The sequence below is a fragment of the Schistocerca piceifrons genome, chromosome 2 (genome assembly GCF_021461385.2).
Source record: "Schistocerca piceifrons isolate TAMUIC-IGC-003096 chromosome 2, iqSchPice1.1, whole genome shotgun sequence".
Classification (NCBI taxonomy): domain Eukaryota; kingdom Metazoa; phylum Arthropoda; class Insecta; order Orthoptera; family Acrididae; genus Schistocerca; species Schistocerca piceifrons.
Genome location: NC_060139.1, coordinates 351,348,335 through 351,420,423, shown reverse-complemented (window position 1 = coordinate 351,420,423; position 72,089 = coordinate 351,348,335). Strand labels below are relative to the sequence as shown.

The following is a 72,089-nucleotide window of genomic DNA, read 5'->3' as shown; positions in this document are numbered from 1 at the left end:
TTTTGGTATTAAAGAGTATCTCTCTAGCAGAAGTTAATGTTGTTACCGAATACGATTGAGAAGAGAGGAGCTGCTTTTTCAATTGAGATTTTAAGTTTATTTGGAATACATTTTTTTTCCATGCTGCAGGCCTGTTTAGAGCAGTCAGTGGTTTTCAAGTGCACGTGTACGTGTGACCACACATTGATCACTATTAGCTAGTATATTATATCATAATAAAAAGTGAAAGACCAGGTAATATCTCAAGAATAATAACTACAACTGTCACAAACTTCATTAACAATCAAAAGACCAGGTAACGGTTAACGTAATTATGCATCTTCCGACTGGCACTAGAGTACATAACATTATTACGTCATAACGGACCATCTGTTAATGTAACAAGTAAGAAAAATTTAACATGTGCATTTAAAAATGACCGAAAAATCCAAGTTAATCAAGAGTGTGGTCTGAAACATTTTATTTCAAATAACGTATCAACATCAGTGGAAAAAAGTTAATTGCTTTTAATCAATTGATTGTAGCTGTGGACAAAAGTACAAAAAAATACAGAACAATGAAACCGCTTCGTCGGTCAGATGAAGCGCGAGTACACGCTGCGTTTCCACCGCATAATGGCCTCTAGGAACTTTAGCTGGTCCAGCTATCCCCAGGAGATGGCTGCAAAGGATCGGGAAGAGCCGCGCTGAATAAGTAATTATCCCAGAACGAGATTTAGGGTCTGGATTCCGGCCCTCACTGTGAGTTAGGTGCGGTTCTCCACTGCACCGCCGCCGAACGCAGGACGGAGCCGACATCGTTAACACGCGATTACACCGCCGGAGGGAAAGTACTCAGTAAAGCTGCGGTACGTAGAGCAGGATCGTGCGGGCTACAATATTCTATCGCTTCTTTGTTTCTGCGAGACATTTAACTTTAACCACATTCAAATGCGGAGAGTATAATACGCAATTTCATCTGTAAAACGGACAATGAGCGAGATGTAAAATCAGCGAGCAGTGTTTATTGCTGTGGCGCGTGAAACGATGGGAGTGGATAGTGGCTGCAGGTTCTGTGGCAGTAAATCCTTAGCATTTTTAAATGCATTAATCAGCCGTTTCAACAACTCCGAGCACACACAGGACATGCGACAAGTAAGGTATGCCGGCCGTTGTGACCGAGCGGTTCTAGGCGCTTCAGTCAGGAATCGCTCGATCGCTACGGCCGCAGGTTCGAATCCTGCCTCAGGCATGGATGTGTTTGATGTTCTTAGGTTAGTTAGGTTTAAGTAGTTCTAAGTCTAGGGGACTGATGTCCTCAGAAGTTAAGTCCCATAGTGCTTAGAGCCATTTGAACCAAGTAAAGTATATTCAGCGCTCAGTTTACTAAAATGGGAAACTTAGTATTAACACAATAGAACGCACAATAAAATATTGTGTTCCGATGAATTTCATCAACTCTACAATAAAGAGGGCAAAAAGTATTATACCAAAATACAGGATCCCGAGGAGCCCTTGACCATTTCTTGGAAGGAGTACTTTAATGCAAATTAAATGTTTACAGTATGAAATAAATATGGATATAACATGGAAGAAGATATTTTAATTCAATGAAATCACTGCCATTCGAGATGACTGCCCACTGTGTCCAAGTAGATTAGCCATCTCTTGTCGGTGCGTCTGAACACACGCTGCAACATTGTCAGGGTAACTGTTACGCACCGCAGATGCTGCAAATCCATATTTTCACCTAATACACACAACTATTGATGTGACCCCATGCGGAGAAGTCCAAGGGCATTAGATCAGACGAGTGTCGTGCCCAGAACCGTGGTGAATCTCACTCAATCCAACGTCCTGGGAACGTCTCGTTGAGGTAATTACGCACAACATGGGCTAAGTACAATGCGACGCCCCCCTGTTGAAACATCACCCAATACAGAATGTTATCGGCAAACAACAGGTGTGACAAAAACTGCTCAGGCATATTCAGCAACATTGTTGACTTGATTGTTGCTTCTGCAAAAAATAATGGACCAGTAATGCCCTGTTGGGTGAGGCCCAGCCACACGTTTATCTTTGGAGTGTACCGTTTCAATTCCATGGCGATGTGTGGTTGTTCATCAGCCCTATATCTTGGTGTTGGGCGATACCAGCAAATGTTCAGTGTTTATGGCCTAAACTAAGTCATGACACATGTTCAGGCATGCTGCATTGTCCTCAGGTTCACGATCACGGATATGCTAAGCCGTTTTCTTCGGTACGAAGCACAAGAATTGCCGCAAAGTGGACTTTTGGATGCCTTGTTACCGGTTGGGAAGATGTGTCGATGGTTTTGGACTCTGCTGCATACGGTCTCCGCAATTTCCTGTAAAGCCGACTGCTGCACATTATGTTTCTGATCACAAGCATTTCCAGTTCGCTGCATTGGTAGCATTGAGATTTCAGTGCAGTAACTGTGACTAAACCTTTCTTAACCCTCAGATGAGGGCAGTCCAGGGCTCCAACTCTCGATTTGTTGTGGCGTGGGCAACGTCTTACATTTTGCTTCGTTGGTTCACGGGCGTCGCGTTGGACAATGTTGTGGAAGCTGCACGATATTTCCACGAGACCGCTGGTCGTCGTTAGGTGCTTACTGACACGTTGCTGCAGTTGCTTGACAATATATACGCAGATTAGCTAGAAAAATGCAGGCGCCAAGGGGTGGAGCTGCATCGTCATCATAGACGACTCATAGATCACAGCCGGAGAAACGGGCCACGGTCTTTTTTGTGGCGGTGTTCGTAGCGACAAACACTTGGCTGTGGAAATGGCTTACGAAGTCACCGCCACACTTTTAATAGCGGGCCGACCGGTCCGCTGGAACAGTGAACAGAAAGATGAAAACCCAAACACTCATATTAAATAAAAGTCGGTACTTATCTTTTATTAATGAAGATACAGTAACACAGTAGTGAACTCGGTGTCTACAGAAATCTGTCTAGTTCGAGTCAGAGCGGCTAGGTCAGCGTCGGCTGACGACAAACAACAACTCTGCTGCGATGAACACACAACTGACTACCAAGTACACAATTCGGAGGCGAGTATACAACTGAGCGGCGAATGCAGAACTGTCCTAGCGCTCGCGACTCCAGCGCTTAAGAAGCCAGAAGCCAGCGGTGGCGCGCGCAGACTTGCGGCGATTTCCTGTATGGCTGGCGCTGCTTATACGGACGGCGTCCGAACTTTGATGCTGCCAACCTTTTGACAGCGGGCTCGGTTGGCATTACTGGCTAGGATACAACAGTCTTTGCATTCTATGATGACGTTATAGCGCCATTCCTTAGAGTCTGTGCTTTACTAGAAAGTCAGTGTATATGTTGGCGGGCCACTGCAGCAACACACCTGATGACGACCAGATGTTGTCTGGTTGAAATATTGTGCACATCCCATTACATTATCCGGCGCGGAGCCTGTGAACCAATGAAGTAGTTACACATTTCACAGATTATCTGCAATAAAGAGACAAAACTTATTGCCCCAGAAATGGGTGGGGACTTGTTGGGCGCCCTGTAAATACACAGCGTTAAAGAGACATCAAGAAAGCTTCCGACCGGAATGATGCTTCTTGCAGGCAGTAAACCACCACCAGCCTTGACAGTAACTCCACTAGTCTGCCCCACTGCTTTGGTCCACGACTTCCTGCTCTGCTACACACAGCCAGGTGCTCTCCTCAAAAGCTGGTAGCTGGGTTGCCTTCTAGTTAGCGATATTCAAAGTGCCTCCTTGCTCCACGAAATCTCTGATGACGACAGCAAATGCCGCATCCATCAGAGAAGGGACCTCCAACACGGACAAACCAGTGGGCCAGCCAGGTGTGTAAGCAAACATTTATGCCATGCAAGGCCGGACACAGAACACGAAGACTCGTCCATTGCTTCCCGCGTTGCCGGATGCTGGATCCAAGTTGATGTCACTGGTTCAGATCGATATACCACACTGCCCCTCACTGTGACAGCACGACACTTTAAGCCCCACAGTGGCACTTGCGAGTGGCTGAATTGCTACTGCAGGCAGGCACTGCTGCGACACAGGGCAACACAAGTGCTGACGCCGGCAGCCAAGTGAGCCTGGATTACGACAGTGCTATGAATCACTAATTCACCGCACTCTGCCAGTTAGATAGACTGGAAGCAACCCAAAACTTGCCTGAAAACAATAACACAAGTCTTTTGTAAAAATATTGGACTGGAGCTATGTATACTTGACCTTTTGTTATAACTATCCTCTTTAATTGCCAGGCGTTCTGATGCTGTATTTCCAAGTCAAGCTTCATCTCCACATGGAAATTCAGCACTGGTTTAATAAAGCTGTAGAATGCCAAAGATTTTAATGAATCTTGTCATCCCCGTATGATTATACAGGGGAACAATGAAAAAATATTCAATGTTTTTCTTACTGATTTTGTACAATTATGATGTACTGATTTCAAAAATGACTCTGATTTCGTCAATCAGGTCTACGATGTGTGTTGCTGAGTTTTCGTGTATAGGGCATATACAGGGTGAGGCAATAACAAAGGGGTGATGGGGTTAGTGATTCTGAGCAAAAAACTTCATATGGACATATGCTCTATTCCAAATCGTTTCCGAGATAAAATGTCCATTGTTGTTTATTTTCTGTGTTATTCGAACATTATCATTTCTCGTGAGGTACGACAGTAGTGCAGAAGAAATTGAGACGCATAGGACACTTGTGGTCTATTGAGTCGGAAATTACCTCAAATTGTCCCACGGAAACTACCTAAGCTACAGCACATGCGCGTCACTCGAAATTTTCAATATCCTTGCGCTCCTGTCGCTCGAACTATTAACACTATAAAAAATGAATACGGATTTTTTTTAAGAAATGTAATGTAATTTAATTTAGTATTGCGACTCGATTTTGGCAGAAGATGTTGTTTTCATGTTATTCAAGAAAAACATACAAAAGTGGTTTAACTATGTTCTGCCTCGGAAACCATTCGGAATAGGGCATACGTGCATATGAAGGTTTTTTTTGTTCAGAATCACTACCATCCCTCAAAGCACGTACCTTTCTTCCTGACTGGCTCTGTATAGCAAAACATGAGCAAATAACAATTTAGTATTTCACAGTTGTTTTTATGTGCAAATAAAATGCGACCAGCGAGAAGACTGTGAAAAAATAGTCCCTATATATTCTGCTACATACGCTGGGAATACACCCCGGTTACTAAGAGCAATGTAGGCACAATATTTATAAAAACTGCTTACCTATCTGTTTTGGAATGCCTGTTAATGACCAAGATAAAGCTAGGGCACCACATACGTTACGCGAGACACACACAGAGTATCTGCGTCAGTGAGCAGAGCACAAGAAGTGTTATTTGAAATTCGGAATTCCCATGGTTTAGAAGAAGTCGACAAACCATACCAAGACTGCTACTCCCGCACTGTTGTGACTGGGATCAAGAGAAGAACCAGAGCAGCCTCGCGTATCTCGTATCTCGTCCTTTCATTAGCACGTCTGAGTGCAGCTTACTGAGAGAAAATCCCCACTGCTTTTTTTTTTAGGAACTTCTTGACATTTCTAAGGAATATCACGCAGCTGTTGAAGAATATTTAGACGATAATGATGGTGCTCCAATAGCTTTTCCTCAACGGGAGTTCAGTGTGAATTTCAGCTCTTATCAAAATCCTCTGTGGAACTGTTGGCATCAACATTAAAAGGAAAAGAAAACCTCCTATCAGACTGTGTTTGAATCACTTCTGTCGCAACACACACAATTAATTCCTCAATTTCTATTTCAGGAGAAAATGGCTTAGTGTATCGTACAGATGTTGGCGAGCTTTTGTACAATCTTCCAAGTCCTAAGTACGAATAGAAAGAATAGAGGCTATAATTGACAGCAGCAGCAGCAAAACTCAGCTACACTGAAGGAGAGGTATGAAGTACGTGTTAGGGAGAATTTGTTATGATTAGTATGGGTGGTGCATTTGTGTAGACCTGAAGATGAACTTTTTGGTGGGACAAAAGTCGGGATACATCAAGAACCTATGCTTTCTTTGCATGTAGGACAGCAAGGGCAGATCTCAATATTACCAAAAGAAGGACTGGCGTGTGTGGGAGAAACTGGTGCCATGCAGATCAATGATTATCATGAAGAATCCTTTGGTGAACAGAGATAAGATACTGTCCCCATTGCTGCACATCAAGCTTGGCTTGATAAAACGTTTCAGCAAAGTTTCGGACAGTAATTGTGGGTGCTTCATTTACTTGTACTCAGCATTTCTGGGAATGACCATGAAGAAGTTGAAAAAGCTGGTATCTTCGACGGTCCTCAGAGCACTCTATGAACGAACTTTAGCTGGAAGCGTGGACTGCTTTAGGTCTGGAAGTTAAGAACTTCCTGAGAAATGATGACGAACCACTTGAATCTGTCACCACTATGCTGGCCGCTTTCGGTTGCCTTGGATACAACTTGAATGTTACTTATTCTAACAGATGTCACTTATTCTCACAAGGAGATCGGTTTCCGAACCATCTGGGAGCAATCAGCGAAGAGCAGGGCGAGCGATTCCGTCAGGAGATGAAACAGATGGAAACCAGGTATCAGGGATGCTTGGATGCATCCCTGATGGCATGTTACTGTTGGACTTTGATGAGGTGCGTCCCTGCTGCTGAGTATTCTAGATGTTCCAGGAAATGTGAACAAGTCCGGATTTTGAACAACGATGGCTTCATATGCAATTGGCACATGCCGACCTCTGCTATACAATGTATACTGTTAAATTTTATTTAATTGACAAACTGTGTATTTATAAACAAATTTTTTCCTGTGAGTAACAGAATTTGGGAGAAGAAATAAAAGTAAAATGTAACAAAAATTCAAAACATTTCGTTCAAAGCTTCCATTTTTTGAAGTCGAATTAGCACGAAAACCTGACCTGATTAAGAAAAACGGATGCAATTTACGGAGTCAGGAGTGCAAGAATGTTCAGAATACAGTTCAGAAACGTAAACAATTTTAGAAACTTTCTTTTTTGTAATCCTGTGTTTTCAGTTTGGTTTGCTGGATAGTATAATTTTATTTTTACTTTACACGATGCCTGTATGAAAAGTTTTAATGCAATTTTATCAATTGTTACAATCCCTTTTCATTATCCCGAAAGTATCTCTTTTGTTTTTTTCTTCCACATAGAAGTGTAGTAACAATGCCGATGAGCTGCAAGACCAACCACCATTCTGCAAGTACGAGGTAACAGAGGAACTGATGAAATACGTGACGCTGTATAAGAATTTGAGGGCCCTAGGCGGTTGATACAGGACAGAGCAGAGTAAGAGAGTAATATTAGGGGTAGACGAAACATCTAAGAGGATATCTGTTTCACTAATTACGGGCTTAGACTACTGGCCCTGACGGATAATTCATTACCGACTGCCGGCAGAAGTGGCCGTGCGGTTCTAGGCGCTGCAGTCTGGAACCGCGAGACCGCGACGGTCGCAGGTTCGAATCCTGCCTCGGGTATGGATGTGTGTAATGTCCTTAGGTTAGTTAGGTTTAACTAGTTCTAAGTTCTAGGGGACTAATGACCTCAGAAGTTGAGTCCCATTGTGCTCAGAACCATTTGAACCATTTTGAACCATTACCGACTGGCCACTGTCATGTTCTGCCAAGGGCATCTTCTGATGCTGCATGGAGGTCCATCCTGATTCAGTCCTTCCACAATGAAGAAACCCCTACAGTGCTGGGAACTCAATGGATAGGTTCCACGTAGCAGCCTAATTGGCCGACCACTTAGTTACGGAGACGAACTTGTACCAATGGTGTAGTGATAGAAAGGGGAACCCAATGCTTGATAACCGAGTAACAGGATCAAATGAGTCGAAACATTGATTTAGTGGTATAGAAAATGAGGGGTAATATACAATAAGCACAACGAAGATGCAACAGCAAAAGAATGGAAAATCAAAGGATAAATTTTCGGTTTGAGAAGTTCAAACGACAGTAGTGCAGCCTTTCTCCTTTACTTTTAAAACTGCATACTGAAGAAAGAATACTAAAATAAAGGAAAGTTACAGGAGTAGAATTATAAATTCAGTATGAATGTATATCAGTGATACGATTCACCGTTGACGTTGCTTTTCTCTGCGAATCTCAGAAAGAATTAGAAGAATTTGTGAACAAAATGAAGATTCTAGTGAGCACGAAATTGAAAGGACGGTAAATCAGATTTTCAGCGGACTGGAAATGAAAATTAGGCATCAGGTTATAGACAAAGATAAGAAAATCAATTAGGTTGAAGAAAAAAGAACGCATGATGAGACACAAAGTAATGTGTGCATGAGAAGGATACTAATACTCACAAAGAGAGAATTCCTCCCTGTAGAATTTTCTCGTACCAAACATGGGCCTTAATGCGGAATGAAAATTTCGAGAATGTGTGGGGCACAGCCTTGCATGGAAGTTAACCACGAACTGGGGATATGGATTGAGAGAAAATCGAAGAAAGAAGAAAGTAATGAGAAGCAGCAGAAATGAGAACAGCGAGAAACTTAACATCAGGATTAACGGTCACCAAGCAAATGGAGTTGAGGGATTCTGCTAAATAGGCAGTAAAATAACCAACGAACGACGAAGTAAGGAGGACATCAAAAGCAGACTAGCAATGGTAAAAAGAGCACTCGTGGCCAAGAGATATCTGCTAATATCAAACATAGGCCTCAACATGAGGAAGAAATTTCTGAGAATATATGTGTGGAGAACAGCATTGTATGGTAGTGAAACAAGGACTGTGGGAAAACCGGAAGAGAAGAGAATCGAAGCATTTGAGATGTGGTATAGAGGAATGCTGAAAATTAGGTGGACTGACAAGGTAAGGATTGAGGAGGCTCTACACAGAATCGGACAGGAAAGCAGTATGTGGAAAACACTGACAAGGAGACGGGACATGATAATAGAGATTTGTTAAGACATGAGGGAATGACTTCCATGGTATTAGAAGGAGTTGTAGAGGGTAAACATTGTAGAGGAAGACAGCGTTTGGAATACATCCAGCAAATGACTGAGGACGTAGGATGCAATAGCTACTCTGAGATGAAGAGGTTGGCACAGGAGAGGAAGACTGATGGAAAAAAAAAAAAAATACGAGCAGCTGGAAGATGTCGCAATGGGTAATCCACTTACTGCACTGGATGTCATGGAGCATTTCCAAGACAGACGCCGGACTTGGAACCTTGTGAACTCAAGTTATCGTTACGTCGACACCTTCATCGTGTGGAGCTATGGTGAGGAACAGCGCGGTGACTATCTGAGACAGACATCTGAACAGTCTCCGTTTCAGCGTTAAATTTACTGTGGTAGTAGTTAGGGACCAACAGCTACCGTTTCTCAATGTACTGGTTACTAGAAATGGTGAGAAACTAGGACACACCGTGTATCTACATCAACACACATGGAAATGATACGTATAAAAACTAAAAACAAACTCCATCCGAAGACTTCTCGGAAGGGCCTGCTACACCGACCGATCACCATGTAATCCTCAGATGTTAAGCATCACTGGCTGCGGATATGGGGCGGCGTGCGGTCAGCACTATAGTCTCCTTGCCGTTTTCATTTTTCGTGACTGGAACCGTTACTTCTGAGTGAAGCAGCTCCACAGTTGGCCCCACAAGTGCACCCCAGTTGCCAACAGCGGGTGGTAGAACAGGACGGCCACCCATCCAGGAACCAGCGAAATCCAACATCGCTTTACTTGGGTGACCTGAAGGGAAGCGATGTTAGCACTGCGGGAAGGCCGTTGGCTCAAACTATAGTTACACCAACTATCAAATCGTTGCCTGACCCAGATAAAGGGAATGATTAATATTCTCGGAAAAGTGTTAGGTTAATATGTGAGCCACAGCACTTAGAAAGCGGGATGGAACATCAAGAACGCGTTCTGAGGAGCAATGAATACTGCACCAGTTGCATAAGAAGTTTCACAAAAATCATCACTCGACGAAGTAACACGTTGGAAGAAGAAAACTGAGTATGTCCTTCTGTCATATGTCCATGGAGTGACGGTCAGAATCGCCTGCGTATTGCACAAAAACGTCTTGAAAGCTATTTACAAAACTGTGAAGAAGATCAGATAGCCTAGTGTCTCACATCGGCAAAGGAGGAACGGAGCTCACTCAAAATGTGGGGAATATACTGCATACCGCGTACATATGTTGGTGCAGACCCGTCAATACCTGAATGAGCAGACAAACGTTTTGTAGGTTGGGACAGGTGGAGAAATAGGTGGTGGCGGGGTACGTGCTGTGTAAGACCGACGACATAATAAAATACACCAACGCGGTGGTTCTTGCTGTTGAATAAGCTACCACTTCACCTTATACAGGGTAGTCACAGATCAAATGGTTCAAATGGCTCTACGCACTATGGGACTTAACATCTGAGGTTATTACTCCCCTAGACTTAGAACTACTTAAACCCAACTAACCTAAGTACATCACACACATCCATGACCGAAGCAGAATTCGAACCTACGACTGTAGCAGCAGCGCGGTTCCGGACTGAAGCGCCTAGAACCGCTCGGCCACTAGGCCGGCTGGTTGTCACAGAGATCCAGAAACATGACAGTAGTTTCAATAAGGAAGAAGAAAGTCTCAAGGTAAACGGATCTTTTATTCTCGTGATTCTGTGGAGGAGAAATTCAGATAGCATGGTAGAACCACGGAGTTAATAGCCAGGGAAACGCAAAGTAGGGTTAAGATTTGAGACTTTCGGCCACTCTTCCTCGCGAATAGTCGTAAAAAATCTTAAACAAAAGTCAGATGAAGATTCCGCGACTACGAAACCCTCAATAGTTTTGCAGTTTTTGCAATATACACAACAAGTTGCTTTGGGTACAACTACTGCGCTGAGATGAGATTAGCATGTCATAGGAGATTCTGGCGGGCCGCATAAAGAAGTCGAAACGCTGATGACCCAATATAAGAATGAGATGAAGTCCGTGTCTCTTAGACGTACGTTTCCCACGTCGGCTCTGAACGCTCCATCCTCCTCCGCTCCTTGACATCCGTTGGCAGGTGACGAGCTCTAGCGTGAGGTGTCTGTCATTACACTATTACTGTCAGCGTAGGCGGCCGTGAGCTGGTTGTGGGACCAATTACTTCCGCAGCTGCCAGACTAGGTCGCTTCAGCAGCCATGAAATTGAGGTTCACCGCGGGGATTTCTTTGCCGCAGGTAATTTAGCGCGAGAGCACGGGGCTAATGAAGCGGGCCTCTGGGCTTACCCACTCCTGCAGGGGGGAAGGGGTAGGAGTGGCGCTTTGATGTAGCCGACACTGAAGGCTCATCTGCCACCAAATAATTCCTACATTCTCAAACGAGGGTCGTTTCCTACAGAACGAAAGCTTGAAACGTAACAATAACCACTACTGATTCATTTTTGCGACAGTAAATTTATTTCTGTACATGATACAGTACGACGCACCACGAAAGAGTTATATAAATTGGTCACAAATTGATATTTACATAGTATGGACAGAAAAGGCAAAACTGTAAACTCTGATGGCCGATGGATGAATATATGACGCTGCAGCGCAGATTTATCAATGTCGATACCAGGGCATAAAGTCGTTGCGAATTTCATTCTTTGCACTCTGTTGGACAGTAACTATGCCTTGCAGACAGTCGCAAGAACAAAGTAAGCAGATGTCAGCATCTGAAAGATAGGATGTTTATTTAAGCTCTAAGAAGCTGGTTGGAGTTGTCGGTGAATCGCTCGAGATCTGAACACGAGTGATGCCACTATTCGACACTGTTGGCAGGAATGGATGAAACATGAACAAACACAGCGTCAAGAAGGGAGCAGTCGACCTAGAGAGAGGACGGAACGTGCGGACCTAGTGATCAACAGAGAGTAACGCAGAACACTGGATTCGTTATTACCATCAATCCGGCGTACAATAGGTCCTTCAGTGGCCACAAGGCCGATTAATAGGCGGCTCAGAGAAACTCATGGCATCCCTTGTGCCAACTACCGTTGACATCCGTACACCTACATGCCCATTTGTAGTGGCGTCGGGAACTTTCCGCCTGTAACCTCACTGACTGGAGTAGAACTGTTTTCAGTGACAAGTCCAGCATCGAACTGAGCCCCGATGACAAACGGAAACGTATCTGGAAACGCCCTGAAAGGTGTGATTGCAACCTGACTGTTGCCCGCGTGCGGCCTGACAACCAGAAGTGGATGGTCTGGAGTGCCATTTCATTTCGTAGCAGGACCCCTTGGTTGTCATCCGCGGCATTCCTATAGCACAGCGCTAAGTCGATGATATTCTAGATCCTTCATGGCAAGACATTCTGGGTTCACATTTCAGCAACATAATGCCGGCCCGTACAATCCGAAATTTCACTGATTGTCTTCGTGCTTGCCAAACGCTATCTTGGCCATCAAGGTGGCCGAAAGCGTGGAAGACTCTGCAAAAGAGACGCTTAGTAGCTCGGTACGGGCTTTTGTTGAAGTTTCGAGAACATACCTTCACCGAGAAGCCAAGCAATATATTGCTCCCTCCTACCTATATCTCGCGAAGAGACAATGAGGATAAAATCAGAGAGCTTAGAGCCCACACAGAGGCATATAGACAATCCTTCTTTTCACGAGCAATATGGGACTGGAATAGAAGGGAGAACCGATAGAGGTACTCAAGGTACCCTCCGCCACACACCGTCAGGTGGCTTGCGGAGTATGGATGTAGATGTAGATGTAGATCTTCCTCCAATCGGGAACGTCTGAAGCATTATGGACAGGACACCCCGACCAGCTCGAGATTTTGACGATCTAACACGCCAATTGATCCCAATCTGGCACGATATCGCTCTGGAGGATTTCCAACAGCTCTATCACTCAATTGACTAGACCAATGAGTGATCGACTTGCTCAATTTGTGAAACTCTTTCTATTTAAAAAAATCCAGTTTTTCTACATCTACTTCTACATCTACATCTACATACATACTCCGCAATCCACTATACAGTGCGTGGCGGAGGGTACCTCGTACCACAACTAGCATCTTCTCTCCCTGTTCCACTCCCAAACAGAACGAGGGAAAAATGACTGTCTGTATGCCTCTCTCTTATCTTATCTTTGTGGTCTTTCCGCGTCAAATGATGGTTCTCTAAATATCCTCAGTAGCAATTCACGAAAAGAACGCCTCCTTTCCTCCAGAGACTCCCACCCGAGTTCCTGAAAAATTTCCGTAACACTCGCGTGATGATCAAATCTACCAGTAACAAATCTAGCAACCCGCCTCTGAATTGCTTCTATGTCCTTTCTCAACCCGACCTGATAGGGGTCCCAAACGCTCGACCAGTACTCAAGAATAGGTCGTATTAGTGTTTTATAAGCGGTCTCCTTTACAGATGAACCACATCTTCCCAAAATTCTACCAATGACCTGAAGACAACTATCCGCCTTCCCCACAACTGCCATTACATGCTTGTCCCACTTCATATCGCTCTGCAATGTTACGCCCAGATGTTTAATCGACGTGACTGTGTCAAGCGCTACACTACTAATGGAGTATTCAAACATTACGGGATTCTTTTTCCTATTCATCTACATTAATTTACATTTTATCTATATTTAGAGTTAGCTGCCATTCTTTACACCAATCACAAATCCTGTCCAAGTCATCTAGTATCCTCCTACAGTCACTCAACGACGACACCTTCCCGTACACCACAGCATCATCAGCAAACAGCCACACAATGCTATCCTCCCTATCGAAAAGATCATTTAGGTAGATAGAAAACAACAGCGGACCTACCACACTTCCTTCGGGCACTCCAGATGATACCCTCACATCCGATGAACACTCACCATCCAGGAGTGGAGGGGGGGGGGGGGTGGGTTCTCATACTCTCCCTTAACCAAATCTCACCTTTTCTTTTGACACCTCTGCTATTGTAAGTATTTCTTTGTCTCTACATCAAATCCATCACATCTACCGATTATCGTATCATTCGCATAATTCCTTGATGGTGCGTCTTTTTTGTCTTAGAGTGTATTTATAATACGACAAGAGATGTGTAAAATGAGCCACAGGTCAAGAATGGTTGTCAGTCGACATTGCGCTCTGGTCAAGTACTACATAGATTACAGTGGTTTTTGTCTCCGATGAGTAACAAACGCCGCCACAGTGATAATAAATAAACGACAGCATAAAACCCTCAGAAAGAGTATGAGAGCATTTTCGTCACCTTAGATCACCTGCCTTCTGGTGGAAGCAAAGGTAAGACGAAAGTATGTCAGTGACAAATTTCTGCTACATCTGTTTCACTCCATCTGAACACCCTACAACTCACTGTTGTTGTATGGCCGGAGTCTGGATGAACAAGAAAATTTTCCCTTTTCGCTGACATGTACGTCCTGCCGTTACAGAGAACCTCTGCCGCTTACCAGATCTCTGCAACATCAATTCAACCTTCCGAAATGCCATATCTGTACGAAATGTTCGTTCACACACCCTTTCGTCTTTAGCCTAACTAAAGAAAACAATCTAGCAGAATTATACAACTGTTGTGCCACCAGATCGATATATGCTGACGGTTCGGAAAAACCTAGAGGGATAGGCAGTGCATACTTCGATACTACGACGTGGCTGGGATGTAAATTCAAACTTCCAGATGCAATACCCAGCCTTACAACTCGAATTCTGGCAAACATAACCTCCGAGGACACTATTATGTCGTTATCAGATTCACACTCAGCGTCAGTGCTACTAAAGTAACATAGTAGAACCAACACATCTTCGGACCGCATCTTAAATGAAGCATATGAACTTCCAATCGAAAATAAAACCATCATCAACCTCTGGTTTAAGGATCGCAGTGGGAATTAAAGGCAATGAAGAAGTGGATGGCTGAACTAAGGCAGCAACGTACTCTGAATCTTTAAAAAAAAAGTTTACGAGTAAAATGGCTCTGAGCACTATGGGACTTAACAGCTGTGGTCATAAGTCCCGTAGAACTTAGAACTACTTAAACCTAACTAACCTAAGTACTTCACACACATCCATGCCCGAGGCAGGATTCGAACCTGCGACCGTAGCAGTCGCACGGTTCCGGACTGCGCGCCTAGAACCGCGAGACCACCGCGGCCGGCGTTTACGAGTAACGACCGCTTTATGATTCCTATTTGCTATCACAAACCAAACTAGGAATAACAAGCAATGTACCAAGATAAAGCAGAGATTGTGCAGAAGTGTTCCTAATCTGCTGAAATATCGTTGGTATCACGGAAGTGACTGTAACAGAACCTACGAAGTGACTATATCGCACGTCAGAATTAATCATGGTTCATCTCCCCACTGTGAAAAATAAACCTTAACCATGTTTTCTTCCGCTACCCCAATGAGAGCACAAGACCCTTAAATAACTCAAGGAAGCTATGTCACGAGGAAAAGAATACTCAACAGTTTGGTAAGATAATTCACCAACAAACGATATAGTCATACACAGACACATATAAAACTTCATGGAAAAGAGTCAAACGAAGATGCAGACAACATTTGAACTACAAGCGAATAAAATGTAGTAATATATACATAGTGAAGTAAGGCAATTTTATGTAATTATTGTCTTATGTTTAGCTCCAGAGGCAAATACACAGCACAAAAGAATTAACTAAGTGTGAAAAAAAGGCTCAGAGGAGCGTAGAGCCTTCCTCTGTTATGGTGCATAACCGTGGCGCCCGGCAACCTCGCCCTCGGGCTTGACTGTACTTCATACAGCATGGTATCGACACGTACGAAAAAAGGGCAGAGTTCAGCGGTTCATGTGAGTTGGTGGGTTAATATCACTACAGCACCAACTTTCACCACAATTCTGTCCAATGCCACCGTGGACGTGCCAATCAATTTTGGACGGGGGGGTTGTCACACTCTCTCTTAACCATATCTCACCTCTTCCTTTGACGCCTCTGGTATTGCTGTTTCGGCGTCTAAGCCTACTATGCCACCAACCTGCGTTACAGCAAAGTTACGTGGGCAACTGGCTTTCTAGCAGACGACACTCGCGCTGCCGCAGTACGCGTGGCTAATAGACGGCGACTGAAGCGCACGCAGTGGTTGTGGTCCCACTGATCTCTGTATCCCGGCTATGCGGGCCGTGCTTCGCCCTGTGCATGAGCCCTAAGAGGGCAATTCACTCTCCGTGAGCTTCCTGGGCTAGGCACCGACAGCTTATTCATTTCTTCAATCTGGAGCTTACTCTAGAGTCAGGACTGTTCGAAGCGGGCTTCTCGTCCCGAATCCTGCGACATGGTCATTCAGAAGAAACCACCGCCCCGATGAAGTGATCGATTTGTTTTAAATTCGGTTGGACCAGACTGAGAGATTTTCCTCATTGTGAATTTGGACTCAAACTGTTCCCTTCGGAACTTTGTTTCTGTGGTAAATGAGCCAAGAATTTTAATTCAGAATCCAACATTACAAGGTATTCTTCCTTAAGTACTGTTTTGTGTTCACACCAGAAGAATCATGATAGTTTTAAGAATGGTTTCCAAGAAATAAGAATGCGGTCTCTTAATTCAAATAGTTTTTACTGTTCATTGTTTACCTGAGCCTTTATTTTTTGACCACCTGTAGCGAATTTTTATTCTTTTCCCGAATCAGTGATTACTTGTGTGCTTCCGGCCCGGATAGGCAGCGCTTTTGCCTGTTTACTTTCTTTCTGTTGTTTTGTGGTTCTTGTACCTCATTCCTGCTTCTTGTCCCGTCGCTGATGGCGACGTGGTATTTGTGGAACTTCACTTTACACGCACTTCCTTCGCACCTAGTGGACGTTTTCTTGTGTACCTCTTCTCGTTTGTGTGACTTATGGTCTGTTTGTCGGACATTAGCTCTCGTCACCTGTCTCTCGGCGTTTGTGCCGATTCCTCTGCACCACTTCAGTGTATCTTGGGCCTGCTCCAGCATGTCTAGTGCTGCAGTGGAGCTACCTTTTGCTTTCTCTTTACTGTGTGACTACTGACGGAAGCAACACTGCTTACGTCGGAGTTACCTTGCGGGGTATTCACATCCATACCTCGTCACAGTTTCTGGTCCCTGACCCAGCATCCAAACCTCTGGACAATGGTGCCATGGCTCCTGCGGTACGCAGCCGCCGCCACCGACATACCGCCAGGGATGACTATTTCCGGACACCGTCGGCAATAGTTCCTGCTCCTTGCGCGACTCTGGACCCAATACCCAGTTTCTTCACAGCACTGTACGCTTCCTGCCACTATCCCTCTATATCGATCCTACCTTATGGTTCTCCGCCGGCCGCGGTGGCCGTGCGGTTCTAGGCGCTCCAGTCCGGAGCCGCGCTGCTGCTACGGTCGCAGGTTCGAATCCTGCCTCGGGCATGGATGTGTGTGATGTCCTTAGGTTAGGTAGGTTTAAGTAGTTCTAAGTTCTAGGGGACTGATGACCACAGCAGTTGAGTCCCATAGCGCTCAGATCCATTTGAACCATTTATGGTTCTCCCTCTCCCTGTTCTCAGAAGGCGTCAGTCGATGCACCTCCTCTCTCCCGGCTGGCCCAGACCCTCACTATTCCATGAACGCACCTTTTGATCCTTTTAGTACCTAATTCTTGCACTTGTCTTCCAATTGTGGTACATGACGTAAACATTAGAATTTTTGCGTTTCTTAGGTATTTTACAGACATTTTAGAATATTTTGACATTTTACAAGCGTCATAGATGTGAAAAATAATTCATTTAACGTTCTGTTGTGTCTTGCACCAAGTGTGGTCCATAAACTAAAATTCGAACGTTTTTAGCAGAACAGATATCTATTGGTAACAGTCAGAAACTGCGCATGACTTGGCAGTTGATTTCATTTCGCGATTATCGAGATTTGTAGAATAATATTTAAAGTGATACTCATCTTCAGCAACTACATACTACTAATTTATCAATTACATTTTATAAGCAAATGTTGGTTTTCAATTGTTTATAGAGAGACTGTTATACACTCATTCCAATATGAAATACCGAATGACTTATAGCTTTCAACGAAATTGGTGAGCCTGTCAATAAATAATTTTTGAACCCAGTAATGCAAACATATGTTTTTACAACATTTTAGTGATGTTACACAATCCAGTTTCTTGTTTAAGTGTATGACATATGTTTTGATAAATATTTCAGGTCGTTCGGGTACTTTAGGGCACATTCCAGATGAGGCTACATTGTAATTGTAATGTTTCAGTTTTATTTAATCTTCACACTCGGTTTTCATGGTTTTTCAGAACTAGTCGTTTATTATTTATCACTGGTTGCTTGTCATGTTTTTGTATGGCAAGCCCTTTTAATGACAGCTAAAATACTAAGCTCTGGACAAGAGGGGAAAGGAAGTAGTACTTTAGGCCATCTGCAATTACGCAGTTTTACGTAAATAATGGAACTTGACAGCATTTTCACGCATCGTTTCAATATTACGACAGAAGCATGTGAATATCTTTTGGCAATGACTATGAAGCGGAGATTACGTAATTTCTTATTGCATATTTGGCGCCATTTTACGCATCGTGTTAATACTAGTCTCTAATTGTTTTGAAAGAGGAGGCGGCGGGGAAGAGGCGAACTTGGTGAATACAGCATAGTTGAGCTATTTGGAATTTGTTATTCATTTTATTGACTGACTGACTGACTGATTTTAATCATCGATGACGTCAATGATAAGGATGAGCTCAAGAATATAGGTGACCCAAAAGTCAAAGGTCAAATTTTTCCCAGAGTCGCCATTATATTCTTAGTAGGGACTGTTGTGCACTCGTTTGATCATACAATAAAGGATCTTCACGTCTGTGTAGTCGTAGTTCGTTACGTTCGTTGACGGTGAGCTTCCACTTCCAGCACGAAGCGTCTATCCTCTGCAGTTCCTGTATTTGCTACAATTTTTTAGTGCTTCGACTTCTCTATATACTAAACTTTTCATGTTATGTTCCCTACTAGGTCATTGTCATATAATGTACAACATAATGTTCCTATTACAATCCCGTGGGCGATGCCCAAAGTTACCTTTACGTCTAACGACTTCTCTCCGTTGAGAATGACATGCTGAGATTTGTTTGCTAGAAACTCTTCGGTCCTGTCTGATACTCCCTATGCTCGTATTTTGATTCTTTAGGTACCTGTGCGGAATGGTATTGTAAACCTTTCAGAAGTCGAGAAAAACCGCATCTACCTGAACCACCGTATCTGCGTTAATTTCTTTAACAGAGGTACAACTCTTGACTGTTTTAAATACTCCGGGAATTTCCCTGGTACGTGGCACTGATTTATTATGTTTGTTAAGGAGCATGTACAGGTTTCGCGCAGTTTTACTGACTTCATGATCTGCGGTTGTTACCTTGGACACAATGGCGCAAGAACTAGATAAGTCAATTTGCGTACTTTCGAGTAAAACACAAAACTCTCCAGATATTAGAAAACTTTGTTAATCAGTCTGGTCTCTTCCCAACCTTTATTTAGGGCACCATCACATCGTAATTGCTCATTACATAGCTAAACAGAGGTTTATTACGATATTTATCGATTTTTTTAAAAAATTGGTCTTCTCTCGCTCTTGCATCATCAATATTGTTTTTTGAATACGATGAAAAAAGTAATCAAGTAACTAAAGAAACCATAGCTACTCGTATTAGCACTGTACTGAAAATGATCAGGAGTCTGAGAATTGTAAAAAGTGGGTGCCATATTAAACATTATAGTTGTGAAAGTTTCATAAGAACTCCATTGTGCTTCTCCTTCCAATGAACTGTTTGTATTCGTAACAGCATTGTCGCAGCCCATCTTATTGTAAAATTCGATGCCTGAGGCTGGAATGTACTCCTAGCAAACTTCATGACATCTTCAAGTATTTCAAATTTAACTGACAGCGACACTTTATAAAGCATTTCCTCAGGGAAGGTCGATGTAATTTAGGCTTCCAGAGTGAAGAAATCATGATAAATAAACTACGATAATGGTAAATGAGCCAAGAACAGTGACTACTTGCTTCTGTGCAGTGGATTACTCTGAAAACCTGTCCTATGAAACGGTAAACTTCTCATTATCAGCAATCTTAAAGATTTATCGAAACAGCTATTTTGGGTGGAACAGTTAGTCTAACAGTAAATGTTGTGTACCATCAAATACATTGGTCGTCTTGGATACTTCTCAGAATCAGCAAACTGTTTGCTGTAATGACAAACCAAGCTCTGCACATGTCTTCATCTCGCAGCAAACACCCAACTTAGAGAGGTACATTCCCTATGTTGTTCTGAATGCTCCCATGGACAGGTGATATATTTTTTTAAAGTTTTGTTCTGATTTCTCTGCAATACTTGAGAAATGCTCATTCATATTATTTGCTATGGTGGTGTGGATCATTCATTAGTTTATCCCCCTCCCTTATCACTACTACCTTATTACACCTTTGTTTGTCTCTCCATGTTTCCTTTTTAATGACCTTCCGCACTGCAAAAAAAAAAATGGTTCAAATGGCTCTGAGCACTATGGGACTCAACTGCTGAGGTCATTAGTCCCCTAGAACTTAGAACTAGTTAAACCTAACTAACCTAAGGACATCACAAACATCCATGCCCGAGGCAGGATTCGAACCTGCGACCGTAGCGGTCTTGCGGTTCCAGACTGCAGCGCCTTTAACCGCACGGCCACTTCGGCCGGCCCCGCACTGCATTGAATATTATTTCGAAAATTAGTAAATTGTCCGCATCTTTCTATAAATCTTTTTGTACCTATGACAGATATTTGAGAGTTCTGGCTTAATATGACTTATTTTCGTGAAACCGAGGTAATAAAGGATACGCGCTACCTCAGTTCACAGTAGGGTGTGTCACTTAGCGTTTCGCTCCATTCACTGCTTGATATGGAAGATCTAATTGCTTTTGCCTCCGCAGGAGGTCTATATAGACTGTTCTCACAGTTCGTTGAAGTACGAGTTTCGGACTCTGGTTTCCTGCCGCATTCTTCTAACTACATTTCAATACATCGAAAGTGATGAATAGTGTTTATCTGTTCTATAAACGAGTAACGGCTATAAACGAGTAACGTCTTGGTAGTCCGACCGGTGCTTGAGTATTGCTCATTAGTCTGGGGCCCTCACTACGCTAGAATAATAGCAGAGATAGTTAGGACCCAACGAATGCTTCGTCACGGAATCGAGAGTGCTACGGAGGTGTTCAACAAACAGCAGTGGCAATCACTACAATAGTAGCGTTGTGCGTCACGGACTGGTTTGCTGTTGAAATTCTGAGAGAGTAATTTAGAAAGATATGGCAACATATTATTTCCTCCCGCATACGTCTCACAAAATTCCCACAACAAGGAAAACAGAGAAATCAGCGCTTATGCGGTAGTTTACGGGCAATCACTCTTCCAATTCGCTATTCGCAAATGGAACAGAAAAGGGAGGAAAAGGTAGTGATACTAAAGTACCCGCTTCCACACATGGTAGATGGCTTGTGGACTACAGCTACAGCTGTAGATATCATGCAAAATGATAAATTCAGTACAATAGCATCAAATATGATTATCAAGTACACCTGTAAAAGTTTATTTGCTCGAAAATAAGTGATGATTTCACCGTAAACTTGTGTAATAAATACTAAATGAATATTTCTCTCCAAAATATATTGTAGTGAATGCCAAGGTACGAGAAACAGCATGTGACTGGGGTGCACAGCTCTACACACTAGAAGAGTCACTTGTTGGTGCTCTGTGTAAATCCTCCCGCGAAGCCGAGTGACCAACTGCCTGTCTGCGCTATGAAAACACATCCAGCCGCTAAGCCTACGTCTCCACGAAAAAAAAAAAAAAAAAATGGGGAGCTACTGTACAGGTGAGCGACCAGCCTGAAGTCACCTGAAGACTCCTCGGGCGGGGGGAGGGGTCGAGTAAGCTCGTTTGCGGTACGCCACGTGGCCCGGGAAGGGGGAGGGGGGGATAGAGTGGAGAGGGATAAAATCGTGAGAACAACGTGCTGGATCTAAGTAGATGGAAGTCCATAAACAACACACTTCGATGAGAAATGAAGAGGAGAACGGATCAGCAAGACTCGTCAGCTGGCTGGCACTGGCACATATATCTTTAGCCAATAATTGGATTTCACGACGAAATTTCAACGCTTAGGAAACGGAAGAGGGGAAGGGCTGGATCGAAAGCCGACGAGTGAAAGAGTGGGGAAGCTACTGTAGGTGGATTGATGTGATCCAATAGATTTTTCGATGGAGACGCTGAGTGACGGGTGTGACATGAGAATTTTTTCGAGAGATTTCGCTTTGGGATTTCAGCTCAAGTAAGTATTCATTACAAAAGTATTTCTTAAATATTTTTTTGTAATGGTAACCAGGTTCTAAAAGAAAAATTATAAAATAGCAAGTTAAAATACATCGAAATTAGCCACTATAAATATTAGCTACGTTTGTAAAAGAAAGTAACTGAAATTACATGCCAGCCAATAATAAACATTTAAAAGAAACGTTAGTGACACATATGGGCAGTGCGTGGAAGTAACAATACAGCGGTAGTAGCGAAATTGATGCAAATATAAATGTAGTCGACGACATGAGTTATCATGGAGACGGCCTATCGATAAAGTACTTCTGTCCTAAGGCAAACGACAAGCCAAACATGTATCAGTAACGGACGCCAACGGCTACCATAGAGACACCAACAATGATGCGCCCAAGATGTACTGCCGATGGATGCCGTCAATCGCCATGGAGGCCGGAACATTGATGAGCCGACCAGTCGGCCAAAAAATCAACAATAATAGTTCATCAGCGGCAAAAAATTTCCTAGTAACCTATCACATCATTCGCTGTTAGGATGATGAATATTCTGTAAGTCAGTATTTAGCGAAATAGTAGATCATATGGACCACTTCAGGTAATTTTGGAAATTTGTGGTAGGGTCCTGTGGGACCAGACTGCTGAAGTGATCGGCTTACACACTAATTAAACTAACTTAAGCTAAGGACAACACACACACACACACCCATGCTCGAGGGAGGACTCGAACCTCCGACGGGGGGAGCCGCTCGAACCACACAAGACGCCCTAAACTGAGCGGTTACCCCGCGTGGCCCACTTCAAGTATATGACTTATTAAGTATTAATAACAGTACCGAAGTGACAAAAACCTGTCAGTTATGTGCTTGACAAGGATTAAAATTGAATAAGACCTATAAAAATATACAGGCTTAATGCCTGAGAAAGAACTGTATTATTATTATAAAAAAGAATTAAATATTAAAATATCTGAAACAAATGAAAGAACAAGAGAAAAGTGCTACAGCAGATCACCAAATAGGTCATACAAACGTTTCTCTATAAATTCCAGTTGTTCGTTTAGTAACTTAAATGTTTTTTTATAAAGTGCATAAATCATTTCTACAAGGATATTTAACAGATACTTTTTAGGGGCATTATGTAGAATTTTTTAATTCTCTTTGATCGGTCCTTCAGGATGGCTGTTTCGTATCACGTAGTGGCCAAACAATGATTATTACGAGCAGTACCATTGTACGCTCGTTGTAACGGATAAGAAAACTACGACATATTTGTCTAAGGTACAGTCCGTTACATTCATTACAAAGAACCTTGTAGACAACAGAGTTCCTATCTGCACTGTCGACTGTATGTTTGACCTTCTTTTGCAGAATATGTTGATGGTAAATGCTACACTTGAGCCAAAATTTTTAAACAATTTGTTTATTTTCTCATAAAAATTATCACCATAGATTCTTCTTCTTCTTCTTCTTCTTCACACGGAAGAAGAAGAAGAACCATAGATGATTTTAGCAAATTCTGAAAAAGTTGTGACATGAGAATATGACGATTTTTATTTTAAAATAATGAATAAAATATCAACCTCACACGCGTTAGTATCATTAACCCCAGCTATTTGTCTAAGGATGGCAATTTCTTTTTCATCTCAAGACCAATTAGTCAGGACTTTATCTTCATTTCCCCTTTTTCTGATTCGATCCTGTGGTTACTTCAGTATACTTCATGTTCTTCAAACTCCCATTCCTGGCTTTACTGAGTTTCATTCCAATCCTATGCTTATTCTCACGGGATTTCCTTTTCTGAAGCCAGTCTTCCTCCTCACACCTAATGCTGCTTTTACGGTCTGATCCCAATATTTGTCCTAGTATCGACTCTGCTGACAAGGAGTCATTGTCATGACCACCGTCGTTTGCTTAAAATCCGATTCATTCTGTGCCACTCGTAACGCGACCACCTGAAGTGAACGCGACCTGTAGCCCTGGCCATCGGGCAGCGGCTCTGAACCCCCCCCCCCCCCCCCCCCCCCCCGCTCCCCGGACTGTACTGTGTAACGGGCTATTCAACAGCCGACAGCTGTCAATCATCCACCACGCACTGCCAGCTCGCAGAGATGAAGGGCAAGACAAAAGCCCAGACACACGCTACCACAGATTGATGCCCGCCGGCAACTAACTCTGCTCCGTCGACAGACGATTGAGGTTTGACAAGCCAGTTCCTCAGAGAACCTATTTGTGCCATATCTGCCCACTCCAAGTGTCCTAATATCCTGTATTTCCAAACAAATTCAGTACCAGTGCTCACCTTTTAGTCATTCGGATATTTTTGCACACGTTCAGTAAAGAGTTGACTTTTGGTTTAACTATTTTGATCAAGCTTCACGACCAGCAAACAAAACGACAATAAACATTTTCCTGTACCTTGGCTATGAATTCCCATCCACCAAATTTTTGGCGAGCAGGGTGGTCATCGATATTACGCGGGGTACCACCTGTTGGAGCCTAACGTGGGGCTCGATATCTCGCGAACTGACACACTACGGTGGTATTTAGAGTATGAGTGTGTAAAGGAAACGGTATTGTATGTTGGCTCCTACGAAAGATCTACTCCAGAATTTCCCAGGAGGAGCGGTTAATAATCAGCGGTTTGACTGTGATTTGAAGCAAGAAGCTCACTATGGACCTGGGCCATTTTTCGATTGGTTTCCGGAATAGAACACATTTTATGTACGTTTGTTTCTGGGTTAAGGTTCACATCTACTGCAAGTTCACGAATGTGTCTTACACACCCAAATTATATGACATGTTATTCTAACCCATCCTGCCTCGTTGCCTTCAATCTCTGTGCTCGGGATGTGTTTCTGTCATCAAACTAGCCCACTGAATGTCAGTGAAGTAGTGCGTGGGTAGGATTGAAAGTGTATCAAAGAAGCATCGTTTAACTGTGTAATGCATTGGCTAAATTGCTGAACACGAAGGAATAATATGCAGATATGGTATATGTTTACAGTTTCTGCGACGTTAGTGCTCCTACAGCTGTCGAAGAAGACCGTCGGTGCTTTCCGTGGGCGAATTCATGATCGGAGACTGTTTACCAGAGTTTTCATGACAGTGCGTTAAAGAGGTATTCTTCAGGTTCCCATTTTCTTTCTGCACATGAAGTTCAGTAACATCTGCAGGAACAGCAACAGACTATTGAAATGGTGTGGCGTAGTCCCATTACCAGCTCACATACTAATGTACGTTAAATTTGTTGTCTCGCATACGTCCATATCAAGTTTTCTGCTTCAAGTGATCCTTCCTGTCATATTCCTCCATTGCTCTTGAGGACAGACCGTTACAATTAAAAATTCCTGATATGACTCGAGTAAAGCGGTGTGTGTAATATAGTTTATAAGTAAGGCTCAGAGCTGAATATTTCTGATGCAAAACACCGGTCATGACACGAAGTGTAATATCAAGATCATCGCCACATTCCATTGGTGACTGAGCAATTGCAGGTTGCTCAAAACTTCTCTCATTTCCAAGCCCACACAAGGAGTTATTTTGATTCAGCAACTCGGCGGAATTATGAATGACTACAGCTTGAATTTTCAAGTTAAAACAGTAAAAAATAGTAACCGTACCAGAATTGCGATTCCAGAAACAGTAAATGTTGTTGGATATTTGTGATTGTGCATCGGCGAAGGAACTCTCTGCCGTGACTGTCAATCGCAATATTCTTTTGCCTTTCCTCAGACTTCGTATGCTACACAGAACGGCCGATTGCCCAGGCGAAGTGGGTCCACCCACAAATTCTAGCACCCTGGTGCAGAGGCGAACATGAGGGAAACTATGTTCCACGCCACGCACCTCGTGGAGCAGGTAGGACAGAGTTTAATATCAATGCGTACCGGGATATAAGTCGCGCTCAGTAGCGTAAACGGCAGTGTGTGTGTGTGTGTGTGTGTGTGTGTGTGTGTGATGGTGTGTTTCTTAGAGAATTCCGGTGAGAGCCATCCACGTTTCGGTTCCAGTCGTCATCTGCGTCACTATTGCTCCAGTTCATCGTAGCTTACCAATCCATGGAACTATCCGCTAGTCTTAGGGCAGCATGCAGGACCTCCACCAGATGAAAGAGTGTAGTGTGCATCAATCAAATTTACTCTGAGAGCACACTGTCATATGCTAGGAGTATTATAGCCGGCCGCGGTGGTCTCGCGGTTCTAGGCGCGCAGTCCGGAACCGTGCGACTGCTACGGTCGCACGTTCGAATCCTGCCTCGGGCATGGCTGTGTGTGATGTCCTTAGGTTAGTTAGGTTTAAGTAGTTCTAAGTTCTAGGGGACTGATGACCACAGCAGTTGAGTCCCATAGTGCTCAGAGCCATTTGATCCATTTAGGAGTATTATATAACGAACTCTTGAAATTGAGTATGTGTATGTTTTGACACTGACACTAGCGGTATTTCGGTGTCTTTTGACGACATCCACGTCGACAACAAAATGTGGCTACAACAGTGCTAGTGATGCTAATGTAAAGAAAGACTGGGCCGAAATTTATGAAACAGAATTATTAACCGGACTTTTGACGGGAATAGGTGCAGGAAACAATTCAAGGACGTCAGAGTAACCGATAAAAGCAGCCCTGCATTCTGAACACCGCGAAATGACCTAATATATGTCAATGGATTGTACATCACATCACTTGGTAAAGGAGACTGAATCACTCTCTTTTACAATGCGATAACATAGTGTAAAATTAATTGCCTTATTTTATAGTACGATATTGTAGTGCCTGTGTTATACTGATCATCAGAATCAGAATAAACACTGGCACTGCAATATAGTATTTATCTGCCGATACCGGGCAAGCGACTTTCAAGTACAACTCTGCCCTGTACGGGAGCATACATAATGGATGTACGAGTTCAGGTCGTACACGCACGGTTGATGGCATATGGAAGTTTAGGTTTGGCTGTAAGTTGTGTATGCATAGCCGAATGGTAAGGCGACCGCTCGAATCCTAGTCTGGCACAAATTTTCATTGTCATCATTCCCTGCTGATGGTAGTCCTTACTCCCAGTTGCGAATTCATTTGAGAAATATTGTACCGATTCATTATGTTCATATTGCATTTAAATTTAATTTCTGTCTGCCCCCGATAGCTGAGTGCTCAGCGCGACAGAACGTCAATCATGAGGGCCCGGGTTCGATTTCCGGCTGGGTCGGACATTTTCTCCACTCAGGGACTGGGTGTTGTGTTGTCCTAATCATCATCATTTCATCCCCATCGACACTCAAGTCGCCGAAGTGACGTCAAATCGAAAGACTTGCACCCCGTGAACGGTCTACCCGACGGGAGGCCCTAATCACACGACATTCACCTTCACATTCAGTTTAACTCCTGTGTCATTACGGAGCTGTTAATGGATAAATATATGAAAATGGAGATAAATCGCCAAAACCGGTAATGTGAATACTATTATAATTAGGTGAACTGTCGTGATAAGTTATTATACAAACATTTATAAGGTCGCATGCTCCCATACAGCAGCAGGTCAATTCTTACAAAATGGAAGGAACTTTCTTGAAGTACACAAACTGGCACAGTAATGCGTATACTCAAATGTTGGTGAAAACAATGAGAAGCGCGATACCTGTAGTAACATGTAACTCAGGCACTGGAGAACGTAACGACACAAAGCACAAAGTTATGGCAAAAATAGGTGTTTGTGAAGATCAAGTTTATAGGCAAGCCACCAGTCTCATAGGTGTGACATGTTTTATAAGTATCAGCATCCCATATCTCCTATAAAATAAACCATTTAAACTATGTTATGACATTTTAATTAATATTTAGGATTATTACTATTAATATTAATCCCCAAAATTTTTATACATGGGCTAGTGGCAATAGTGTCTGTTGGACTGTTGTATCGTTTGTAATTAATGTGAAACTAGAATCAGAACATAAGGAACAGATACTAAATGCACCACACAACAATTACGACCTATCCCAATACTTCATGGTCCTCGCTACTATCATTTTCATTAGTCACCTTTCCTGGATTGAGGTTCAGATTGTCTGATCACTTCAAGAGCGAGATATAGTAGTTTTATTAAGTCTTCGTGTTTCAAAGATGATATTTGGCTATCACCTACGCATTTGGGCACTAGATTTTGCAAGGCATCAACAAACTGAGGCTCAAAAACAAACTGTGGCCTACCTCTGTGTGACTCGACGAAAATGGTGGCCTATCACGACTCGAACGCTGAACATATTACGTTTAAACAACAATTCATAGCAACCTGTTGAAAACTTCGTAGCCGTCCATGTGACCGAGCGGTTCTAGGCGCTTCAGTTCGCAACTGCGCGACCACTACGGTCGCAGGTTCGAATCCTGCCTCGGGCATGGATGTTTGTGATGTCCTTAGGTTAGTTAGGTTTAACTCGTTCTGAGTTCTAGGGGACTAATGACCCTAGCAATTGAGTCCCATAGTGCTCAGAGCCATTTTTGATGCCATAGTTTCTGTCTCTCTCTGACACTGCGTCAGAAGCGAGAGGAAAAGCGGAATAAATAGACAGGCAATTTTAACTAGAGACAAGTGTGTGCCCGGTCAGTTGAGAGTCGGGTCGGACCTGTGCTGGTATACGCTTGCAGGAGCCAATCTGGCAGCGATGTTGTGAATATTCTTTGTAACCTGTTCTTTATTTCTATGTACTTGTTCGGGCTGTATTCCGCATCCGGGGACGCAACACCGGGGCGGGACGGAACGGCAGCCGGGAACTTGGAGTCTGCCTAAAGGTGGGCAGTGACAGCGGTCTGCAGCAGCTCCAGGACGGGCCACGTTCGCTTCCCAACTGGCATACCAGGGTCTGGCGTGGCGTACGCTGCGGGAGGCGCAGCAACGCTGAAACAGCGTTGGAGACGGCGACGGGTGTTGCCATCCAGCAAGCACCACTAACGGCAAGTTGCGGCACAGCATCCAGGAGAGCCGGCCGCTGTGACTGAGCGGTTCTAGGCGTTTCAGTCTGGAACCGCGCGACCGCTACGTTCGCAGGTTCGAATCCTGCCTCGGGTTTGGATGTGTGTGGTGTCCTTAGGTTAGTTAGGTGTAAGTAGTTTTAAGTTCTAGTGGACTGACGACCTCTGATGTTAAGTCCCATAGTGCTCAGAGCCATTTCAACCATTTTTTAGAGCATCCAGGAGGGCGCGGGTTCGAGTGCGGTCCTGTATTGGGAGCAGCGGCGGCCCGAGGGCCACAGGTGACCAGTACAACCACCTTCGTCCCACCGTTGGACAGAGCAGGCCAAACGGGACGGAGGGTGATGGGGACCAGGGACTGTAACAGTCTCAGGAAACGCGGGCGCAACGGCGCCAGTCGCTACGCCTCGGCGAGCGGCGATTGGGCGTTCGCGGCTGACATCCATCGTCGGGCGGCCATGATGACCGCAGCAGCGGTGTCGGCAGTCCAGGAGTACTGAGACGGCCGGACTCGCGGAACAGCGCGCGGGTGGCGCGCCAACATTACGCTTCTGTAAACTATCTGAATAAAGCAATGCTTCCAAATACCGCTGTATAACTCTGCACTGCCCCTTTACGCTACTGAATTTGCTCAGATGTTAAGTCCCATAGTGCTCAGAGCTATTTGAACCATTTGTACAATTTTGAGTTCAGCCTCTACAGAAGCATTTAAGTCATACATCTAATCTGTTACTTTATTACTATGCAAAGCGTGGTCCATTTTACAGATTTCAATTAATCAAGCTATTTGGAGCGGTAGTGTTTGTTTCTCATTGAGCGGACATTCGAATTCGTAGGGTGGCTCTTGGGAGCTGTGGATTTCTGAGAGATGTAGAAAGGATTGATACACTTGGGGTGGAGATGTGACAGAAAAAGAGACGGGAAAGAGGCATAACTTTGTGTCGAGCTGCGGCAGGGAACACTTGAGAGATGATGGAGCGTCAAAGATTTTGTATGGAGATACAGTGAACTTCGTGTCGAGACAGGATAGAAAGACGACTTCTAGGTGTGACAGTGTATGATCGAAAGTGGGACTTTAATTCAGGGAGCTCATATGAACTTCATCTGTTCAGGGAATCTCATACGATGTGCTTTAAGAACCTTTGACGTGATATACTTGCTGTTCTGGGTTCAAAGCATGGGACTACGTTAGGTGAACTAGTGACAGTTATTGATTTGTGGTGAGTCTACCACCATTCTGGTTATGTAGATTTACGCAATTTTAACTACAACTGAGCATTTAACAATTTGTATTTCTTAAGCTGAATTATTGTAGTACCACCATTTCTCGATATTTCCAATCTGATTGATTGAATAAATTACTACGTTATTCAACATTGATTTGTGGTTTCGTCTAGATCAATTTATTATCAGCAACGCCAGTTATTTTATTCATTTAATGGCAATTCGTGTTTGCTTCAGATTTTGATTAACTTGCCAGTGCTTTACCTATTTGATTGGAGGATCACAGTCTGTAAGTGTTACTTTATTTATCTCAGGTAATGGCCATGAACGGAGACATGCATGGCTGGATCTTATGACAACGTCGAGCATCATTTTCTGAATAGAACCCTGCATAGCCCTGTACCAACCGACCACCAATCCCTTAAATCTTGTGCATCGCAAATATGGTTTCTCGTCAGGGAATCTGATTAGAAAAACCAGTGTTTCTTAACAGTTGGTATTTCGCGTAACGCTGTACCAGCAGGTTACAACGAGTAGTATCGTAATGAAAACGGGCGCTCCCTTGGCTCGTACCGCTACCGAATAGAGAGGATTTCTTTGGGGTTGGGGAAGAACATCTTAAGTTAGTAACGTGGATATATTTTAATGCCACAGTCTCTGTATTTTCAATGGAGTTTTTAAAATCAGAGAATATTTCTGCATTTAATATCTTACAAAGTTTCGTTTCCTTGGTGGCCATTCACATCTTCGCAAAAATCGGAAGAATGTACAGTCTGTCATCAATACGGTGGCTCGTAAGTATCAGCAATGACTCAAAAAGTCCCACACCTTATTTGCAGCTAGAACTATTTAACGTCTTAGGAGCATCTTGAATATGTCTGTAACTTGATTACCTCGTCTCATGTTTTACAAAAGCTCCTTTACGTAAGCTGTAAACACTGTGAGTCAGTGGAATCACATTCGGACTTTGGAGCAATGGCCGGAAGATGGTGTGAGAACGTGCACTTTGTAAGTAGGCTGTTTAGGTTTTTTTATTGGTAACGCCACCTCTGTATGAAAATCACTGGCTGTGCTGTGTGCCGTCTGTGGCTGCTTTGCATTGTTGTAATACTCGCCATTGTAGTGTTAGGCAGCTGGCTGTGAACAGCGCGTAGCGTTGCGCAGTTGGAGGTGAGCCGCCAGCAGTGGTGGATGTGGAGAGAGAGATGGCGGAGTTTTGAAATTTGTCATGAACTGCTATATTTATATATGATGATATCAAGGTAAATACATTGTTTGTTCTCTATTAATATCTTTCATTTGCTAACTATCCCTATCAGTAGTTAGTGCCTTCCATAGTTTGTATCTTTTATTTAGCTGGCAGTAGTGGCGCTCGCTGTATTGCAGTAGCTTGTGTAGCGAAGATTTTTGTGAGGTAAGTGATTTGTGAAAGGTATAGTTTACTGTTGGTCAGGGCCAATTCTTTCGTAGGGATTTTTTGAAAGTGAGATTGTGTTGCGCTAAAAATATTGTGTGTTTGGTTAAGCACAGTCTTGTATAATTGTTCAAAGGGGACGTTTCATATGTCGACCCTTAGCCGAGGATACCTCACTGGAATCTTCTGATTTTTTGTTGTAGTTTGTGTAATTAGTGTAGCTTTTGTTTATTGCCAGCGCGTAATTATAGAGAGAATTTCCATTGTAGTTGTAGTTTTTCATTGTTGTACAGCAAAACAGTTGTGGCATGCATGTAGATTTGCACCAAGTATTTCGCAGCTGCCCTTGCAATTAAGTAGACATTATTTCCATTGCTATGTTATTTTATTTTGCTCTTCAAATTGTGCCTCTCTGTGTTATCGTGTGAAATATTGTGACAATTATGGCGTGTGAAAAACGTAATACTAGGCTCCAAAGTAAACTGAGAAATGACAGTGAAAATGAAAGCAGTGTGTTAGCGCCACCGACTAATGAATTAACTGATGTTCAAAGTAGTAATTTGGTAATTGTGCATAGGGAAATGGAGCGGGCGGCAAACAATGGCGTGGACAGTGAAACAATTAGTGAAGAGGGAAGCATTATCGATCGATCGGTCGGCAACAGCTCGCCTCAGGAATCCGAAATGACAGGACACAATCTTGCAAATACTGTAGATTCAGGTTTTGCGTCCTCACCCTTTTCTCAAATAAGTCAAGACACATTTTCTGCTATTCAAACTGCGAATATTGCCTGTTCAAATGTGTTGCCGAATAGCACTGAGGAACATGTTTCAGACACCAGTGCACTGTTATTACAGTTAATGCAACAAATGGGACAAAGGCTTCAAAAGTTAGACACAATAGAACAGAATCTTCTAAAGTTAGACACAATGGAACAAAATCAGAGATAAACACAGCAAAAGCTTCAAAAGTTAGACACAATGGAACAACACCAGAGACAAACACAGCAACAGTTAGACGCAATGGAACAAAATCTTCACACCACGCTTGAACAAACACGTGAAGATTTAACTACTGAGTTACATAACATTGAATCGAAATGTCAAAAAGTCTGTAATGACGTAAAAACACAAATTTGTGAGCATTTTCAACCTATTTTATCGCGGCATGAAAATGCATTACAGAATCACGAAGCAGCCATAAAAGAACTGCAAACCATTGTCCATGAAAATCATGAGACCTTGTGGGCTAAAATTGACTCAGTTGCATCTACCGATTCGGTTACGCAACTTGCAAAAACTCAGGAAAACTTAAAGGACACAGTAGATTCGATTTCAACACAAATGGACACTCTGAAACTTGGTTCAGAAAAACACACTGAGGAAATGTGTTCACTATCGGAGAAAGTAGCCGAACTTTCGGATCAGGTCACTAACTTATCTACAAAGGTAGATGATGATCTGAATGACACAAGACCCGTAGCCTTCACTGACACAGAAGAGTATGAACAAATAAGAAAATTCAAACAAAATCAAAATCAAATCAATACACAGTACAAAAGAGAAATCCGGGAAGTACAAGATCAGTTGACGCGGGTGATACAAGAATTACATATTTCAGAGGACACTCGCGCTCCAACACGGGAAGAGGAACTTAGAAATACGGAAAAGCCACAAAATAATAACACAGGGCATTTCGGTAATTATGAAAGGAATTGGCAAGGTGGACCGAATTTTGAGATGGAACCGCCGACACGACGTAACAATGACCGATATGCTACTCGCCGACACGATGACTTTGACTATAAGCTGTTCATTACTACACGTAAATTCAAAACATTTAAGAATTCTGCCAACGACATTCATCCACAAGCGTGGCTCCATCAATTCTCTCATTGTTTTCCTCCCAACTGGTCATTGGAGCACAGGTTAGAATTTATGTGTGGCTATTTAGAGAATGAACCAGCTGTAAGAATGCGATCGGTCATTCACGATTGTCACAGTGAAGGAGAATTTTACCATGCCTTCCTCTCAGCATATTGGTCTCAAGCTACACAAGACCGAGTAAATCATGGCATCATAATGATGAAACATTTCGAACAATCTGAATTCTCCAGTCTTGTGAAATATTTTGAAGACATGTTGCACAAGAATCAGTAACTGTCAAACCCATACAGCCCCTCAGAACTCATCCGCATTTGCTTAATCAAATTACCTGAACATTTACGACATATTATTTTAGCAGGACGTTGCAAAGACGACATTGAAGCTTTTCAGGGACTGTTACAAGAACTGGAAAGTGACACTGACAATCGCAGAACGCAGGAGCACAACAATTACAGATCACATCAGTCGCAATTCCGCGATGAAAGAAATAATAACAGGACGCGACAAGGCTATTCTCACAACACAAATCGTGACCGAAACAGACACCACCCGTATTACAACCGTTGGCAGAGTAGTAATAATTACAGGGAAAGATCACCTCTCTGTGGTAATGACTATCACAGAGACAATCAGAGAAACAGACAATATGGGAACCAAAAGAATTATTATCAAGGGAGACAGAATAACTTTAGACGCAACGGTCCAGCGCGTAGTTACGACTCAGGGAGAAATTCTCCACCACGTGACCGACAAAAAAGAAACTATGGAATCTACCAACATGACGACAGACGATATGATCGTAACGACAGACCTGAACTGCATCAGAACTGGCGGGATTCTCGTCACGGTGAATTTGTAGAAGTTAGGTCTCCAAATCCCAATAACGACGCGCGCCAACAAAGAGACAATAGGCAATGACTCACACCGCTGGCAGCCACAAAACATACTTATGAAACTGACGACGCAGCTGCCGTAGCTAGTAATTACGTAAAAATGGAAGACATTAGGGACATCTTACTCCAGGAACACGACGTAAAACATAACAACATTGCATATCCTGTGGTTCACATTACAGTAAATGACGTAAAATTTACGGCAGTACTTGACTCTGGCAGTCCCATTTCAGTAATTAGTGAAACAGCTTTTAGCAAATGCAACAAATCGAACGATTGCCCCACACTTCCGTTACGTAAGATTAAATTACAAGGTGCAATCTTTGGAAAAAGTGTAGATGTACGCCAACAAACCAATTTAGAATTCTTTTGCCAAAGCCACAGCTTTTCTATGAACTTTCTTATTGTTCCATTATTGTCGACGGAAATTACGCTGGGAGTAGACTTTTTGAATGAATACAAAGCAGTCTTAAGCTTTCACGATGCTGAAATAAGTTAAGAGAAAGAAGATAAGTCAATAGGTTTGAAATTTGAAGACTGGCTCTCAAACCATGATGAGGAAATTAATCGGCTTTACGTTCTGTTAGAAAACAGTTCGGAATTTTCTACGGAACTAGACACTAACAATCACTCTGTACGTACTGACAGGGATGACTTCGACGGCATATTTGAAATTAATGAGTTAATTCAGAATAAAATTCAAACAATTGAGAATTGTAATGACACTGATAGGCAGGACCTTTTTGAGATTTTACAAGCACATTCCACAGTTTTTACTCACAAAACAGGAACAATCAAGGGATTTCAATACCAATTTCGTGTTCGTGAGCATATTAAATTTTGTGTTAGACCATACGTAATACCGGCGCATTATAGGGACCGTGTTAGAACAGAAATACAATCTATGCTTAATGAGGGCATTATTGAGCCTGCAGTAAGCTCATACAACAACCCATTACATGTTGTTGAGAAGAAAAATGGATCGATCAGGCTTGTTTTAGATTCGAGACAAATCAATACTATCATCATTCCTGAAACAGACAGGCCGCAGACGATGGAAGAACTTCTTCAAAATTTTAATGGTGTAAAAGTGTTGTCTACCATTGATCTCAGATCCAGCTTTTATCAGATCGAACTTCATCCAGAATGTAGAAAATACACAGCTTTCCTTTGTTTCGGCGTTTGTTATCAGTTTCGGAAACTTCCTTTTGGTTTGAACATTTCTTCGGCAGCATTCATTCGTGGGTTAAATTCCATATTACCTGAGTTCTTAAAACGTCACATCACCTTATATGTGGACGATATTCTAATAGCAGAAGCTTCATGGGAACAACATAATCGCATCCTCAACAGTTTGTTACGTATTTTTGCAGAATCTGGAATTACAGTTAACTTGGAAAAGTCTGAATTCGGTAGGTCAAAGGTGAGGTTTTTGGGACATATTATTTCTTCTGAAGGCATTCAGCCGGATCCTGAAAAGTTAGAAGCAATCAGAGCCATTCCAGTTCCATCCACAAAAAAACAAGTCCGCAGTTTTCTAGGTCTCGTACATTTTTACCGTCGTTTTCTGAATATGCAAATTCTTGTTACACCAAAACTTTGTTCTCTTACTGGAAAAAATACTATTTGGAACTGGGACGAACAAGCACAGTTGGAATTCAGTTCTTTGAAAGAATCGCTACTTAACGCGCCAATACTAGCTCATCCAGATCTGTCACAAGATTTCTGCCTTAGCACGGATTCTTCCAAAGTCGGTCTTGGTGCACATTTATTTCCAGAAGCCATAGAAGATGACATTACTGTTCAGAAAACCATTGCTTTTGCTAGCCGAGTGCTAACAAAATCTGAAAAAAATTATTCCGTTACTGAATTAGAAGCTTTAGCTATCGTTTGGGCATTTAACAAATTCCGTTTCTTTCTTTCTGGTAAGCACGTAAAAGTATACAGTGATCATCGTGCATTACAATTTCTTATGTCTTCAAAATTAAATCATGACAGGTTAAAACGTTGGGCATTGTTTCTGCAAGAATTCCGCTTCACAATAGTCTACATTCCCGGCAAGGAGAACATTGTTGCGGACGCACTGTCACGCGCACCGGCTGGGCTTGAGAAAAGTACCACACAAGGCAACCTCGAGAAAAATTTCAGTATTCTTTACATTCAGAAAGTCGCCTTTGAAAACTTCATCACCACATCTTTAAAGGACATTGCTCATGAACAAGATAAAGATCCGATTTGGAAAGACATTAAGAGCAAATGGCATGAAAAGACACACACTCAGATTCGGCATTATTATCTGGTTAGAAACAACATACTGTTCAAACGTTGCACTGTTGATGACAAGCTATGGGTACTTTGCATTCCTGACGATTTTGTTAATAAGCTCATTTGGTACACTCATTTCAGCTATGCACATTTTGGCCCACGAAAATGTTATCATATTCTTCGAACGACTTGTTATTTTAACAATATGGAAAAGCGAATTCGAAGAGTCTTGTCTATTTGTAAACTTTGTCAAAAGGCGAAACCATCTACTATCTCACATCGTGCTCCGTTGTTTCCTATTATTCCTTCTAAATTAAAAGAATTTGCTGCTGTTGATCTCTTGGGACCGCTTGTCAGAACATCTAATGGATTTTCGTACGTTCTAGTCTCTGTTGAACTTACTTCAAAATTTGTTTCTTTCACACCATTACGTAAAGCCACTGGACGGTCTGTATCCAAGGCCTTTATTAAAAATTTCTTACGTGAAGTTGGACACGTTAGTAAAGTCATTTCAGATAACGGACCTCAATTCAGATCTGCTGTTTGACACGCATGCTTCAGAATCATAAAATCAAACCTGTTTTTATTTCATTGTACTCACCACATTGTAACCCATCTGAACGGATTATGAAAGAAATCAATAAGCTTTGCAGACTTTATTGTCACAGGAAGCATCAGCATTGGGACAGATATTTACACTTATTTCAAAACGTGCTGAATGAAATGCCTCACGACTCCACTGCTTTACCACCTACTCTTGTACTGAAGAATGAAGAACCACCGAACAGAATCAGAGAGCTTGTACCTTTCCCGAATACACGTAAACTTCGACACAAAGACATAATTGATTTGGCTCTTAAAAATATAAAATCTGCAGCAGACAAAAGGAGAAAACTACACGGTAAAGCAAATGCAAAGAAATTGTATATTGGTCAGAAAGTTCTCATTAAAGCTCATTCATTGTCACATAAGAAGAAACACTTGAGTCACAAATTCTTTCTAGTTTACAATGGACCTTACAGAATCCGACGTATACCACATGATAATTGCGTTGAAGTTGAAACTCTGCTTATTAGGAAGAGTAAAGGTTTACACCACATTTCACATGTAAAACCGTTTATTGAAGGATAATCTGCTTTTTAACTTTGTCTTTGCCATAAAACGTTTCACTTCACGTTACTAGTATGCTTCAGAAACTGTTACCATGCAACAATGTTTGAAGTTAAATATCCAGTCAAGAACCAAGAGAACTTATTTAAACAGAAATTACGAATGCATTGTTATTGTGAACAGACGACACAGTGTAATTGTGTGTGTACATTCTTGCTTGTTAGTTGCACGATTAGAACATTTACCAGTACTGCTAATGAGATTTTAATGCAACATTTTGGTTTACTTGAAAATACATTTGGGATTTAAAATACTTTCAGTGAGATACCAGATAACACAGTGGTTAGTTTATGTGACAGCTACACGATTTTATCACGACGGTACTAATGAGTGGCAATTTACAATGTTGCTTTTGCAGTGTTTCTGTTTTATATCTGCACATTTTTCTGTTTTATTCTGGAAAGTAAAACATGTTTTAGTAGTAACTTTTGTGGTATAGCTACAATGAGACTGCCTTTTCCGTAGCACAGCAATACGTTACGGCACAGTACTTTCTTCATCATGGCAATAAGCGTAAGAACTAAGATATCTATACGCAAAGCATTTCACTTTTGTTTATCATGAGGTAAGTACACTGACTTCTGCAAAACTTAGCTTTCAGAGGACAATAACTACGACACTTCCACAGAGATTATCTTACAACAAGATGCACATTTAGCGCTACAGTACACGTATTTGAGTGATTAATTTTGTACTTAAAGCATTTATTTTTAAAGATTTTTGAATTACAAGAAAGTTTTCCGTGATACATTTCATTCCATTGCTGTAATCTGTAACACCTGAGGGTATAATTACATTAATCCTCAGGGGGGTACACGCCTACTTTGTGTACCATGTGTGTGGCAACCACAAGGAACCCTAGCTAATATGGTATTTGCTTATACAACTTTACACATCGGTACCATATTTCTCTAACACACAAATTACACAGCTATCTGATCATTTAACTGAGAGAGACAAACGTTTTTACTACGGCAGTGACAGAGGTTTACGCAATTACACCGTTGGATAACTTCACACTTATGAAATTGTATTTTGTCTGTACTTTGTGAAATGCTCATATTTTTTCGGAACCATTGTGATACTATGAGAGCTTTGAATGATATATTTGGTAAGGGAGCACGATTTTAAAGTACGTTTGAGGTAGATGACACTATTGACATGAGCAGAGAATTTTTTTAGGTTTTGAAATTATTGGAGGAAGCTACGACGATTTTGAGAGTTGACTGAGATGTTATGATATTATTACGATGACGATGTGTATTATGCTGTTGAGGTATGTTTATGATCAATAAGATGATGATACCGTATATGAGGAGTTTGATTATGCTACGTATTTCTCATGATGAAATATTGAAGAAGTGTCGACGAATATGTATATGTATAATGAGGTAAGGAATAATGAGTAGTGTTTAGGGACTCTGATTTGTGGAAAAGGTTGTTGGAAACCAAAAATCGTACTTTAAGAGTTATGAAATGTGTGTAAATGCGTGAATGTATCAGAATGCTGGCGAAAATTTTTTGGACTCTGTTATATTTACAGGATTTTGTTTCTACAGATTTGTAACGCAAGTTCTTAACCTGTGAATTTTTTTATATGAGACTGTCACTGTAGCAGAAACTGCTGTCGTAAATATTTCCGTAAGAAAGTTAAGTGACCACCTGCACGTAATGCGTCGTGGGCACGCAGCTGTGTCAGATGCCGGGAGAACAAGTCATTAGTGAGTGCCTCATCAGAAGCACAGGTAGAAAAAAAGAAAGGGGAGGCCATTGTCCTCGCTATTGACATTTCCTTGTTGAAAGCATACTGTGGAGCTCATAATTTATGATATTTACTAAAATGCCTAATGAAATGATTAGAAACATTTTACATCTATTGTCTTTGTAGTTAAGAGATTGCTCATTTTGTTTAACATCTGGTTTCCTGCTGTGTTGCAGCATTGGTTTTATAAAATAAACTTAAATGCATCTGCTAATGTGAACACTTTCTGTCAACAGATTTATTAAATAAGTATTTTCTGATCCACATTCTTCGAAAAAGGAGCTCTTGGAATGGAGAGAACAATAAGAAGGGACTAATAACAGTAACTGCATCTATAATTTTCTTTTCAAGTACTTGGTAATTTCTTTTGTAGAATAATTTGTGGTGCACCACTTTAATTACATAGACATTAAGATGTGAATATACATTTCCCTTATCTGCATTGTTGTTTTTACCATAATATTTTTTCTGCTTGAGCTATGTCATGTTTAGGTATAAGTTACTGCTGTTTGCCAGGCATAGTGTTACTGAATTTGACTTTGTGTTACTCTGCTAAGCCAGTTTTACTACTCATTTATTTTTCTTGTTGCTGCACATTGGCTCATATTAGTTGTAATGTTGCATTGCTTGGTAATTTAGATTTACTATAGCTTGCTTTGCAATTTTCCATTTTTTTGGTCATTGCTGTTTGTGTTACTTATTTTGTGCTGCTGCATTGCCTCGTCCCTTAGTTTAGCATCTGAGCTCAGTAGATTTAAGTTAGCTTAAGAGGGGGTAGCCTCTAAGAGAATGAGTTGCGATGAATTGGAAGAAATGCATTGAGAAGTTATACGAAAAAAAGTACAGAAAACAGGTTTAGATAGGACTTTTTGGGAATAATGATGAACGAAGTGAGATCTCCATGCAAAATACTGCAGTAAAACAAACCCTGTCCTTTCCTTTTGTGTCATCCCTCTATGTGTTTGTGTACCCTTGTGTATTTGTTTTCTTCCTGTCTCTGTGTAGTTTCATAGAATTTTTTCTTCTTTTAATATTAAGCTACATTCACTATGATGAGGAATACTGTTATCCTCGAATATAATAGGCATTAATAATATGTTATTTACTTTGTAAAGATGTTAGACATTATTAATTCTGTTCTGTTTAATGCTCATGTGTGAAGTTGACGTTTCAAAAGTTATTGTGATCTTTTATGTATGTACTCATGTCATAATTCCTCTGATGTATATGTTAGTTCGATTCTTTTGTAAAGCCTGTACTACAAATGTTATCTGTATTGTTATGTTTTTAATGATGTATTTTGTACCTTTGTTATTGTATTCTTATGTTATAAAATTGTAATTGTCACCAGTTCATGATATTATTAACTTGTTAGTTACATTTCACTGCACACGTTTCTGTTGGTCATAGTATATGGACAATATGTGAGAAGTTGGGACTGTTAGTGTTTGCACGTGTGTTACTAATTCAGCAAGGGACTGGATAACAGCATTGCTGGTTCTAAGCACATGTCAAACAAATTTTTTGTGAGTGGACAAGTGGTGGTTTATGGACTTGCTATATTCTCCGCAAGACTCTTCAATGGTGATTGTGCACCTGCACAGTCGCAACAGATGGCTGCTGGCCGTCTCTACAAGGACTACAGTAGGTCTGCATCTTTGATTGCCCACCAATACCATTATTTCTACAAGGACTGCAGTGGGTCTGCACCTCTGGTGGCCCACCAATACCACAATCTCTACCAGGACTCCAGTGGGTCTGCTCTGTGATGACCTACCTACCAATATTCTTCAAAACTTCGAATGACTCTGCTGTGGGTTTGCTCCATTGTGGCCCATTACCTATCTGCATGTCAAGAGTCAGCACTGTCTTTCCGTTGGAAGGACAACACTACTTTTTCAAGACTGCATGGAAATCTACTACTTCCGTGTGCATTTTCTTTTACTGCTCAGGCTTTGAAAAAAAACACTGCAATTCAACGATCAGGACTATCTTTATGGACTGCGAGAAAATTTTTGCTTTTGACCAACATTGTATCAATAAGTGTGGGCATTTGATATCTTTGTTATTGTAATTATGAAAAATTTCTTCAAATCTGTATTGGCCACTGTCCAACACAATTTGTAAAATTTTTTTGTGGGGAGCATGGGGGCTATGTAAGTAGGCTGTTTAGGTTTTTTTATTGGTAACGCCACCTCTGTATGAAAATCACTGGCTGTGCTGTGTGCCGCCTGTGGCTGCTTTGCATTGTTGTAATACTCGCCATTGTAGTGTTAGGCAGCTGGCTGTGAACAGCGCGTAGCGTTGCGCAGTTGGAGGTGAGCCGCCAGCAGTGGTGGATGCGGAGAGAGAGATGGCGGAGTTTTGAAATTTGTCATGAACTGCTATATTTATATATGATGATATCAAGGTAAATACATTGTTTGTTCTCTATTAATATCTTTCATTTGCTAACTATCCCTAACAGTAGTTAGTGCCTTCCATAGTTTGGATCTTTTATTTAGCTGGCAGTAGTGGCGCTCGCTGTATTGCAGTAGCTTGTGTAGCGAAGATTTTTGTGAGGTAAGTGATTTGTGAAAGTTATAGTTTACTGATAGTCAGGGCCCATTCTTTCGTAGGGATTTTTTGGAAGTCAGATTGTGTTGCGCTAAAAATATTGTGTGTTTGGTTAAGCACAGTCTTGTATAATTGTTCAAAGGGGACGTTTCATAACTTGAATACACACCTGCACCCATAGGAATATATTCTATCACCAAGGCAGATTTTATTTTTAATAGGTTATTTAGCAAGCTGTGAAAATTAGTATCATCTTTCTGCTTATTTAGAATTATAAGATGAGAAATGGTGTTACAAAGTGGTCTACTCACACAGAGAAAAGTATTTTTGAATATTATTCGGTCGTACAAGTAGTAGTTCGAGACCCACTTTAAACATAACCTTAGTGCCATAACATATTATTCCGCAATTTTAACAGCAGGCGACCTTCATATTTTATTCAATATGTATTACCGACGGAAATGATAACACGAGAGCAAAGTATTTGCACCCTAAGGAACATTTTAAGTAGCGAAAATATTATGAAAAGGATAGATTGCAACTAACTAGTCATTTTGTTCTGCCTGTCTGCGACTCATATCCGCCGCTATATGATGCTTATCAATCTATCCTTTTCGTAATATTGGCATTTTAAGTAGCGTTGTGATTCATCATCCGAAGCGGAGTTATTTGTTAGCACAAAGCATGGTGATGGACGTGGTGGCAGTTCGATCTGTTGTGGGAATATCATGCAAGCCTGGTGCAGGGGCCCAGTATGTTTATTCTCCGACTGTTGAAATTCGCATTTTTTTTGTTACCGGCATGACAGTTACTTAGGCGATACGTCGTTATCTTTTATCGTTGCATGTATTTAATTAAACAGCTTAAAATATGTTAAGTAAAAGTAACAGATCAAAGAAAATAGTCGCTGTCATTTCACATAACATTATTTTTATTTTCGTTATTGGTCATCTAGATTAGACGACAATGATTGTAGCAAAAACTAAAAAGAATCTTTAAGCTATCTTTTATCGTTTGTACCCTGGGAAGTGTGTCAGCTGAAGGACTGATTTGGTTCGATTCAGACGTCCACTGGGAAAAGAAGACGCCGAAGAACTTCGTTCTTCGTCAGTGTAATCACATTAGAGATGCCTCCTCTTTTCGGTATCCGTCGCTGATTAATCTACGAGCCCTACATAATTCACAACGGTAGGCACGTTACCCACCATAAATCTTGCTCACGGATAATTACTCAGTGCCTCACCACGCCTCCAGTCGCAGAAAGCCATCCTTTGATGGTGATGATAATGGTAGTATAAAATCACGCTATTAGTCATTTCTAAAACATATGATAAAAAGTTATTGAGTGTAATGACCTAAAACCGTATAGCAGGTATGAATGAATGACTGAGCGCTGGAATAAAAGAAGGGTGAGTCAGATGCTTTGCAACACACTAAAATTTTAGACTGGAGCACGGAGACTATACTAGATATTAAATGTTTTATCACAACCTATTCATCGCGAACAAAAACAGAGGATATGTCCATACCTTAACCCTCGTAGGAGCAGGATATTTTTGTCTCACTGAGTGTCACTAGGTTCGTATAGTACCCAAGTAAGCTACGTCGAATATATTGGAAATATTTTAATGAACTAACATCAAAATATACATGAAAGTTGTTCATTTTAACAGTAATGATTCTATTTTTATGATTATTACACTTAAGAAACAAAAAAAAAATGTAGACTGGGCTCAGTGGTACTCAGTAAAAACATCGTGAATAAATTTTAATCTTGTTAATGTAAAAATGAATAGAACATCACTGGATACAATTGACTCAGAGAGAGGAAGTAATATTTTTGAGAAAAAGAATAGCTTTGAAAATCAGGAAGATACGATTTTCCAATGTGCTTATCGGGTCATAGTGATCTTCGTGGTACTAGGAAGGGTACAATACAGGCTGTATTGCTGCTAGTGGGACTGAGTGCAAAAACCATGAATAAATTTTAATGTCTTTTAAATATGAAAATGATCAACACGTCATTGGGCACAATTGGCCCAGAGGGAGAAAGTCATATATTTTAAAAATAGTAGTTTTGAAAACTGGGGCGATATACTTTACCAGTGCGCGTGTTTAACCTCAGTGTTTGTAGGAGGGTTGACTTGCTCCTGCATTCCTATCAAAATATTCTGAGGTGTATAGTGATTAATTTACCACAGCATCAAATATGGAGGAATCTTCTTGTTAGAGGATGAAGGCAGGAGTTACGGGACTGTGTCCAGCTTGAAGGCGGGTTGGACTAGTTCCACCCCGTCAGGGTGACCCGTAGGAGTTACGCCAACGCCGGATGGATGGCTTCACAGACCACAGCACGTTATATGCCACTGACAACCACAATCCCATAGCTTCATGTCTCTGTGATTCAACAGCAAAATGACTCCCTGCAGGCAGATGACACATGTCACATTCCAGCAGGCTTCGTCAGCTACTTGAACTGCTTCCTCATATCCACAGATTCCAATGCGCTTCGGTACGCAGCACAAAGAAACATGCCTCGGTAGAAGCAGTTGTAATGAGGCAAAAAATCACGGGCTATAAGCAAGCTAGTGGATACAGTCAGTTAAACAATTGAACCGTCAACGATCCACCAACACGATCAGCAGTCTACACTTCTCGTAAAACTCGAATGACATTTAAAGATTTTAACACAGCCAGTCTTGACCTTAAGGCTGACTAAAATGACCGTCCTTGTTCACAGGCACAATACATTAACTTCACGTAACAACAAGCACATGGGATAACATAACACAGTCTGACTAAACGTACCTTCGAAATTCCACAGTTTGATAATCTAAGTTTGCTGTTACGTATTCCGCATGAAACTACTTGTCTTATTATAGATAGTAAAACAAGGAGAAAAATCTCTCAGCTATTTTGCCCTACCCTTGAACACTGTACCAGTACTAGTCACACGTAAGAATACAACATATAAAATAAATTTAATCCCACACTAAGGTAACTAGCTGACATTTAGTACATGAAAAGGGTTTGGGACATCTAAATGTGTTTAGTTAATACGGTCAAGCTCTTTTTCCTTTCCATTGTCCAATGCTGTACTGTCAGATGTTGTAGCAGCGAATTTATTTGTGTCCTAGCCATTAACCACAGTATGAAAGCCAGGGATCAAAATAACAACATTGAAACATCAAGAAAGGTTCTGAAACTTTTAGTGGTGTAGTAGTAGCTACATATTATATTAGTGAACCTCTCTGTTAGGTTCCAGGGTACATCGTCTAAATGCAATACTAATAATGTATGCTCCACTCCCTCATGCACAAATGACGAAAGTTTCGAAAATAAATTTTCCACGGTTAAAAGACCATAATAGGATGAAAGTTGCAAAGTGATACAATCTCATATAAGCAGGTCTTCTAAAATGTACCACTTTTATTATAAATTTTACCAAAGATCTTTCTCAGCTGTACCAAGAAATACAAAAATTTGGTTTGAACAATAGTTATATTAATTTTAAGATACTGGAAAAAATTTAGAGCCCTTAAGACCTATCCATTATCAGAAACATTAGGTTACTTTTGAAATTACGCTAAAGCATTTCAATAACAGCTATGAATTCAGGTGTACAGCTCACACAATTAAGTACTATTCGCACTTACTGTGCTTTCGCACACATGGTACCGAGATATCCACAACATTTGAGGCGCTTAATCATTTTTTCCTGCTGGTCTACTTCACAGATCTTGCAGAATCATCTTGAAAAGATATCGCCATGTATGGTTTTGCCAGTTTTGATTGTGTTAGACCTACTTTTGTTTTTCACATATTCCTTGTCAGGGAGAACATCTCGTAAGGACTGTCGGTCATCTCAGGAGCACTTGTTTCCCTGTTTCTTATTCCTTTTGTACAGTTCTGATACGGAGATCTTGTGCAGGCCTGCTGACACTCTTCTACAACAGGCTGGGTTTGTGGGAGTTGAAAGATTTTGGAATGCACTGCATAATTACGATTAATTTTTCATTTCCCTGGGGATTCTTCTTTGTTTTCCCATTTGTTCTTCCTCATTTCTAGATCCCGGTTACGAATTGGATCTAGTCCGAATCTCGAAAGATGTGTGGATCGTGTGTCGAGACTCCTGTTTTGGAGAAGCCACTGACACAATTTTGTACAGTCGAATGTACAGATAAGCTTTCCTTGTCTGACTGATATTACTGTCGGGGTATGTTGTAAGCCATTTGTCAGTCGGTTTGTTGCAATTGTCTTAAAATCTTTAACGTCCAGTGACGCGTGGATGCAGGCAAAGCATTATTATATCATTATCTCTACCTAACTTTATAGCAGCGAGACATACAGAAATACAGCTACCATATCGATTATTAGATCAAGTCAATTGTTAAACATGTATAGTAAACATTATTTTAAAATGTTCAAGTGCAATACATAAGAAAGGCGGCGGTACAATTTACAGGACGACGCGATACCTTTTAAACTTACTTTTTACTGCACAGTGGCTAGGGTATTTATAAACGTTTCAACGCTATGTGTGCTATAGTTGTATGCTATATACCGTGAAACTTAGACGATACACACAAAGAACTACTACAGCGTTACAGCGTAGTTCAGAAAGTAACTAAAAGAAATATGGAATGAGACGAACAGAAAGAGCAATTTTGTTCAAAGACAATAATTACAATAAAGCCTTCCCATTCCATAACACCTGAAACGCCAAAACGGCCATGCTCGACACTGTTTGTGTGCGGATTACGTGTTCCCACCTCTAGCCATACGAAGATACGTGCCGTACTGAAGAACATGATCGTTTTAGTCGTCCAGGTGTCATAACCTGAAGAGGCGTAATGTTGCAATTGCATACTGAACTCGAGATCTTTTAACACATAACATTCATCGGTCAACGTTATTGTGACACTGTACCCCTTTCCCATACGCGTCTATTCGGGGGTGCTTTCGGATCTGACTTCATTTTTAGTTAAAAAGGGAATCCTTTTAGGATAATTTTTTGTTCGAATATCTGTCTTTCTGACTGTCAAACTGTTGAGACCCAATTTTTCTCAGGGTGCTATCAAGTTGAAATTTATTTCAAGTACTGAGCCCTACAGTCCCTTTGCTTGTGCAAAAAATATTAAGTTTCTAAGTCAAAGTATTGAAAAGATACGGCCGTCTGGAAAGACCTCTTTTTCTTAGGAAGGGATAGGGGTATCAACCTGAAATTCATGTCGTATACTAAGGTTGACGATCCCTCGGCGGCGTAAATAATTTAACCTTCTACGTCACTGCAGCTAAAAGATATGGTCATAAGTGTCATACTTTGATCTCGCAAACTCACTCTTCAAAACTTACAGATGAACTATTTACATACATGTCGGACGTTGTGGTCCTGCAATGAGGTGCGTCCTTGATAACTGACTGGTCACGGGACTGAATATCGATCTAGGACCACGGGTTTCTCAGTCTTCATTTTCACATAACCTTCACGTCTCAGCGATGTGACGTGTCGCCAGAGACAACACGAGGTTCGGCTACAACGTTAAACTGTAGGTCCTCCTTCCCTCACTTGATAACTGGGGTGAGTTAAGCACAGGCAAGTCGCCTAAGTGGTGTCCAATAGAAGGATTACAGTTGGCCGCTGAGCCACACGAAATTATTATTATTGCCCATATACGTAATTAAGTTTGTACGGGACCGCCAGAGGGCGAGTCCTACTCGCACTTCTCAGTTTTTATGGAAGACAGTGCTCGATTGCATCGGTGGAGGAGATGTTGGAATGAGAGGATTTTCGACTAGTGAACTGGTCTGCATGTTCTCCCGACTTAAATCCCATCGAGCTCGCTTGTTGAGGATACGTACTGCAGCATGCCCACATGCACCAATGACCACCGCCGGCCGAAGTGGCCGTGCGGTTAAAGGCGCTGCAGTCTGGAACCGCAAGACCGCTACGGTCGCAGGTTCGAATCCTGCCTCGGGCATGGATGTTTGTGATGTCCTTAGGTTAGTTAGGTTTAACTAGTTCTAAGTTCTAGGGGACTAATGACCTCAGCAGTTGAGTCCCATAGTGCTCAGAGCCATTTGAACCATTTGAACAAATGACCACCCAGCAGGTATCAACTGTGCTGGTCGAGGAATGAAACGCGCTGCTCCGAAAAATCCTTACCAACCTCGTGGCTGCCATGGATACACGTTTCACAGTATGCACTGCCGACCATAGTGATTATAGATCCTATTTAATTCTTGTCCTTCAAAAAAAAAAAACTGGTATTTCTGTTCGTCTTCGTATTTCTTTCAGTACTGGAGCAGTTCTTTTCACTATGGTCCAAGTTTCATCGAGCAACAGGGTTTGGACAAAAATATAGAAACACAACGAGAAATGCATGTTCGAACACAAAAGCAGATGCTAGCAGAGACTGCAGGTTCGCTGTTGTATTCGACCACGAACGGAACCTGTGCAGTATCCTCAATATGTTGCCAGAGTCAGCTGTGATCAGAACTGTTTTCTGTGTGGTTCCGAGTGCCTTGTCGGAGCTACGTGACGTCGAACGTGCGCGGATTCCTGGTGTTCGTATGGTAGGAGCTTCCACATCCAAGGTATCCGAAGTGTGTAGTGTCAACAAGGAAAGCGGAGAAATAGTACCCGCTAAGTCACAACTCGGACGATAAAGTGTGTTAACTCTTAGTGACAGACGGTCAGTGAAGAGGAATGTGACGTGAAATAAGAGGGCGACTGACAAACAAGTCACTGCAAAACTGAATATCACACTCCCGAGCCCTGTTAGCAAGATGTCAACGGTCGTCTGGAAGCAGATATGGACTGATAGTAACAACCATTCCTCCCATTGGGCATCAGTTCGCTGTGGTACTGAGTCGTCAATGACACCTTTCCGACTAAGCAGTGACTAGCAGACATTCACCTCAGTCAGACGAACGAACACAGCCAGTGTGGAGATGCCGACACCAGACATCGTATAGCGTGCAGCTACGTGTGGAGAGTATGGGAGTTATGCCGACTGATGGTGGGACTTATCAACCAACTGCACCTTCCAGTGTGACACCCATGTGGATTCTATTTCCTGACACCCAAGAACGAAGTGCAACGCCGTGGCCTGGCTACTGGGTCACACTGCCTACGCCATTTTTGAGTTACAACAAAGTGACGTCGTGCAGTACATGGCCTACCCGTGGGAATGTCATCAACGATTGCACCGTTCACAAAAAGTACAGCGAACAATTTGCCAACAATTTACCAATTGCGTTACTGTACGGATATCAGAGGATGTTTCAGTTACTTTCCCTAGAAGTATCCCTTTTGTTTCTCCTTTCTCATTAGAGTTTTCCATTTTCTCTTAGTTTCTTACATGATACACTTATTTCAATTTTTGTTTAAATTTCAAAACTCATACAAATTTTTTTTAGAATCGTTACCAAAAAGCTGTCTGTGAATAACTTGTCACACATTTCAATTGTTTTTGATTTAATTCTGTTTTCTTTAAAGGTTTTCGATTATGTAAAATATTGACCTGCTATTCACAATTACATCTTTCTGTTCATGTATTATTGTAATGATGTTATGTTCATAAATAAATAAATTGAAAAAAAAAGCCGGGCGTCCCTCGGGCGCATTATATTTTAAAGTCGGGATTGCGTTCGCGCTAACCTGACGAAAAAATTATATATAATGCGAAGGGAGCTCCAAAGGAAAGAATTTTCGGGGTGGGCTCGAATTCCAAAACTCTTCAGTGATGCAAATGCTTTGGGTGGCAAAGCCTTAAAACCTGGACTGTGGTGTAATGGAAGATTTGGGCAGCCATATCTTGGTATTCCGTGGACCCATGGTTACTCTGCAAGGTCGGGTTACTGCCTAGGATTACGTTACCATTATGGCTTACCAGGTCCATCCCATTTCGCAATGATCGTTCCTCAGTTGTGACGGAAAACGACAGGGCTTCTGTTTACAGAGCTTGTATAGACCAGGATTAGTTTTCTGAGCTCTAGAATAATATATCGTATATATCATGGCCTCGACAGTCACCAGATATTAATATTATTTAGGCTTTCTCGGGACTGTGATAGCTATCGACTCATCAATGTTAACTGACCTTGCCACTGTTTTCACTATTTTGTGGGAGGGGTGGTGTAAGATTCCCTTGAAAACCGTAAAGGACCTGTGTTTATCCATTCAAAGATGACTGGAAACTGTTTTAAATGCCAACGGTTTTCCAACACCGCATTAGGAATATTAATGTGTTTGATTCACTCCCTGTATGTTACTTCGCAGTTAGATATTTTCGTCTTTAAGTTTTGCACAGTAGCGTAAATTATAAATAGACTTTTTATATCTACAATGTGCAAACGATTAACCTCACAAAAAAAATTACTTCCTAAGAGCACTAAGTAAACTTGAACGACTGCACGCCACAGTTATCAACTGTCTGTCGAATTGGGTGTGCAAGTAGCTAGACACGACCAAACACACATTCTGACCATCATGCAACATCACGAGGCTGATAATGTACTAGATATATGTTATTGTTACAATTTGAAAAGTGGTACAGTTTATAACACTGTATCCTTCTGTATGTCTCAGAAGGATGATAGTTGTATACAACATATAGAGCAAATTTTCTTAACTCCAGTTCAGGCGGAAATTTCTATGTAACTCAAAAGTATTAACAACTGAGGCAAAACAAATATGTGGGACATGCATGAAACTTTTTAAATCTGTGGAAATAGCTGGCCAGTAAAGGTGAGCCTACTGCGTGTAAATACTGTGAGACAGGAAACATTTCTCATACGTCCTATTACAAGATACTAACGACAAATGTACGTCCCATCTCAAAAAGAGAAGTAATATTTTCGTACTCTCTCACACAATATCGCCAAAGGCCTTGCCGCAGTGGTAACACCGGTTCCCGTCAGATCACTGAAGTTAAGCGCTGTCGGGCTGGGCTAGAACGTCGATGGGTGACCATCCGGTCAGCCGAGCGCTGTTGGCACTCAGCTCTTATGAGGCCAGCTTAGGGGCTACTTGACTGAGAAGTAGCGGCTCCGGTCTCGTAAACTGACATACGGCTGCGAGAGCGATGTGCTGACCACATGCCGCTCCATATATGCATCCAGTGACACCTGTGAGTTGAGGATGATACGGCGGCCGGTCGGTACCATTGGGCCTTTCAAGGCCTGTTCGGTCGGAGTTCTCACAATATCAGCAAACGTAGTTTGACAATGGCTCAGTTCGGAGAGATGCGAACATTCTATTTTTATTGAAGACAGGTATTATTTCTGCTCTACACAATAAACAGATATTTCCCTTTTCCTGAAGACAGAAGTGAAAAAGAGTTTAAAACTTATTTCTGTACAAATGTACTTTTCTCAGACCTGGAATGTGCCCTGTTTCGAAATTCACGATTCAATTTAATTCGACCAGCACCGCATCCGAACGAGGGAGCCCTAACTGCTGCCAGCCCGAAGCTGGGAAACAGAACTGTGGCCCACCCCTCACTCCGGATTACCTGTGCCTTTGCGCCGCTGACAGGTGCAACACCTGTTTTATTTTTTCAGCGCGCTCTACAGGCGCTGGCCCCCAATAGGTTCTCGGCAGCGAAACCACACGGGTGGGCCATTTGAATCGCAAATTTCGGCACCACCGACTCTCGTGAGCCTGAATTAGTGAGCGCCCTCTGTCGACGCGGATACCCGAGCGCTTTAGCATTCTGTGTGGTGGCCGCAGCCACGCCCGGCGCCACCTGACATAGGTCACCGGGTCTTCCTGCTCTTAAATAACTTTAGAATGTCGGGGTACGTACGTATGATAACCTTAATGACATCTTATTTCTCCGGTATCTCTGTATATTGCGGTTAAACTGATCGATAGTGCAATCGAAATGTCATTTTATAATGACAAAGGAAGGTAAATTTTTTAGCATGTTCTTAGGGATCTGGTCTTCCATTCACCTAGAATTTTTCTCCTAGTTCTTTCTACCGCAGAGATATTTTCAAAAGTTCAGTAGATAAAATACGGGGGAGAGGATGGCAGTTTGCAACAGGGGTAAATTGCAATATCAGATTTTTTTCATGAAGTATCCCATCAGGTGCTGCCATCGTGTGGAGGCACTTCCAATGCGCAGTATCCTCACTGTTATGATCAGAATCGGAGCGAGAAGTCGTTTTTGTGTTCTCTTTCTTTGATCGAAATCTTCACTGGTGAGTAACTGTTCATAGTTTCAAAAATGCTGTGTGTATATAATAACACGTTCGGTGACAAACATTAGATTTCACAAGTGATAAATAGTCACTTTGTAGTTTAGCAATGTAATAATTGATTTTAGTTTAAAATCATTGTCGGCGTGTTTACTTGTGGTTTATATGGGAATACGAAGAGGGGCATATTGCAACACGGTGTTGCAGCTTACCATGCTCTTGGTTAGGTCGAATTTTTATGACTGTTGGATAATGTGAAGCTTTTCTTTTACTTGTTATTGTATTTCACATTTACTCAGTCTAAATCTTTACTTGCAGGTAAAGGAAATGCGTCATTACAATCTCAAAAAAAAAAAAAAAAAAAAAAAAAGATTTGACACCTTTAGACGTGATGCAGAGAGCAGCGACTTTGGTTCTGGGAAATGGAGGAAAGGGCTATTATTCTATTAGAAAAACTGCAAAACACTTTAATGTATGCTACTGTACCCTCTCTCGATTCATCAAAAAGAAAAGGAAACAGACGGAACGTTACTTATGGGTTCCCTAAACACATAAAAGTGTTTTCAGACAGTCAGAAGAAGTAATCAGGGGTTATATCGTGATATCCAGCGGAATTATGTTCGGGTGTACGAAAACTGGGGTACCTTTGTGGAAAATATTTTAACTTGAAGATGCCATCATCTTGGGCACAAAACTAGAGAGCGGGAGCCGACTGGCTTTCAGCATATTTGACGAGAATCATGATCTTTTAATCAGACAACCTGAAAGCACAAGCCTGCGAAGAATGACAAAATTTAATAGAAAAAAATGTTGGGAAGTTTTTCCAAAAGTCGTTTATTCTCGGCACCCTCATCCCCCTTCCAGAATTTGGAACCTGGATAAACGGGTATAACCACAGTGTTAAAGCCAAACAGGATAGTTGCGTACAAAGATAGAAACGATACAATACTGTTTTTGACAGTGCTACCGATATAAACACGTAATTCAACCTTTATAACAAAGCCATATATATATAAAAAATTGCCGATTTTATTAGATTTTGAAGTAATGCACGTAAAAATTTTAACATTTTTAACCAGTGTAGATTATATATATATAAAATTTTATTCGAAATATTGCAAATTTTAAATGAGATAAAAATCTGAAAATGTCAATCTTTTTTTGCTCCATTCCAACTCCTTAAAATAAAAATTGCCTCAGCTGCAGGTGGGAAAGGTATGTAAGTCGAATCTATGCATTTATTTAATCTATGAAGGTGTAACATACTTCACAGCTATGAAGATTGGTGGAGTGAAACACAAGAAAATAAAGAAAAGTTACATTGCACTTGTGGCTGCTCTACGATTCCAATTTTTAAAATAGATTTTCATTTTCATGGTCACATATTCTGGGTACCTTTTTTATGCCGCTGTGTTAGTCTTCCCGTGTCTTAGAATTCCTACTGAAGAAAGTGTGACATGGAAACGATAGTTCACAAATACTGTCGACAGGAAACTTTCAGCTTTCTAGCTCAATCGATATTATGATTTATAATCATACAGAAGTTTCAATGCATACGTTTCTGACAGAGTCGCAAACAAGTATTGTAATGAGATTAATTTTACGCATTGCAAAACAGACAGTGAGAGGTGCTTTGTAAATGAATGTAAGAGTAAAGTCACCGTAAGTGTAACAATCCTGTAATTATTTATAATTACAGTAGACTGCCCCACTACGGTAGACTGTAATATCGAGAGACAAGCGGCATCGCTGCTACCAAATGCGCTGTTTCCAACGGCTGTAATTCCACCAGGAAACTAATAAGGGAGAGACTGCCGAGAAGTTTTGGCGGTAGACGTCCTATTTGCATTTCGCGGAAATCAACGCGAGACTTGGAGTGACAGTTAAAATTATTCTGTAAACATTGTGTCAAACGCAGAACACGATCCCTAAACTGAATCAGGAAGTCGTTGTAGAACACAAAACAAGGTGCAGTTTCTGGTCTGGGGAGAAATTTTAAACGAGACTGATATCAGTTCCGTTCTAGAGTTGTAAACATTATGAAATAAGATATCAAAAGGTATCCAACTTTGAGCAAATCATCGGAAAAGTCTGAAAACTAAGAAAAGGGAAACATTAATGAGGAATCTGTGTAACCGTTCCTTTGTAGCAGTCAATGTTTCCCAAAAAAAGGCTGTCGAAAACGCCTGCGACTGATCAACTTCAACCCGATAAATGGCCTTGCATCACCAAGAAGAAGAACATAGTATTCAACTCTAGCATGCACCTACCACTCACTACCCCTTACCAACTTCAATGTTGTGCTAACCATAAATAGAACGATATGGTAATAGATAAGAACACATGGTGAGCCCTGGAACATTGGCAAACATGATCGCTTTGGTGGTTCATGTGTAGTGGGATGGATTGGCATAATCTGCATGAGTGCACCGACCTCCAAATCTTTGAGCATGGTACACTCACCGCTCAACGTTATTGTGGCACTTTACTGCGTCCCCATGAGCGCCTTTTCAGAAGTATGTACATACATCAAAAAAGTTTTTCATCACACCGGTTCCCAGAACTCCCGATAATAGACGTTGACTGTGGATATTGTATCACAGACAAAGACCCGTTGACTGTTCAGAGATGTCACTAAATCCGCCGAAAGATTTAAACAACCATGCATGAGCAGCGCCTATTAGACGGAGAGAGTCAGACAGCCGATTAGTTGTAGTCATTCCACCAGGAAGGAGGTACACGGCTCGTGTTGTCTGTAGTTCATCTATGCCTAGTCGGTCAATACCGCGGTTCGATCGCGTCCGCATTGTTGCTTTGTGCCAGAAAGGCCTCTCAACAAGGGAAGTGTCCAGCCGTTTCAGAGTGAACGAAAGCGATGTTGTTCGGACGTGCAGGAGATACAGAGACAGGAACTATCGATGACATGCCTCGCTCAGGCCGCCCAAGGGCTAATACTGCAGTGGATTGCCGCAACCTATTGGTTATGGCTCTGAGGAACCCTGTCAGCAACGCCACCATGTTGACTTGTGTTTTTCGTGCAGTCACAGGACGTCGTGTTACGACTCAAACTGTGCGCAGTAAGCTGCATTGTGCGCAACTTCATTCCCCACTTCCATGGCGAGGTCCTTCTTTGCAACCACGACACTATGCAGCACGGTACAAATGGGCTCAACAACAAGCCGAATGGACCGCTCGGGATTGGTATGACGTTCCCTTCACCGATGGGTGTCGCATATACCCTTAACCAGAAAATCGGCGGAGACGTGTTTGGAGGCAACCTTGTCACGCTGAAGGCCTTAGACACACTGTCCAGCCAGTGCAGCAAGGTGGAGATCCCCTGCTGTTTTGGGGTGACATCATGTGGGGCCGACGTACGCCGCTGGTGGTCATAACAGGCGCCATAACGGCTGTACGATATGTGAAGGCCATCCTCCGACCGATAGTGCAACCATATCGGCAGCATATTGGCTAGGCATTCGTCTTCATGGCCGGCAATTCGCGGCCCCATCGTGCTCATCTTGTGAATGACTTCCTTCAGGATAACGACATCGCTCGACTAGAGTGGCCAGCATGTTCTCCAGACGAACCCTATCGAACATGCCTGGGGTAGATTGAAACGGGCTGTTTATGGACGACGTAACCCACCAACCACTCTGAGGGATCCACTCCAAATCGCCGTTGAGGGGTGGGAGAATCTGGACCAACGGTACCTTGATGAACTAGTGGATAGTATGGCACGACGAATACAGGCATGCATCAATGCAAGGGGACGTGCTACTGGGTATTAGAGGTACCGGTGTGTACGGCAGCCTGGACCACCACCTCTGAAGATCTCGCTGTATGGTGATACAACATGCAATTTGTGGTTCTCATGAGCAGTAAAAAGGGCAGAAATAATGTTTATGTTGATCTCTATTCCAATTTTCTGTACAGGTTCCGTAACTCCCGGAACCGAGGTGATGCTAAATGTTTTTTGATGTGTGTACTATGAACGGCTGAAAGCAAGAGGAAACTACAGCTCCAATTTTCCCGGGGACATGCAGCTCTACTGTATGGTTAAATCATGATAGCACCCTCTTGGGTAAAGTATTCTGGATTTAAAATAGTCCACCATTTGGATCTTCTACTCAGGAGGATGTCGTAATCAGGAGAAACAAAACTGGTGTTTTATGGTTTGAAGTGTGGAATGTTATATCCATTAATCGGGCTGGTAGATTATAAATTTGAAAATGGCTATGGTTAGGTTGAACTTAGATGCAGTGGCAAGAGGAACAGGAGTTCTGGTCAGGTAAATAGAAGGTTATAAATACAAAATCAAATGGTGGTAATGCAGTAGTGTGTTTAACAATGAATAAGAAAATGGGAATCCGGGTATGGTACAATGAGCAGCATAATGAATGCATTGTCGTAGACAAGATAGAAATAAAACCCACACGCACCATATCAGTACAACTTTGTCTGCCAACTAGCTCTGCGGGTGATTAACCGACTGAATAAATATGTGTTGAGATAAAATAAATTGTTCAGAGAGTTAAGAAAGATGAAAATTTAATTGTGTTGGAGTGGAATTCTACAGGGTGTTACAAAAAGGTACGGCCGAACTTTCAGGAAACATTCCTCACACACAAATAAAGAAAAGATGTTATGTGGAGATATGTCCGGAAACGCTTAATTTCCATGCTAGAGCTCATTTTAGTTTCGTCAGTATTTACTGCACTTCCTCGATTCACCGCCAGTTGACCCAATTGAATGAAGGTAATGTTGACTTCGGTGCTTGTGTTGACATGCGACTCATTGCTCTACAGTACTAGCAACAAGCACATCAGTACGTAGCATCAACAGGTTAGTGTTCATCACGAACGTGGTTTTGGGAGAACGAGTTATTATTTTGGCCTACTATCATCCTCTATTACGATGTCATTACGACGACTGAGAGTGTGAAGATACGATTGCAACCCGTTTGTGGCTTAACTTACGACTAAATTTCTTTGGGCTGGTCTGATTGATGGGCAGATACAACTTTTATCACCTCACATATGGCTCTGTTTATTTTAATATTGACTTTTTCGTGTTTTTGTACGTCTACGACGCTTTGTTTAAGCTTAAATCTGCGGAGAAACTGTTCTTCCTTTCGGAGAAGCATATGAGATACGGCGGGTTCTCGTAATTAGGGACTATTACTCTTGGATATCTTGGGCATTAATAGCCCGCTTCAGTTGTATTTAGTCCCTTATTACTGGATCACCATTGGTTTCGTGGTACTAAAAGACATCTGCAGGTGAACATCTGTATAACAATAAATCCAGATGGAATAACAACCATGATCTACACACTGGTACGGTAAATTATCTTAAGATTTTAAAAATTTCTAAAAAATATTAAAAACTTTTACACGAGAGTATCAAAATGTTAGTTAGTCATTACCACAACCACTTGTTGGTTTTTTATTCTGGCCAAAAATTAGGTCTTAATAGATTTCTTTTTTATTTTCACTTACCAATGAACCACTATGGTACGATTTGTTTGGGACCCATTCACTATAACGGAATCCGGCTTTTTCTATTCTATGACATACCGCCTTTTAGCGGTGCGTTCTTCTGATGGACAACGAGTGCTGGATAAAAATGTTCCGAGCTTTAACGCTATAATGTTTTAGTCACGTGAAAGTCTTCAATATTTCTTAAAAATTTTTAATATATTAAAATAATTTACCATATCAGTGTATATCTCATGGTTGTTATTCCTTCTGGATTTATTGTTAAACAGAACTTCACCCAAAGATGTGGCTTTTAGTGTCACGAAACCCGTAGTGATCCCATAACAAAGGGCTAAATACGGCTGAAGAGGATGACTGCTCACAGCTGTGGTTGCGCTACCTGCAAGGTGGTCTGCAGATTACTATTGGATGTTCAATATATCGTGGCACGATCGCAGTGATTACCTATCACCCTCTCCTTCCAATTTAATACTGTCGCACCGTCACTGTGGTGAGTTCACAACTCACCTGGACTGTAAAATTTTAATTTCTATATTCGGTTCGAGGACATTCTAGAAGTATCTACAAATATCAAGAACTATTGTACTGGAATGTTCTGTAACTATATATATATATATATATATATATATATATATATATATATATATATATATATATATATATATATATATATCAGGGCGGTTAGTAGACCCGCAACCGAGCGCCTCCCCAGGTGGCGGATAGGGGAATGCCTCCTAGATATAGGTGGTACCGAGGAAATGAAATATTCGGGGCGGACCAAAACTACTAGTAGCGTCTGTTTCCACAGTGGGCGGCTACAAAAGGCGTCTGCTCCACATGTCAGTGGTGGCCTCAACCAACCTCCCGATCTGGAAAGTCAGGTTGTACTCGGCAGCATGCCATCCATCCAACTACTAAACATCATGATGGTACAACGAGAAAAATCTCATTACCCCGGGCCCCAGTCAATAGACTGGGATTGTCGTGAGCATCGGATTCCGGGGGCTCACGGACATCATGAGAAGAATCGGAGCTTCTCAAACTCCTTCAAGACCAAACGCAAACACTACATCGGCACACTCAACGTGAACACACTGATGAAGACAGGAAAGATGAAACAACTGACAGACACTCTCGAAAAATTTCAAATCAAAATATGTGCACTGCGAGAAACATGATTGACAGATGAAGACCATTTCAACACGGAGAATTTCAGAATATACAAAGGAAAATCATCGAGACAACTGAAAAACCTAAGGCTTTTTGGCACAGGATTTGCAGTACACAGGTCCATCACGGACAGCATAATCGACTTTTCGTCACCAAACGAAAGAATCAGCACCATCACAGTGAAATCAGCCAATAAATCCTACACAATAATCAACGCACATGCACCGACTAATGACTACAACAGGAAAAACCCGGACGAAATTGATGACTTCTGGACGACAATGGAAGAAACTATCAGAAAAATTCCTGCACATAGAGTCAAAATAATACTGGGAGACTTCAACGCCAAACTCGGAAAAGAAAAGATATACAGACATATCACAGGAAAACATACTCCACACAAGGACACCAACAAAAACGGAAACATCTGATAGACTTTTGCAAAAGCCACGACCTCGCCATTATGTCAACAAAATTCAAGAAACCAACACGAAAACTTACCACATGGAAATTCCCCAGCGGAAAGCAAGAACTACAAATCGACCACGTAATAGTGCAGAAAGACTCACAAAAAGAAATTTTGAACATAGACACCCGTAAAGGCTACTTCGACTCAGACCACTACCTACTACAGATCAGGATTCGTCTTTTGCCCAAGAAAAAGCTCCAGAAGAACAAAATTGTTAGAGCAGATCCAGAATACGTTACTTTAAACCAGACACAAATATTACACAAAATTAAAATGGAGAAAACGACAGACTGGACACAACTTTCACGAAGAATCCGAGAGGCCATGAAACTAGCACAAACACCACGCACACGGAAACACCGTTGGTGGAACCACACTTGTGACCAAGCTATTGACCAACGAATCAGTGCATGGAAAAAAATTAGTAGCCATAAATCCCAAGAGAATTGGATGAACTTCTTGAAAACACAGAAGCAATCAAGCAAAATCATTCGCAGTGAAAAACGACAGTATGACAAACGGCGACTGACAGAGATCGAATCGGACTTCATGAAGAACAACACAAGAAACTTCTACAGAACGTTCAGAGAAAATATGACTGGATATCAACCACCAAACTTGTGCTTCAGAAGACCGGATGGAACCCTAGAAACCAATACCAAAAACAATTGTGACATTCTGGCAAAGTACTTTGAAAAACTGCTCAACACGGACCTCCCCCCCCCCCCCCCCATGGAAGGAATGATGACAGAAACGAGCACATACAATCCAGATAGTGAACCTCCAACTCTAGAAGAAGTTAAAGAAATAATAAAGTCACTCAAGAATCGTAGAGCACCAGGAGAAGATGGCATCATCGCGGAAATCTGGAAGTTACAAGACCCAGAACTCACCAAAGACATCCACAGGATCTTGGAAGACATCTGGAAGACCATGAAAATTCCGGACGACTGGAAAACTGCCCTGATACACCCACTACACAAAAAAGGTGACAAGACTGACCCGAACAACTACAGAGGAATATCCCTACTACCGGTCACATACAAGATCCTCTCTAAAGCTTTACTGAACAGACTAGAATGCCAAACCGACCACTTGATTGGGGAATACCAAGCAGGCTTCCGTAAAGGGCGGTCTTGTGCGGAACAAATTTGGAACCTGAAAATGATTTTACAACACAAACAGAACCTGATCATTACCTTCGTTGACTTCAAAAAGGCGTACGAGTCTATCGACCGGAAAACTCCCTTCAAAATTCTAGCAGAATACAAAGTAGACAACAAAACAAGGGCTATCATAGAGCAAACTTTAACCAACACGACCTCCAAAGTAAAGTTCTGTGGGGAACTATCAGAGCCCTTTGAAATTCGCACAGGTGTCCGACAAGGTGATGGTCTCTCACCTCTCCTTTTCAATCTGGTGTTAGATAAGGTCATAAAAGAATGGGAAACATCACAACAGGGGATAACCTTAGGAAACCTACAGATTAAATGCCTGGCTTTTGCAGACGATTTGGCGATTGTCACGAAAGGTATAAAGGAAACAAAAGACGCTATTGAAAAACTGCACGAAATCGCTTCCAAAACTGGACTACAGATCTCTTACGAAAAGACACAGTTTATGAGCATAAAGAAACTCTCATCTCTGAACACAAAGTATGGCACGATTTACAAAACGGCAAACTTCAAATACCTCGGTGAAACACTACAAATGAGTGGACATAACAGAGACTCAAACGAAGAAAGAAAGACTAAACTGGGCAAGGCATACAAAGTAGTGTGGAATCATTACAACAAGAAGTCTATCTCACAAAAAGCCAAATTACGCCATTACGACACGGTGGTGCTCCCCGAGGCACTATATGCAGCAGAGACCACACTAATCCTAGGGCATACACGTATCAGACAATTAGAAAAAGTAGAACGGAAAATACTTAGGAAAATATTTGGCGCAACTAACAACAATGGAATATGGATCAAGAAACCTACAGAGGAACTGTACAAACATACGGAGACAATCACAGAAAAGATTAGAAAACGCAGACTACAATTCTATGGACACCTATACAGAATGCCATCACACAGGCTGACCAAACAGATCTTTGACTGGGTAACCACTAGAAACAACAAATGGGTGGCAGAGGTAGAAAACGACCTGAACCAGCTCAACATAACAGCAGACACAATAAACGACAGAATAAAGTTCAGAAACATCATTAAGAAAAGTAAACTACATGAGATACAATGTGACAAACGAACAAGCATAAAATGGACCGAAGAACGCAAGCAAGATCACAGCCAGAATATGAAAGAAATATGGGCAACCAAAAAGGCAATCAAGATGAAGCCAAAGACACAAAGCCGACAAGAAGCATGGACAGAGGACCGGAAACAGAAACACAGCGAGCGAATGATGGAAGTTTGGGCAGCAAGGAAGGCAGCAAAAGGAACTGGCCATGTAGTTTAGTCCAAATGCGCTAAGGGCAAAACACCAATTTTTTATATATATATATATATATATATATATATATATATATATATATATATATATATAAAGCGAACTCTACCTCCCTGTAACGCTACAATCGAAACATTTAGCTATTTGCAGCCTCTTTTAGCCAAGAGACGGCGAGTAGCATTGTAGGAAACGCGGAGAAAATTCCGGTGGCCTACACGAGGCTCAGTCCCGCGAGGATTGGCCGACGTTAGCAATGAATAAGTAATTAGCCACGGACGCGATTTAGTGCCGGGTTTTGTACCGGACTGTGAGTTATGTGTGTTGTTTCAGCGCCAGAAGTAGGAACCGAGGACACCTGTAATACGATTACACTGTCAAAATGGCAAATAAACTGCTGCGCTCACTGGAATCTCCGCCGCACTCAGCAGAGTTGGAAGACTAAGCTCTGCAGATCCGTAGTTCTCGTTGTACGTAACTGAGATGATGAGGGGGACTTCACCCGAAGTTCCTGTGAAGTGCGCTAATGCGATGAGAATAATACCACAGACGCACGAAATACGCTGCCGCGAATATGAAATTAGCTAAAATACGTTTTGACTAACTAACGAGGAGTGCTAGAACAAGCTGTACTGAAGCAGATATGTCCTGAGGATTAGACGAATCTAGTGTATACTCTGACTGGTGTCAGAGAGCAAAGACATGAGATGTAGCTACGTAACAGAAGCAGTAATCAGAAAATGTGTTGTACGCAGCTCGTGATCTCGTTGCTAGCATTGCTCCCTCTGGATCACGGGGTCCGGGGTCCGATTCCCGGCCGGGTTGGGGATTTTCTCTGCCCGAGGACTGGGTGTTTGTGTTGTCCTCGTCATTCCATCATCATTTGTGAAAGTGGCTAGATTGAACTGTGTACAGATTGGGGATTTGTGCGGGCGCTGATGAACGCACAGTTGAACCCCCCCACAAACCAAACATCATCAGAAAATGTGCTGCGATGAGCTTTCGGGACGGAAAGTAAACTACTAACGATAAACTACGTTAGATCTGAGGGTCAGCAAGTACAGGGTTGTCAGATACAGTCTGTAAAGCTTGCAATGGTGTTGCAGGGTAAGTTGTCCAGAGAAATAATTGTTAAGAAAAAAAAATCCATACTTTACGTGGTTTCCGAATTAATTAGCATTGAAGTTAGCATAAATTTAAGCGGCCCGTCAGATACTATTAGTATCAGTTGTTCTCATAGCGTGGATGATAGCATGCAAATCTATGAAACTTTTGGCTCAGGTTCGATCATTACTAGTGTCCCATGTTCAATTTTTGTATCGTTCTCTCGTTCGGTTTTAGGAAACCAAAAAAAGAAACCGTTTGGCGACATTGTCTCTGGCAGGTCGTTTGAATTTGCGTGCGCAGCGGTGTGATCGGCTAAATTCAATGCAACGGCGCAACGTTGAAAATGATTTTCCTCACAGTTATTTATTAGCATAACCTACCCAGCAACACCCTTACAAGCTTTTCGCACAGTTTCTGACCACCCTGTATAATAGCAAATATCGGTTAACTGCAGCATATGCTGGTACATAATCGCAAACAGATTTTATAGCCGCAGAATTGCAGATTAGGGAGATCAGCGCGTAACTGAATGGTCTTTCTTGACATGAGCGAAGAGCGGAGAGCAACTCCGTTGGAGGTCTGTACTGAGTCCCTCCACACTTGTGACAGACGCACACTTCCCGTGCATCACACTCATTGAGGAAAAGACCTTGTGTTACCAATTACATCCGGAGTAGTGAGAATCTCATTCTCATTGCACACCTTAGTGCAAGGTCATCAAAGATGGGATTCATTCGAAAAGATATCTTCGAAAACAGTTTATAGGAGCTTCATAATCGTTGCCAAATGCTGAGCGCGGCTGGCGGAGGCTACTTCGAAGAGAAATTTTTGTTTCCAGCTTACACATATCTTTTCAGGTTTCTGTATCTCAATCACTTTGTTGTCCGTCTGTCTGTCCTACTGTTAAGACCCTTTCGGTCCAGGAACGAGTAGAGGTATGAAGTTGAAATTTATGTCACATGCTAAGGTCTACGGTCCCTTGGTGGCGTAAAAAATTTAAGCTTCTAAGTTACTAAAATCAAAAGGATACGGTCATTTATGTCACACATTTAGATGCAAACTCACTTATCAAAACCTAAAGGTTACTTCCCGTTGACCTATACTCATGAAATTTGACAAGGAGCAAGATATCACAGTACACGTAAAGTAAAAAATCGGAAAATTATTGTTTTGTAATTATATCACCTTTTTCACTTTATTCCCGTATGTCTCTCTGCTTGTCACTTAAGACTCCTTTTTCTCAGAAACGGATAGAGGCATCTCGTTAAAATTTGAGTCAAATAATGAGACATACGGTCCCACGGTGATGTAAATAATTTCAGCTTCTAAAGCAGTGGAATGAAAAGCTACGCAGTCGTGGACTGTGCGGCTGGTCCCGGCGGAGGTTCGAGTCCTCCCTGGGGTATGGGTGTACGTGTTTGTCCTTAGGATAATTTAGGTTAAGTAGTGTGTAAGCTTAGGGACTGATGACCCTAGCAGTTAATTCCCATAAGATTTCACACACATTTGAAATTAAAAAAAAAAAAAAAAGAGAGCTACGGTCTTGTATGTCACATACGTTAACACTTGCGCGGCTGCATGTCTGAAATTTAATGGACTGTTACAGATGAACCATCTGCTTATTTGTCGGTCCTGGCTGATATCGGTAAATAGCGTGTCTAAAATCCTAGATTTCAGGGGATCCAAACTCCGTCGAACCACGGATGTGCCTTCACCACTCAACGATATGAGAAGTCGATAGAAATAACACTTGATTCCCCGTTAGACTGTAGGTGTGCTTCCCCGGGTTGGATAACTGGGGTAGGTTAGGGACAAGCAAGTCCAATAGAAAGACTTCCAATAGGCCATAGATCCACACGAAATTATTATTATTATTGAGAGGCATAATTAAATGCTGTTTATCACCTAGTTAAATGCTGTTTATCACCTACTCTTTTCAACCTGTACTTGGAAAATATGATTGACCAATGCTCATTAGATGACAAAGGAGTAGAAACTGGAGGAAGAAGAGTAGGGTGCTTGAGATTTGCTGATGACATGGTCCTTCTAGCCACAGGGGAAAAAGAATTACAAGATTTGGTGGACACCATTGCAACTAACGGAAAAAAATATGGAATGAAAATTAACACAAATAAAACAAAAGTATTGGCAATAGGAGGAAATAAGGAAATAAAAATTGTGCTGAATGAAGAAACACTAGAACAGGTGCAAAATTTTAAGTATCTTGGAAGCAGGATAGACACCGACTGGAAGTGCACCACAGAAATTAAAACAAGGATAGCAATGGCAAAAGAGGCGTTTTATAAGAAAAGGAGAATATTCTGCAGCGGTCTGGACAGAGAACTCAGAAGGAGACTCATAAAATGTCTTGTTTGGAGTGTTCTTCTATATGGCGCTGAAACATGGACTATGAGGAAAAAAGACAGAGAAAGGCTGGAGGCTTTTGAGATCTGGACATGGCGGAAGATGGAAAGAATAAGTTGGATGGACAGAGTAAAAAATGAAGAGGTACTGAGAAGAGTGGGAGAGAAAAGACAGTTACTAGAAGAGAAGAAAAAGAAATTGGATTGGGCATATATTACGAAAGAATGACGGACTGATAAAAACAGTTTTAGAAGGTTACGTAGAAGGGAAAAGGAAGCGAGTAAGGAAGAGATTCCAGATACTGGATGACATGATGGACGGTACAACGTACAGCAGCCTTAAGAAGGAAGCAATGGATCGCAGAAAATGGAGAGGCAAAGGACCTGCTAATATAGCAGATAACTGATGATGATGATGATAATTAAATTTATTTAGAACCATCACTGTGCGAGTCGTACATTTCATGAAACTTTTTTGAGTATTTCTTAAAAAGTAATTCCAAGTGAGAATTTATTTTAATGGAATAGAAAACGTACCTAAGAAAACTGAATATATGTGAACAAAGACCCAGCAGTAGCTGTACCGCTCTCACTTCTGTACAACTGTTTAGGAAGTGCCAAGTAAGTGCAAATTATTATTATTATTATTATTATTATTATAAGGTTTAACTAAGAACAATCTTTATTTCCTTTAGGAAAAGACTTTATCATTAAGCAAAAACCTCATATTCAATTATATTTGCTTGAAAGGAAATATCATAATTCCTAGACGGATCGATAGTTAACTAAATTGAGTATCTCAAATGACATCACAAATTGTTCTGACTGTGACTCTCAGACTGAAAATCTCCTTCGTGAACTCATATTTACTATGTGTTAGAATATACCACCCAAATTGAAATAGGTGGAAATAAACATATTACACAAGCTACACGTATGAAGCATTCTAATGGTGAATATGACAGCCCTCTAATACATCACCGAATTTGTTTCGCATACTTCTGTTACGAAGCAAGGACATATTTCAACGATATAAAAAATTAGTTCTCTATCTCCGTGATTAATGAAATTGTCAAAATGCGTTATCCTTTCCTTCATGAGCCAAACTCCTCCAAAGTTATTTAAGATGAAACTCTTATGCACGTCACCTTGTAATAGTAAATGCTGAAACTGATGAAACTGTATGAAGGGCGATGAAAAATTTTTAGGCCTGTGTGTCCCGAATGTCGTAGTACGAATGGAATTCTAATGAAAGATTACTTCACAATATGAACAATTTGGAAGAAATAAGAGGAGAGGGAGACTTCAAGAGTTGTGCAGTAGATTTCATCTTCTTGTAGTAAACACCCTGTTTCAAAATGTTAATATAACGTGTTCTTGGAAGACACTGGTAGTCGAAGTTATCAGGTGGAGACAAGCAAGACATTGAAATAATGGACTTCAAGATTCCCAGATGTAGATTTATTGTAGCGATGAACAGGAGCTTTAAATTCTATAGTAAATCTGAAAAGGAGTATATTTTCAACAGGAATACTTGTTGCTGACTTGGGAATCGGAAGTAGTGGAAGTGCTGTGTACTCACAATCAATTACCTGAGTAATAGCTACGCATAGGATCAGCATCATATGGGAAAAACTCACCCTAAGCGACCTCATAACAATAGAAAAAGTCAAAGCGCTTTACATGAAAAGGATTCTAGGCATTGGGAAGTTAGCACCCTCAAGACTAACGTATATATTAACCAAGGGAAGCTACTTCATCGACGACATCAAAATGCAATAGTGGCTGCCAAATACGAAGCCCTACGAGAACACACGTCAAACCCTTACCGAGTAGTGCCCGATTTCTACTCCACAGACACCATAATGACAGACGAATGGAAACAAGCAAACTACAAGTTACGACACGTAGTAACGCGTTACGCCACGCATGGATTTCACCATAGACTCTGTCAAAACAAGAGATTTCACCAGCCGAACGAAGACTGTGTTTGTGATTTGTGTAAGAAACATTGTGAGAGATATTACGCTCAAAACTGCAAAATGAAAAAACCTCTATTGTAAAACTGGCTCTGGAATAATTATTCATTTGTAATTTGTATTTTCTCTTTGCAAATTGTGCGCTTTTCAATTAATAAATTACCTGAGTAAAAATATCAAGAGCAGAAAGTAAAGGACGAGTGGACTTTCATGAAGGAATTTATGAAGAAAACGCACTACAAATCTGGTACAGAATATCGTGAGCAGAAGGAAATACAAGTTTGTTAAGAAGTATATAGAAAGACAGAAAGATAATACGTATATAGCACCGGAATGAAATTAACAAAAAGAGCAAAAAGCCGAAGAATAGCGCAATAAATATTCTGAAATTTCGAAAGTGATAGCCATAGGAATAACTGATGAGGTGTACAGAAAGGTGAAGTTTAACCTCAGGGAAGAAGAAGTAATATATTAACTTACAAGGCGCCATAGGAGGAGGAGATAATGGGGGTGGACACCTACCCCTCCTGGAATCTGAGGTAGAGGCTTTTCAGTCATTACAAAATGCTAAAGCATTCTACGAATCTACGGAAATGCAGATCTAACACTGCGCAGCGGGGCATACTGTGACTTCAACAATCACATTTATTGCCTTTTTGTGGCTGTAGTTTCAGTGTTGTTACAGTCATCTAAATGTGCCGAAATAGTGTCCCTATTATCTACTATCACTCTTCCTTGTACGGCTCATCAAGTTAAAGATCCCCCAGCACAGCACACTGAGGTGACAAAAGTCATTGAATATCGATATTCACATACAGGGTGTTCGGAAATTCTCATTACGAACTTCTAGGATTTGTAGAGGGAAGTGAGTACATAATATTTTGAATAGGAACCCTCGTAACGTGTTCACATCTGCTTAGGGAAAGAGTCTCGGAGTTGCACTCCTGGTGTGCAGGAAGGTAGACAGGTTGACTTGTACAATATCTGTAACAACGCTGTCCGCAGCTCGTGGTCGTGCGGTAGCGTACTCGCTTCCCGCGCCCGGGTTCCCGGGTTCGATTCCCGGTGGGGTCAGGGATTTTCTCTGCCTCGAGATGACTGGGTGTTGTGTGATGTCCTTATGTTAGTTAGGTTTAAGTAGTTCTATGTTCTAGGGGACTGATGACCATAGATGTTAAGTCCCATAGTGCTCAGAGCAATTGAACCATTGTAACAACGTTTTGGTCGCCACATCGAGCCAGTGTTATGATGCATCAGTTCCAATCTGTACGAACAGTATGCTGGGTACTTTTTTGTTTTGGGATAATGTAAACACGTAATGTTTAAGTGTTAATACGAAAAATCATGCTTAAAATAGCTCTGAGCACTATACGACTTAACTTCTGAAGTCATCAGTCGGCTAGAACTTAGAACTAATTAAACCTAACCTAACCTAAGGACATCACACACGTCCATGCCTGATGCAGGATTCGAACCTGCGACCGTAGCGGTCGCTCGGTTCCAGACTGTAGCGCCTAGAACCGCACGGCCAACCCGGCCGGCAAAAATCGTGCTTAAGCGACGTTTCCTTCCTAATCATTCCCTATTAAATATACTACTTCACGCCTAATACAGTTCCTCAAGCAGAAGTGGATGAGTTAAAAATATGAATTGAAGACGACATAGAGCGGAAATGATCCCTGCTCAAAATGCTATGTATTCACTCCTCTCTGCAGGCCCTAGAAGTTTGTAGCGGGCATTTCCAGACACCGTGTATATATATGAATTTTAAAATTTTCCCGGCGAATTGACTGTTCAAACTGTTGACTGTTGAACCGTGTATACAGATGGCGATAATGTCGCGTACATAAGGTATAAAAAAGCAGTGCATTAGCAGAGCTACCATTCGTAATGAGATAATTCATCTGAAATGGTTTCCGACGTCATTATGGCCGCGCGACGGGAAATAACATAGTTTCAGCACGAAAGGGTAATTGAAGCTAGACAGAAGGGGCATTCCAGTTCGGAAATAGTGAGGTATTCAATATTCCGCGATCGGCAGTGTTAAGCGGGTGGCGAGGGTACCACGTTTCAGGCATTATCTCTCACCAAGGACAGTGCAGTGGCAGACGGCCTCCACTTAACGACCGAGAACAGCGATGTTTGCGTCGAGTTTTCTTTGCAAACAGACGAGCAACATTGCTTGAAATAACTTCAGACATCAATGTGGGACGTACGACGTACGTATCCGTTAAGACAGTCTGGCGAAATTTGACGTTAATGGCGATGGCAAAAGGCGACCGATGTTTGTAACTTTGCTAAAAGCACGATGCCGCCGATAGTGACTCTCCTGGGCTTCTCACCATGTCTATTGGACCTAGGACGACTGTAAAACCTTGGTCTGGTCAGATAAGTCCCAATTTCAGTTGGAAAGAGATAATGGTAGGATTCGAGGGTGGCGCAGACCCCATGAAGCCATGGATTCAAGTTGTCAACAAGACACCGTGCAGGCTGGTGATGGCTCCTTAATGGTGCGGACTGCGTTTACGTGGAATGTACTCGCTCCTCTGGTTGTTTGGTTGATTGGAGACCGTTTGGAGCCTTTCAGGGACGTCATGTTCCCAAACAACGATAGAATTTTTATCAGTTACAGAGCGCCATATCACCAGGACACAATTGTTCACGGCTGATTTCAAGAACATTCTGGACAATTGGAGCTAATGGTTTGGTCACCCAGACCACCCGACATTTATGGGACATAATCGAAAGGTTAGTTCATGCTCAGAATCCTGTATCGGCAACACTTTTGCAGTTATGGACGACTATCGAGGCAGAGAGGCTCAATATTTCTGCACGGGACTTCCAACGACTTGCAGAGTACATGCCAGATCGACTTGCGGCACTACATCGGGCAAAAGGAGATCCGATAGAATATTAGGAGGAATCCTACGACTTTTGTCACCTCAGAGTACAAACAAAGCAGCAGTACACGTGCCTAGCGACTGTCCTCAATCCCAACAATGAAGTGCCATCTCTTTGTTGCACACCAGAGTCGCGACAGTTGTTAATCGCTTGTCAGTGGACGAAGACCCGTGATGGCTTGATGTTTCTGCACACAGTTTTACACTGCAGAGAAAGTGTAGTAGACTCTCGACGAAATGGCACTGGAGATATGTACATCCATTCGCAACCTAAGCCTAAATGCACCACTCGTAAAATTGTACCATCTTCTGTTGTAGAAGGGAGACAAGAGTCTGAAATTTCAACATAGAAAAGATATCGTTTTTAGGAACTGTGAGCTTCTCGAATTATACGAGATTAAACACAGCTCCACATGAGTCACAGATGTACGACTTTTTCAGCCCTCTGGCTTGGCACAGTTTCACCATAAGGTGACAAACGATAGAGACGATGAGCGCCTAGGTTCAGTCCTAGGGAGTTCACAGCCAATTGTTCTGGCAAATTTTAGGTTTCTTTTGGGAAATTTTTCTCCTTCATCTAGTCGTATACTGGCCTTGGGCAACAATGTTTTCAATAAAAACTTTTTGAACATTAGTTATGCCAGTCAACAACAAAAAACAGAAATGTTTATAAAGGAATGCAATTAGTCTCTTGGGATAATCGATTGTAAACTTTTTCAGGCAACTTGTGTGTTACCACCGAAGTTGAATATATGTTTGTTATGCTTTATTCCCTGTTTCTCCATTTCTAGGGTATTACTATGGCTGTTTTGCTGGTTATTTTTGGTGATATTCAGCAGAGTTTTCTCGATCACTTGGCTCTTTCTAATTTCTGTTTCACATCTTTAATTTTCAGTTTGAACCTAACGTTTTTGGAATATGGATAAATATCATTTCTGAATATTTTCTAGATTGATAGGTATATTTAATGATTCTGAACTCTGAATTTAATGATACGAGAATGTAATTCGAAATCGTTGAATTAAAAGAGTAGCATCCATATTCATAGTGATAACATAAAAGGCTGTAATCTGATTACATTATTGAAATTTACTTATCTCTTGGACAGCAGTGCAGTCTACGACAAAAATTCTAAGGTGGTATCTGTTAATCATCTGAGATACGGTAAGTGTTGTGCAGTTCTTGTCACGCTTAGTTCGTTGTTTTGACCCACTGGATCGTATCAGAAATGGCAATTTTGAAATCTTGCCCCTTCCTGGAAAAATATCTGACGACGGCCATACATCATGCTGATAATTAATCTCTGTTAGATGCAGAAATAGGACGTAGAAAAGATAGGGTTGCATTAAAGTCCCATAGTATAAGAAATAAGTGGTCCGCACTGTTATCAGAGAAAATCGATACGGTAGAAATAGGTGATACATTTAACAGCTCAAAATTTAGTAGAGCACTGAATAACCTGAGGTCAGTCATGAGGAGTCGATGAATACCT

At 41.7% G+C, this 72,089-nt stretch overlaps 1 pseudogene; it reads left to right on the top strand.

Annotated features, from left to right (window-relative positions):
• Positions 1-51,336: 51,336 nt before the first annotated feature.
• LOC124778340 lies at positions 51,337-51,454 on the top strand (annotated as a pseudogene).
• The last annotated feature ends 20,635 nt before the right edge of the window (positions 51,455-72,089 follow it).